Source organism: Hakea prostrata, chromosome 4 (genome assembly GCF_041222555.1).
Source record: "Hakea prostrata isolate BN-2017 chromosome 4, UWA_Hpros_2, whole genome shotgun sequence".
Lineage (NCBI taxonomy): Eukaryota > Viridiplantae > Streptophyta > Magnoliopsida > Proteales > Proteaceae > Hakea > Hakea prostrata.
Window position 1 is genome coordinate 48,652,646 of NC_142603.1, and position 72,089 is coordinate 48,724,734.

At 36.6% G+C, this 72,089-nt stretch overlaps 5 pseudogenes; all 5 read right to left on the minus strand.

Annotated features, from left to right (window-relative positions):
* Window positions 1–21,486: 21,486 nt before the first annotated feature.
* On the minus strand, window positions 21,487–21,792 carry LOC149019283 (monothiol glutaredoxin-S9 pseudogene; annotated as a pseudogene).
* Window positions 21,793–33,596: 11,804 nt separating this feature from the next.
* Window positions 33,597–34,093, minus strand: LOC149019284 (glutaredoxin-C13 pseudogene; annotated as a pseudogene).
* A 4,717-nt stretch (window positions 34,094–38,810) lies between these two features.
* LOC149019285 (glutaredoxin-C13 pseudogene) lies at window positions 38,811–39,284 on the minus strand (annotated as a pseudogene).
* Window positions 39,285–48,170: 8,886 nt separating this feature from the next.
* LOC149019286 (glutaredoxin-C13 pseudogene) lies at window positions 48,171–48,670 on the minus strand (annotated as a pseudogene).
* Window positions 48,671–61,940: 13,270 nt separating this feature from the next.
* LOC149019287 (glutaredoxin-C13 pseudogene) lies at window positions 61,941–62,410 on the minus strand (annotated as a pseudogene).
* Between the last annotated feature and the right edge of the window lie 9,679 nt (window positions 62,411–72,089).

Sequence of the window (72,089 nt, forward strand, 5' to 3'; positions counted from 1 at the left end):
CAAGTGGTCCAACATAAAACTGGAAATTTTATAATCAATCATAATTCAAAATATCAGTAGGAGATTTGTGGAAGAGCACATTTTCCCCCTGTTTTCCTTTTTTATGGGAACCAGCAAGATCATCTTTAAAATTTGCAAGAATTGTTTGCCCTAGAAGTCGAGTTCTAACCTAAAAGTTAGGAATTCAGTTTTTGTTTCTGAGTTACCTTGTTATAATCGCGGTACATTGTGTAGCCAAAATATCGCGACATTTCGGCGATAAGTCAGCATGTCGCTGAAGGGCGACACGAAACCGAGCTTTGATACGACATTGACCAAAAGTCACCGAAAAGTCGCTGAACCGGCGAAATATCGGCCAAAATCTAACCGTCACTGCCGGATCTTCACCTTCTCCGACTCTTGACAACGGAAAAACTTCACCACTGCTGTTCTTCTTCTTCTTCTTCCTCATCACCAGCTTTGTCAGAATGAAGATCAGCAAGAGCAACTTACTATGCAGCTCTAGATCCTCGAGACATGGTTGGAGGTGCTTGCGGCTATGGAGATCTGGTAAAAAGAGGGTATGGCCAAGCAACGGTAGGTTTAAGCAGCGTTTTATACGAAAAAGGTCAGATCTGTGGTGCTTGTTTTGAACTCAGATGTGTTGATGATCTCAAGTATTGTATACCTGGAACCTCCATCATCGTCACTGCAACACCGGCGATATCTGTCTGAGTATTTTGATTTTCAGGTCTCTCTCTTTAGTTTCAGGCGAAGCAGAGCTGCAGAGGGCTAGCAGCAACTTTCTGGCGAAGGCGTGAAGCAGTGGCAGACTTGGTGGAGGTGCAGGCGGGGACTGGGAGGAGGAGCTGGTGGTGGATGAGCTGCTGGTGGTGCTGGTGGAGGTGCAGCTGTGCTGGAGGAGGTCTGGGCGACAGTGACGGTGCTGGTGGAGGACAGGAGGAGCAGGAGCTAGAGGAGGTGGAGGGTTTGGTGGTGCCGTGGTGGTGGGGGAGGTGGATTGGGTGGTGGAGTTGGTGCAGGAGGTGTTGTTGGTGGTCGCAGGTGGTAGTGGTGGCTTCGGTGCTGCCGTGCTGGTGCTGGATTTGCTTGCTGACGGAGCTGAAATTTGGCGTCAGTGCTGGTGGCAATGGTCGCCCGACATTAATTCAAAAAATCGCCCGACATTTCGGCAATTGTCGCCAGCCACCGACACGGCGACTTCAGTTGACGTATCGGACCATGGTTATAATGAGCTACTGTGGTCAACTTCTAAAACTTTGGTAATGTAAGGCACATACATGCAGCAAGTAGGGCGCATGGTTGCTGCAATTTGTATTCTTCTAAATTGAGAAGACTCTTGATGGTTCAAGTTGTAACACTCAAGTCTGCCATCACTAAACAACATGGATTTGACGTAGGATCACTATTAAATTCAAATATGAAACATGGAAGAATAATAGCTTTTGGTAAATGAGTAGCAGTCATGGAACAAAATTCAACCGAAATTAACTAAATTTCGGTCGAAATGTCTGCACTTTTCCAAATCAAAACGAAATACAAGGATAGATACGCAAAGTGTCCCATATAATTTCGTATCGATCGAAATTTTGGTTGATACGATACGAAATAACGACCGATATGGTATCGAGCTGAAAAGATACAATCCTATGTTATAAAGTGTCCATTTTCGACCCTTTTTTGGCCTATCGCTGTTTCGACTGGTTTTGAGCCATATCGCCTCAGACATTTCGACCCTCTTTTCAACTTTTTATTTATTTATTTCTCTTGATTTCATCCCTCTTTTCACCTAATTTCTACAACTCCATTTCATTAAACACTAGATTTGCTCCTCCATTTGTGCATTTTCTCAAATCTTGCAAGGTGAGTAACCAACTTCCTCATTTTTTTAATTTTGTTTTGTTTGTGCCTTAAATCTTCTTGGATTGCTTCCAAATTTAAGTATGTTTACTTTAGAGTGTTGATCTATGAATTTGTAGTGTCAAAATCAATTTTTGATTCTTTCTACTATTTTTTTAATTTTCTGTTATTAAAAATTTTATTTAGTAAATTATGTATATTGCTAAAAATGTATATGTATTGTAGGTATACGAGCTTCAAATTAATGTATGTAAGAGTTGAGACACCATATTGCTGTGATGGTGTTGAATCAATTTTTTTCTTTTAATTATGTAATTTTACTGTATTTAATATATATTTAAGTAGTTAAAAAATATTTAAATATTAAAAAAACTAATTATTTTCTGTTTTAAATTTAAAAAGGAGAGTATAGTGGAAGCATGTATGCAATTTTTGGAGCATATGTGGAGCTTTTTAAGATGGTGTGTATTTTTTATGTTTTAAAATTATTTATATATTTTAAAATCAATAGAAACATTCTGGACTCTTTGGTCGTCAACCTCCAAACCAGTGGTTATGACATGAAGCCCGGATCCATACCAATTTCCTTAGTTTATAGAATTCAATACAAGGTTATGAAATCTATAGCCCCTAAGGCCCTTAAAAAAATCCACCAGAGGATGCACAAAGTTCTTTGAAGGTTTTGATTGCCAATCAAGAACAATTCAACCCAAGTACGTTCGTTGGGAAGATGTCAGTTTTCCGGCACAATGGACCTTTCAGGCTGTGCAGCCTCAGGTCAGACCTGCCTCTACTATTGCATCAATAACCCAGGACCAATCTGGATTGGTAACAATGTCTTTTGACCGGATGAACTTCTTCGGCAGACTACGATGTGAATCCTCACAGTCAATCAAATACCACCAACCATTAAGAGCTTTTTGCTTAAGTATTCCCTCTGACTCTAGTCGTCTAATGTCAGAACCTACTATCAGGCTTAGTAAGTTTTTTGTTTTTTGTTTTTAATTTTGTTTATTTATTATTATTATTTTTTTATCGAAGAAAAAGAAACTATATTAAAATTAAGTTTGGAAACACTTACAAGGACTACATATATTGTTATTACAGTAATCCTCTTGATTAAACGCTAGGTTAGCATAATATTCAAAATGCATCCGGAGCGAACTGTTTTGGAAAATATCAAATTTAACCATTTTTGTGGTTTTAGCTAAATCCAAAAGACTTGTTAATTCTGCCAGAGGCCACTTTAGTTTTGTAGGCTTAGGTAATATATGAGCAATTTTTGGATTATTTGTCCATATCTCATCTATACTTAACCCACATTGTGAAGCTGTTGACATTCCAATCTGAAGTCCATCAAGCATAGCCTTCACCACACCTTCCGTCTTTTGCTTTCCAAAATTGACATATTGTATATGTCTGTCTTTGTATATTCCCACGCTCCATCCTACGATCCCTAGTTGTTGATTAGGAACCCCTGCACACATCAAAATACATTTGTTAGTTATTAGTATATTATTGTATAGATCTTCTTCCAAATTATAACTATTCCCAAAGTTGTTGTGACTGTAAATATTAGTATTATCTTCCTCCCTTTGTAGATTTAAAGCTCCTATCCAAGAACTTAGTTTCCCGAGCACTTGGTTGGGGTTAGGTACTTTTTGATTGAACACCGTTTCATTCCTTTCCTGCCATATGAAATAGCAAGTTATAATGAAGATGGACATAAACCCCTGAAAGTTGTTGTGGTTGTTTATTTGGCTTCCCATGTTTTGGCACCAATTAATTAGGGAGTGATCCGTCCAATTTTCAGTTCGCAGTCCCAATGGTCCCGCCACATGTATGCGCTTTGCCCAATCACATGAAATAAAGATGTGCCATGTGGTTTCTGCTTCTTTCCCACACATTGCACACTCATCTTGAGTGTCCATCCATTGTGCGAGATTTGCACGTACTGGTATTCTTGCATTTAAGACACGCCAGAAAAAAAAACTTTAAATTTGGGGTGTATAGGTAGTTTCCACAATTGTTTCCACCAACTAGCATATTGAGTATCATTGTTCATGAAGCGTTGTTTCATGATCTGTTGATAAGCTAGTTTAACTGAGAAATCTCCATTTGAAGATATAGTGGAGGACCTCGATCCAGATAAAATTAAAGGAAGAGATATCACCGCATTTGTATTTGTATTTGTATCTGTGCCAGATACTGATCCACGTTGTGCATGACCTTGCTGGTTATTCATCACCTCCGCCAGTGTCGCATTTTGTGGCCATGTTGTGGTATCCTGATCTGCTGTGATGTCTGGGCCTGATTCCCATGGATCGAACCAATACGAAGTTTCCCGTCCATTTCCGACTAGTCTTCTCACCATGGTCTTTAGTTGTGGGATAATACTTGTAATGCTGTTCCAGATCCATGAGCCCTTCTTTTGTTTTACCTTTGGATCAAATATACTTCGTTTATTAAAGTATTTCGCATGAAGAACCTGTACCCACACTGCCTTTGGGTTTGTAATAATCCTCCATCCGAGCTTTAGTAACAGAGAGTCATTGTAGTCTTCCATTTTTTTGAAACCAAATCCTCCCAGGATTTTCGGTTGGCAGAACTTTTCCCATGCAATTAAGCTCAATTGTTTGTTTTTGTGCGGCTGACCATTCCAGAATCTTTTGCATATACTGTCAATTTTTTTGCACGTTGTCTTTGGGAATTTCAGAAATTGCATCTGATAGAGTGCCATAGATTGTATTGATGCTTGCATTATCACTCCCCTCCCTGCGTAGGACAGATTCTTTGTTTTCCACAACGTCATTTTTTTCATCATCCGGTCCACCACAATTTGTAAAGTTCTTGTTTTTGCCTTTCCCTGCATCAAGTTTGACCCCAGGTACGTTGTTCCGCCCTTGATTTCGGGAACCCTCAGTACTGAAAGGATCGGGGTCCTTTCTTCCTTTGGTACATTCCTACTAAAAAAGAGTCCGCTTTTTTCAAAGTTTGTCTCCTGCCCTGTTAGGTCTGAGAACAACTCTAGTACAGCTTTAAGGGCCAAGACCTCTTCAATCTCTGCTTTGCAGAATAAGAAAGTGTCATTGGCAAAAAACAAATGTGTTATTTCCGGTGCTCCCCTTCCTACCTTAATGCCATTCAGGAGTTTAAGTGATTTATATTCATCCAGGAGTCGGGCTAGTACTTCCATGATGAAGAGAAAGAGATATGGGCTAAGTGGATAGCCTTGTCTCAAACCCCTTTCTCCTTTGAACCATGAATAAGGAGAACCTTTGATCTTGACAGAAAATGTAGTCGAGGAAATTAGTTCATTGATAATTCTGCACCATTTCCCGTCAAAGCCCAAGAATTGGAAAATTCTAATTAAAACCCCTCTGTCAACTCTGTCATAGGCTTTAGACATGTCCAGTTTCAAGGCAATGAAACCTTTCTTACTGCGAGTGTTTCGCATGTAGTGAAAAATTTCATGAGCCACTATTATATTGCCCGTGATCTGTCTTTGGGCCACAAAGGCCACTTGACAAGGAGAAATGAGGCCAGGTAAAAGTGTCTTTAATCTTCTAGCTAGAATTTTAGCTATGATCTTGTAGGACACATTGCAGAGGCTGATAGGTCTAAAATCTGATAGGCCATGTAGGCTTAGTAAGCTTATTACCAATAACCAAATTATCCCGAGTCACTGACTCCTTCACAGAATGGAAGTTCCCCCAGGAATTCATCATTAATGATGATTATGTCTGATTGACCTTTCTCGATCGATAAAGAGTTGCTCCGGCAAGACTTTAGCAGCCCTGACAATGCCCTTAGGAAAGATCGGTTTAACGAAAAATTTAATCTTCCTGAAAAAAATTCAAATTCGTGATGCTTGGTATCATGATATGGAACAATACAAAATTAACATGAGATTCTTTGTCTGGTTCGCCTCTTATAATGAGGAACATCAGATAGATTATTCGTGGAACAATGGAACAATAAATTAAACAATTAACCCATTTAAAAAATGGCTCGTTCAACGAACCAAAGAAACAATAACCTCTGTCCATCCTCCAATGGACCAAATCAAATTAAACATTGAAGGTGAAGATGTTTTAGCTGCCCCTTTTAAAAACAAAGAAGGTCTTAAAGGTGGAAGTCCTAAAACTGTTGAACAATTAAGCAAATCTGAAATGCTTAACAAGATTGAATCCCGTTTAAGCAACCTAATCATTCCTGATACTCCTGCAAAATCTATAGAAGCATCTGCCTCCAATACCACTCACCGAATCAAAACGATCCAAGATGACTTTGATTCTGGATCTGATTTAAGTGAGCCCATCATTGAGTCAGTCCGTGAAATCAATATCAATAGCACCAATACCCATTGTTAGAAAACAAGCTTTAAACAATCAAAATAGCAGTTGAACTTGAACAGAGAAAAGAGAGAAGAAGAAGAAGAGAAGAGAGATGAAGAACCAGTAGAAAAGACATGTGATTCTTAGCTAAAGAGTCTAGAATCAAAGAACACTTTTATTTATAGCTTCTAATGAATCTAATACAACTTGAGAGACAAGTAATTGTCCTCTAGAAGAAGGAAATAAAATATTACAGCTTTAGTAACTTCCTGACTCCTAAAATAGAAAGTTCTGAAAATAGAAACTACCACCAAAATAGAAACTATGCTTTCTAAAAACTCCCAAAACTTATGTAGCAAGATTCCCACATTAAAAATATAAAATGTAATCAAAACAATAGCATAATACTGTTCACGTGAACAGTAACGTGAACAGTAAAATCACTGTTCATGTGAACAGTAACGTGAACAGTAAAACTCCCAAATTTACGTATACTTCAACACTCCACCTCAAGCTGGAGCATACAAATCTCCCATGCCTAGCTTGCAACAGATAGACTGAAAACTTGGTTTGAACAGAGCTTTGGTGAACAAATCAGCTAGTTGGTCAGTAGAGCTCACAAAAGGACTTGCTATAAGCTTCTTCTTCACTGCATCACACACAAAGTGACAATCTACCTCTATATGCTTCGTTCTCTCATGGAACACTGGATTACTAGCAATGTAAGTGGCTGCCTGATTATCACAAAACATTTTCATAGGGGCAGAAACTGGAAATCCTATTTCCTCTAACAATGAACGAAGCCACATCAATTCAGCAACGGTGTGGGCCATAGCCCTATACTCAGCTTCAGCACTAGATCAAGCAATGGTGGACTATTTCTTACTCTTCCAAGTCACAAGATTTCCACCAAGAAAAGTACAATAACCTGTGGTTGACCGGCGATTAATGACGGATCCAGCCCAATCTGCATCAGAAAAGGCAACCAAGTCCATACTCTGATTTGGTCGATAGATGAGCCCTTTTCCGGGAGCACTCTTGAGGTACCGAAGCACTCTCATCGTTACATCCCAATAAGCCTTCGTAGGAGACTGCATAAATTGACTCAACACACCAACAGAATAAGAAATATCAGGATGAGTAACAATAAGATAAATAAGTTTCCCAATAAGACTCCTGTAACGATGGACATCATCTAACAAGTCACCATCATCACGTCCTAACTTCAACTGAGGATCCATGGGAATGTCGCTAGGTTTAGAACCAAGCATGCCAGTCTCAGTCAAAAGATCTAACACATACTTTCTTTGTGACAAACTTACTCCTTTTTTACTGCGGATCACTTCAATCCCCAAGAAATATTGTAGATCACCTAAATCTTTGGTTTGAAAAGATTTTTGTAAGTGTGCCTTAACTGTATGGATTGCATCAACATCATTGCCTGAAAGGACAATACGATCAACATAAACTGCCATAATGACAACACAATCACCTGCCGTCTAACAAACATAGAGTGATCAGAATAACACTGTACAAAACCAAAAGACTCCACAGTCTTGCTAAATTTCTCAAACCAAGCCCGTGGAGACTGTTTGAGTCCATAAATCGCTTTATGGAGCTTGCAAACATGAACACTGTCCTCCCCCTGAGCAACATACCCTGGAGGTTGCTCCATGTAAACTTCTTCATGAAGATCACCATATAAGAATGCATTTTTTATGTCAAGCTGAAAAAGAGTCCAATCATAATTCACAGCCAAAGATATCAAGACACGAACAGAATTAAGTCTTGCCACAGGAGAAAAAGTCTCAAAATATTCTACACCATATGTTTGTGTATAGCCCTTAGCCACCAAGCGGGCCTTAAGCCTTTCAACCGTACCATCAGAATGGTACTTAATAGTATACACCCACCGACAGCGGACCACATCTTTCCTAGGAGGTAAGTTGACTAAAGACCATGTATGACGAGAATGTAAAGCATCCATTTCCACATCCATAGCGGCTTTCCAGCTAGGAATTTTAAGAGCTTTGGTATGATGGGTTGGAATATGAACAGCAGACATAGACAAAGCAAGGCAACGAAAGCTAGGAGGGAGATGAGAGGTAGAAACAAAATTGGAAACAGGATAAACAATGTTAGAGTGTAAAGTGCAAGTACGAGTACCTTTCCTTAAAGCAATTGGTAAGTCATTTGAAGGCAGAGTGGGATCTCCACTAGAAGAATCCGCCGGTGGAGAGGATGAAGAAGGAACATCCATAGGGCCAGCTTCAGGCTCCACTAAAGGAGAGCCGCTAATATTTGTAGGAGGAACTCTACTATCCACAATATGTTCTGGCAACTTATGTCTTCGCTGATAAACCTGTAGAGGAACATCGCTAATGGAAGGAACTAAAGAGGGAATAGGAGGAGTATCATCCAAAACACTGTTTTCAACAGACACAGATTGACATAGATAATAAGGAGTGTCTTCAAAAAAGGTCACATCCGCACTTGTAAATTGTTTGCGAAGAACCGGATCATAACAGCGAAAACCTTTTTGAGTGCGTGAGTACCCAAGAAAAATACACTTAATAGAATGGGGGGAAAGTTTATCCAAAGGATGTGGTAAGTGAACAAAACACACACAATAAAAAATTTTGGGTGGAACTGAAAACGGTTCTCTATTGGGAAGAACAATTGAAAAAGGAGATTTTTCAGAAAGCAAAGGCATAGGCATGCGGTTAATTAAATGACCAGCAGTCAAAATTGCATCACACCAGTAACTCTTTGGAACATTCATCTGAATCAAAATAGCGCGTGCAACCTCCAAGAGGTGACGATTTTTGCTTTCAGCAACTCCATTTTGTTGGGGAGTGAATGAACAACTGGTTTGATGAATCATTCCAAGAGAATCACACAAGTTAGATATATCATGTTGCACATATTCTAAAGCATTATCATACCGAAAAATTTTAATAGGAAGAGAAAATTGAGTCCGAATTTCATGAATAAAACTTTTAAATGTAGTTAAGAACTTTGTCCGATCCTTTAAAAGATACAACCATGTAAGACGGGAGATATTGTCCACAAAAGTAACAAAATATCGAAAACCATGCCTATTACTAATTCTACAAGGGCCCCAAATATCGAAATGAACAAGAGAAAATAAGGACTCATTACGAGAGATAGAGCATGGAGGATAGGTGGCACGATGATGCTTCCACTAATTCACAGCTTCACAATTTAATCTAGACACTGATTTAAAAGAAGGAAATAAAATTTTTAATCTAGGTAAAGACGGATGGCCTAAACGCGGTGCCAGCGGAGAGCATCTACACAATCATCGAAAAGAGCATGATAGGGGTAGCGTAGTCCAGATAGTAGAGTCCGTTCCTTTCACACCCTCTACCAATCGTCTTCCTCGTGTGAAGGTCTGGAAAACACAATAAGTGGGAGTAAAAGTCACGAGCGGTTTAGTGCTTTAGTTAATTGACTAACGATAATAAGTTAAAAGGAAAGTTTGCAACATGAAGTACGGATGATGAAGTAAGAGAAGGTGTAGGAGAAACACTTCCAGAGCCTAAAATAGGTGTGGAAGTCCCATTAGCTATAACAACAGAATTTTTAGTTGTAGATTTAGAAAAAGAGCTAAAAAGTGATGACTTACCAGTCATATGGGAAGAGGCCCCTGAATCGATGATCTAAGGGGTGGGAGTAGAAGTGAGAAGTGCTGTGTTACCTGCATGAGAAAGTGTGGCAACAGAAGTACTAGTGGATGTGGAAGCGCCAATTTCAATATTTTGCAATCGGCGAAGGATTTGGCTTACATCATCTCTTAGAGTCTTAGACAAGTCCCTTGAAGAAGATCCAGAACCACTATCGTTGTTTGCTACAGTATCAGTACCACCATTAGAAACGGCATGATTGGCAAGGTGCTTGGCCCACTCTGGTTTTCCATGTTTGGCCCAACAAGCTTCCACTAAGTGCCCTGTTTTACCGCAATGAGTACAAAGTCGAGATGTCTTATCAGACAGTTGAACACCACGACCTCCAGAAGACCTTCTAACTCCCCCTGAACCACGACCACGCCCCCTTCCATAAGAGGTTGTTGAAAGAAACGATTGTAGTAGAATGGCTTATTGATCCATGATCTCAAGCCCTTTATTTATAATAAAGTGGAAAGTAGACTATTACAAGGAATAGAAGTTTACATGAATGCAAACTCTAATTTAACTCCTATACAAACTCTTATTAGACTCCTAATAGAAACCAACACTCCCCCTCGAGTGAGGCTGGATATCACACTGTCCAACTTGACCAAAAATATAAAACATCTGTCCGGGTAAACATCGCAATTTGATCTTCAAACTTATAGATTACGTCGCCTATAGACTTCCATTTGATTTGTCCTCATCTTTCTGCAACTTTATGTCTCCAGGAAGAACGCCCGGTAAAGTAGAATCTTCAAATGTTGAAGACTAAATTTCGCACAAATCGAGGGAAATATATTTTTGGGGTAACAATAGCTGGGTAAAACAGCCAAAGTGAAAGTTTTGAGTTGTAGCATGTTAGATCTTTAAAGGAAGTTTGCCGGGACAATCTCCGGGTGGGAAATTTGTCAAGATAGTGACAATCTCCAAGGTAATAGAGATCGAGTTCCAAAGGTCAAGCGACAAGTCTTTTGCGGTTAGATCTCCGAAGGGAAGATGTCAGTTAAGGGGCAAATCTCCGGGGTTAACGAGAGTCAGTTCGGCACGGTCAAAAGATGCTCATGCAATGTTAGATCTCCAAAGTGGAAGATTGCGAAGGTAAGGGACAAACTTTCAAAGGTAACAAAGATCAAATTCTACATAAGGAAGTCTCATGAAAGGCTTTGAATTGTAGACATCTTCAATCTCCCCTCACGTGTGCGTTACCGGGGAAGATAATAACAAAGGAAATTCCAATGGGGAAACTTGGAAAGGAAGAAATTGTAATGGTAAGATAAAAGTATCAGGAAAACAAAAGTAGAAAAAAAGAGGAATTTGAATGTCGCGATAGTTGCGAAAAATCCTGCGATGGTTGTAGAAAAGTTCTGCAATTGTTGCGGAAGAAAGAGCTCTCCGATGGTATTACGGTTGTGAAAATTCCTGAGAAAATCTGCAAAAAATCTGCGATGGGTTTTGCGGAGGGAAAAATTCTTCAATCGAACTTAGGCTCGTGCCATGTTGAAAGAAACGATTGTAGTAGAATGGCTTATTGATCCATGATCTCAAGCCCTTTATTTATAATAAAGTGGAAAGTAGACTATTACAAGGAATAGAAGTTTACATGAATGCAAACTCAAATTTAACTCTTATACAAACTCTTATTAGACTCCTAATAGAATCCAACAGAGGTAGTGAAGGCTGAATTTTCTCCTTTAGAACTTTTTTTGGAGAACTCCCTTCAGGCAAGGCAATATGTTGAAGTCTAGAATATGCTTCACTAAGATTAGGGACATGCTCACCAGCAAGAAGATATCCTTTGACAGATTTCAGTTCAGGGTTCAATCCTGCAAGAAACTTAGAAACAAAAAATTCATTCCATTGGGCCTTAAGCTTCTCTATATCAGTGGTGAGAGGTTGAAAGACATTCAACTCCTCCATCATGCCTTTAAAGGAGTTGTAATAATCCTGCAGAGACTTGTCAGCTTGCTGAAATTGAAATAGCTTTTCATAAATACTAAAAATCCGAGTCATATTTTTAGCTTGGGAATAAGTCTCTTGCAAATCATCCCATATTCCCTTTGCAGTCTTATGTAACATAACATTCGTTGCAATATCAGGTTCCATACTATTCCACATCCAAATTTTGATGATTGCATCATCTTGGATCCAACTAAAATAAGATTTTTCAGTCTTAGCAGGAGGTTCATCCTCAATGAACTTAAGCTTACCTTTTGCAAGTATGTACACCCGAACCTCTCGTGACCACAACAAGTAATTAGAACTCCTTTGAGCTTGATAGATGTAATTTGAACGTTTACATGATCTCCTTTAGATCCTTTTGATTCAGCCGTACTCATGATTGAGTCACGTGTAAGTGAAGACATTAAACTGAGGTAAATATCACTCAAATCAGTTTTCCAAAACTTGAAGTAGAAAGAACACAAAAAAAATTCTGCAACCTTAGGACAAAATAGGAGAAAAAAAAGAGGTAACAAAGGTATTCAAGTTCTAGAACGTGTAAGAGTAAGGTAATAGATAGAGAAGATCAATTCACATGAATATCTGATCTAATCGTCCATAATATACATCATTAGGTGGCTGCACACCAAGGAAACAGAAGGAAAAAAAAAGAATTTCAGAAGAGAATATTGAGAACAACACTATTTTGATTCAAAAAAGCTCTGATGCCATGTTAGAAAACAAGCTTTAAACAATCAAAATAGCAGTTGAACTTGAACAGAGAAAAGAGAGAAGAAGAAGAGAAGAGAGATGAAGAACTAGTAGAAAAGACCTGTGATTCTTAGCTAAAGAGTCTAGAATCACAGAGCACTTTTATTTATAGTTGCTAATGAATCTAATACAACTTGAGAGACAAGTAACTGTCCTCTAGAAGAAGGAAATAAAATATTACAGCTTTAGTAACTTCCTGACTCCTAAAATAGAAAGTTTTGAAAATAGAAACTACCACCAAAATAGAAACTATGCTTTCTAAAAACTCCCAAAACTTATGTAGCAAGATTCCTACATTAGAAATATAAAATATAATCAAAACAATAGCATAATACTGTTCACGTGAACAGTAAAACTCCCAAATTTACGTATACTTCAACACCCATCATTACCGTCAAATAACAAATAAATTTATTAGGTATAAAGATAAGTATCGGAAACGACACAAACCTTTTACACCTTACCATAGATACAACAATACCAAGGCTTTAAACAATAAGCATACCAAGCCATTAAACAATACCATGAAGGCGTCAACATTGCATCATCATTGCATTCCTGACCTATTTATACCTCCATTTTCCAGGAATTTGCATACTCCCAACATGGCTACCCCTCAAACCACCTCTTCCAATACTGCCATCAAACAAAAGACCTCTTATGGCAACAAGTTTGCTCAAGCCTCCTCTTCTGCAGCCAAGAACAACACCCAGGCCATCGTTGCCTCAAACAAACCCTACTCACACATTGTTGCTGGTGCCAGCTCCAAACCCACATGTATGTTACTCGACCTTTCATCTCTCTTCTCTTGTCCCTGAAACAACTCAAACAAAGATGACTACCCGGTCTTGAACCAACACCACAACCACCGATGGGAAAAGTCAGCATGTTACTCGACCTTTCATACCAACGCTCTTCACCATTGAACCCTCTTGGGCCCGGAACAATGATCCCTTAACCATTGCCCGAAGGCTCTTTTGGCAAGGCTGGGACTTTTATTCCACCAACCCAGGGAAATCCCAAGAATATTATGAATACATCCTAGTTGACACTAGGTCTGTCATCTGGAAGCAAACAATGGACATAAATGACCCTACTCTGGTGACTCAAACCATTGTTATCATTCTAAAGGTTATCACACCTGAAGAATGGGGTACTGCACCACTTCGGTGTCGGACTTTCTCCAACTCCGAATACTAACCCAACCAATATCATTATTTTGATTATATTAATGCATGGAACCATGCCTTCTTCTTTCAAAATAAAGCAAATCGCCATTCTTGGTTCCTTTGCTTTGCACACAAATTCCTAGTCAACACAAGATTTTCATACTGGTTCAACCAATAGTGGGCAACTATGGGACCCCTTGAAGCAATTCTGCCAAGTTTTGTGGTAGAAGCCTTCACTATCTTTTGCCATCATACAACGTCTTGCCCAACAACACCGGACCTGCTCAGGTTCTTTGTCCATTGCAAACTTGCTTGGATAATGTATTGGGACTATTTGAAAAAAGATGATATATATATATATATATATATATATATATATATATATATATATATATATATATATATATATATATATATATATATATATATATATATATATATAGGCTCCCGCTTAGATAGACGAGCCCTCCGCTACAGTCAGGCGCCCATTTTATCGCTTATCTGAGACCTTGATCCATATCCGTCTTTATACTCCTATCGAGAATCTTTTGGTTGTCCCTTCACAAGAATAATCCTCTATTTTGGGTATCCTACCCCACCTCACACCTTCTTTTCTCTCAATCCATTCAAATGAATCCCGTTGGCTTTTCGTTCTTTCGTGTTTTTCCTTTTCTTAAACCACTGCTCCACCCTTTCCCCCTCAATTCCTTTGAGTTTCGGTCTTCCTCCCCGTGCGAGTGTTTCACACTTTTGCTATATATATATATATATTAGGAGCATGTATGTAACTTCCCTCCGTCAGAAAATCTTAGGCATGTGGATGAGGCCATGTACAGAGCTACAGTTGTTGACTACGTCAACAATTATATGGGGCAAACATCATGGGACTTGTATTGTCATTTGTATGGGGTGCAGACGGAAGAGGTAGACATGGAATAGAGTAGGCTTGTAATTGGTAAAATTCTCGCTTCTTCTCATATGTGGTATATACTTGGAAAGTTGGATGTTACATTTTCAATGGTTTATTTGGTAAACTAGTAGTTCTATAGTGTTTATTATGTTTAAAATATGTAGTATGCAAGAATCAAAATCATTTTGAGTCCATATGAGGCCCGAAATTGAAGTTCCAAAATCCTCAAAAAAGTGTCCAGTCTTAGTTGAAATTTCGACCAAAACATAGGAATTTCGGCCTTTTGCAAGGTCGAAATTTCAGTTTTGACCGAAATTTGTTCCTTGGTAGTAGTCTAGGTTACAGATGCTAAATGTGTTGTTCACACGGTGCAAATGGTACTGCTTGTGTATTGGTTGTCAACACAGTGCATGTGCATTGTTAGTGTTAACCATAGAAAAAAATTCAAGGGAAACTCAAGTTTTGATCGGTGAAAATGGGAAACCTAGGTGGGAAACTGAGAAATTTCGAGGAAACTTGGGACTTTTTTGTACAAGTTTCGACTGGTTTTAGAGAGTATTTTAGGGTGGGACTCTGCATTTAAGCTAATTAGAGTATAAAGAACATATTAGCACATGCATTTTGCTAAAAAAATCAATGTAGATATGTCATTCAATGTACATAACATCAATGTAGAGTTGTCCAAGAGGTACACTATAAACCTAACTACTTAAGTACATAACATTCAATATATAATTTCTAACTTCAAAACATCAAATACAAAGTAACTAACAATAAAAGGAAAGTAAAACTCAATGGCAAGAGGAGTGCCTCGGTGGATCCATCCTGTGAGTTGAGTAGTACTATACTTGTAACATCCTTTCCTCCAACCAACGAACATAGACATCCCATGATATTTTATGCATAGGGTTGTCAAGGTAATCGACACTTGCAACTTTATAAGTTTGGTCATCAACATGCCTAAGATAACCAGTTTGAGGGAATACGCAATTTGGATTGGGAAGTCCTGATGGAGGGGGTATTTGTCATGGTATTTGGGGAAACATGAAAGAAATACAAAAATTGAAAATTTGTGAAAGTTATGAAATTTGCAAGAAAAAGTCTCAGGTTTCCACGAAATTTGGGATTTTTTTTCTCATGAACCAACTAGTCTAGCTAGGTTGAACTAGGTTTTGACAAGTTTGGATAGGTTTTGACAGGCTTTGACGAGATTTCGATGGTTTTGATCGAAACTTGGATTTTTTTCGATCCCCTAGTTTTTCGTTTTGAGGTTCCTAAAATGGGAAATTTCGGTGGAAATTTTGCAAGTTTCGGCAGAATTTTGTTCTATGGTGTTAACACAATGCATCTTGGTAAATACAGACAATGAAATGGAGTATGGTGGCATTCCTACGCAGTTTTAGAGGTTACTAGTATAGGCAAGAGTCTGGATGAGTTGGGTCAATCATGGAGGTCTGTGTGAGATTTTATATGATGTTGATATACCCACATGGTATTTTGGTCATTTAATAGTGATGTGGCATGTTGGCCATAATGTTGGAGTGTGAGATACTTATACTGTACATTGGGTTTTCCCTATTTGCTCTTTGACTATGTGCTTAGCTAGTCTTGACTTTGGTCTCACGGCTTCTAACGGGGACATCACTTTTTTCACATGTAACAACATTGATTAGTGTGAATATCTTACACCCTATAGTTCCATGCAGACTTGCACATTGATGCACCATCGTCATAGATTTCATTTGGAGTCCTGTGAATGGCATAATTCAAAATGGACGTATCTACCTTATCCGAACTTGGGTTTTAGTGATTCAAGTTGTAGATTTTTGAGCAAGGAGAGCTCTATCCTCTAAGAGACCGTTTGTTTGTAGGAGAAAAAGGGGTAGGGTAATTAAGAGTGTGGGACCCATATGAAGTCAGTGAAGAGATAGAAAAGTAAAGGAAGGAAAAGTAAGCGAGGAGTACGATGTGTGGGTTCTGTTAGCTTATTTTATGTTTTCCATAGAATCCCACAAAAAAGGATGGGAATTTTTAAGCATGGGGTGGGAAAAAGGGGGTACCACGTCAGCAAACAAGCTCCTTAATTTAAGGAAGCTAGTTTGCTCATTCTCCCACCCTAGTGAACCAAATAAACTCAGCTTTTGGGTTTTCATTGGAAGTAGGCCACTTCTCCCGCCCGCTTTGCCCTCCCCATTTTGTTCCACTAAAGAAATGGTTTCTAAAGGAGAAAAAATAAAGGGGCTATTCATTGAAAATGATGGATTTCTTGAGTTGAAGCTTCCAACCCTTTGTGAAATGTATTGAAGACGTTACCAGCAATCTTCTTGAATGTTTGAACACATTTTGAAGTGCCCCGATGATGGCTGTGCTCATTGAATGTTTGGATGATACATTTTGAGTGAGTTTGGTGAAGAAAATAAGAAATAGAGGAAACCTTTTCCCCCTTTTGTGTATGCACTTGATCCCATTTTTGTACTTATAATCCTCAATTGAAGCTGCCAAAATGGAAGGGAAGAGTTGTACCTGAATCTGAGAAGGTTATTGTACAAAATGGAGTGAAAGAGAAGGGAAGGAAGAAAAAAAGGAAAGTATAGAAGAAGGAAGCAAGAAGGAAAGAGAAAGCAAATCTACCAAGAAAGAAAATGCTGTGTTTCATGTGCAAACAAGTTGTTTGTTCAACATTTGAGAAGAAGGAGATGGAGAATAGAAAGGGAAGAAAGATGGAGACACTGATGAACTAAATTGTGTGCTTCCTATGCTGCCAAGGAATACATAGACTTGGAAGATCCATGTGAGCTACTAATCATCTCATCTCATCTCTGGAATACCAGCATCAGAGACAATGTGTGTTCTGACTTCTGAGCTTTACTTCATCTCTTGGCTTATCATTTTGATCACGTGCATTCACTTTGTATGCTAGATAGGTTGCATAACTGCCTTAAACTATGCTAGACATTCTTTGATTGTTGGACAGTGTTATAAGCCCAAGTTTGTATATCTAGTTACTGGTGGGTGCTAGGAAGCCATTAGGGATAATATCCTTGCCTCTATTTTTAGGGGTGGAAGTATGTTGGATGTCCTGAGTCATGCGTGTGCCTAAAACATTTTGTGCCATTGGTCGACCTCCTAGATTCATTCTAAGTAAATGGGTGAAAGCCTAGCCTTTGTATTTGCAAGGGTAGAAACTAGTAATTTGTCGGGGCTGAGGTCTGAGTGACCATTACTCCGTGTACATTGACAAACTGCCAAAGCACGTATACTTGTGTGTTGTGGGTGCTTTCTCTTTTGTATTTGAAGTGTGTGGTTTGCAGGATAAGTGTACACACTTGGTAGAGCCTTTGAGTCTAGCTGTGATGTGTGCATGCACAACTGTGTATGTATATGCCATATGTGATACGATTAGACAGCATGGTATATTGAAAAGCAGCTCATAGCCTTATACTGATTCAGGTAAATAATACTGTGCGAAGGTATAGAAGTACTAAGAGACAGCATAGCATACTGAAAGGCAGCTTATATGGATTTAATCAAGGGAATACTGTGCTTTGTGCTTAAATGAAAATTTTACAGCAGTGTGTGAGATTGCTCTGAGCAGTAGAGTGCCAACCTGGGAACAATGAGTTCTCAGTTGCAGAGTGTGGCCCCTTTGTGAGCGTGGTGGTATCCACAGGGTGGTCTTTTCTATCTTTCATGGAAAATGGAGCTGTTATTTAGGTTCTCCCAATGTCTGGGCACAAGGCTCAAGGTCGCACACTCCCCCATCATAAAACTTTCTTTATTTGAATGGAGTTCCTTTTAGAGGCTCTGCGGTTCTGCTTTTGGAATGTTTAACGGACAAGATAAATGGTAGGGTTTGTACTTAGGAATGCACACTCTGTTTTTAGCATTTTCACCCTCCACTCTTATCATTGTATCAGCTGTTTTAGAACTGATTCATCAGCTTTTCTTCTACTGATGTTTGAATCTTTGCAAGTAGACTCATTTATTGATTCACCACTTTGGTTTTCTGGACAGTCATTACTCCTCTCATTCCGTTGGGTTGAATTCACTCTATTGAGAATTCTCAAGCTTGCCTCCATTTGAATTCTATTAATATTTTGACAAAATGGACAAGACTTATTATCTTATGTTGGTGTATACTTATTATTTTTACTTTTGCATTTGGAAACTTATTTTTAGCAAGTTAAAATTTATGCTAACCCCCCCCCCCCCCCCCCCCAAAAAAAAAAAAAAAAAAAAAAAAAAAAGAAGAAGGGGACCGATACTAACCCATGTTTCATCTTAGTTAGTATCAGAACTTGGTTTTGCAGAGTTACTGACTCCTTGTAGTTTTGAATGCACTGTTGGTTAATTGAACAGGTGTGTGAATCCCTTCTTTCTATTTTGGTAGTGCATTATGTCAATGCTACAAACAGAATCTGAATTCTGTTGCAAATAAAATAAAGAGTTTTTCATGTTGATGATCACTTGGCATTTTGCTGAAAAATATACATCATCTGAAGTTAAGTTACAGAAACAGATGTTACTTAATGCTCGTCGAACATGCACTTGTTGCCCAGCTTCTAAGCAGTCTGGACAAGCCAGTTTCATACCTGAATTTCCTCTACCCCTCTCAATGATGTTGCAGAATTTCAAGGAAAGGAGCAACCCATGTATGTTAAGAAGCATCCCATCCCCGTGGCCTGCTAATAATCATATTGGCTATAGAATTCGAGAGAATGAGACTAAAATTAGTTCTTGACAGCTACCAAGATTTCTTTATGGTTGAGAGACCTCAGCCATTCAGTGGGCCGAAGTCTCTAATTCAGTTTTTATTTTTTTATCCAACGGTTTGCTGCCATGGTTTGTGAGACAGAAGCAGTCCTTACAAGTCCAGCTGACAAATTTGACATTTCTGAAACATTGAGTCTCCGAAGTCAATTCTCCATGATCTTTAGATTGATGCTCAACGAAGATCTTGTTATCAGCACTGTTAACTTTTACTTATGGGTTTGGTCCTCTTGTTGATGGCATTGTTGAAGGTGGGAGGTGTTGATTTTTCTCCTTTTTCTTTTTCTTTTTTTTTGCCAATATAGATGTTTGCGCAGTCTGCGATCCAGATCCCATGCTTATGCCACACTCCAGTTGGAAATTACAATCTCACCAATGTGTTCTCTAACATCTGGATTGCAGCCTGTGCAGGCGATATTCGTAGGTGATATTTGTGCAAACAATGATTTGAGTTTTAGGTATCTGACTTGGTTTTCTTTGTGAATTTTTTCAGGTTCTTTTTAATTCAAATGTTCCTTTAGCCCCACCACACCCTATCTCCAAACCATTCTTTAGATATCTAATTGTTGGAATTACTACTTGAGGCTATACATGTATGATTTTTGGGTTGAGAAGCATCCAATAGTATATCACTTGACACCCAATTTCGAATAGATTCTAGGTTTGCACCCTCCAAAAAAATATCCTGGGTTTGAAAATTATATTGAAACCCAATTCTTTAACATTCTTAGAGTATACATGCCTAAAACCTAGTGTTCTGGAAAAAGGGAGACAGAAATAATGAATCTCGTTAAATGGAATCCACCTAACAATAAGTTTTGATAATTAGTGTCACAATAACAGTTGACCAAGTGTTGCAGCCCTTTTGGCCTGGAAAGCTCACAGGTTGGAACAGAGCGTTCACAGCAGAAACAAAGATACTGTAAAGTTGCAAGAGAATCGTAACCAGCCAGTACCTTTAAGTTGCTTCTTGTGCTCGGCAACGCTTGACAGGTAGAAGAGCTACAACTGCAGTCTCAAGTTCCTAATCCATCTTTGAGTGGAGCTTATTGTGGATTCTTGATGGGTAGAAAGAATTGTTCCATGCATGCATGTCTCAATATACAACACAAGGTTATCTCACTTTTCAGAACCCATTCCTTTCCTTTCCATTATATGGTGGATTTTTTTATTCTTCTCTTTTCTTCATGACAGAAAAGAAGATAGCAACTTAAGAAAAAAAACCTTTTAGGGATAATTTTAGATCTTCAAGTAGGTTTGACTTTGTTTTATAATATTCTGTCTCGTAATTAACTTTACTCATGTCAATTTTTACTTTTTATCCCTATCAGTCATCACAGATGGAAATCTTTAAACCAATTTATGTGATTTTTATACAGAACTCTGCATATTTTGTGAACACCAGAGTTTTTCCTTCTCCTTTTGGGATGTGAATGCGTATTTGAGAATCCAAATTTGATTATGATTTGTATTCGTATTAGGATATTTAGATTTTTATTCAAAAACTTGAAAAAAAAAAAATCCAAATAGAAATCCAAGTAATGATATATATTCAATAGGTGCTGAGATGTCTCACTAATCATTATTCGACTTTTTTGGTTGAGTCAGGTTGAATGGCCATGATCCTCTCGTCATGGAACAGACTCCTCTCCGACGATTGCTTGATGTTGCTTTTAAATTATTCTGTAAGTGAAAAAACTTTTTGTATGTTTACTGTCCCCCCTTGCACTCTGTTTGTGGGGAAGCCTTTGGCACCAGGTTTGTTATTTTGATTGATATGATCCATTATTTGATTGACTGCTTGTATAATGAAATTTGGGCATTCATGTTCTTTCTCATGTCAGTAAACATGCATGGGAAGACCCAATAGTTATTTAGATTCTATGAAACTCAAGAAGAAACATAATAATCCATTTCATAAACTAGCAGATAGGTGAGAACAATACTTGATACAATACTGTAGTTTCAAGGGCAACTAGAGCCTATGGAGAAAATATATTCCCTTAACATCATGGTGTTAAAACAGCAGCAGCAACCATTTAGGACATAACTTGATATGGCCTGATCAATGAAGCAAGATTGCCACTTAGGTGTAGGGACATAACTTCATTAGTTGATCCCACAAGCTTGCCATTGATGAAGACTGCAGGCACTGGGGTACTGCAACCCATTCTCATGAGTGCCCTCTCCATATCCCTTCCTTCAGGGTCCTGGTCGAGCTCATGAACCATGGGGTTCACACAAAGTTCATGGAAAAGAATTTTGACTGAGTAAGACATGCAACATGAGCTCTTACTGAATATCACCACTCCCCCCTCGGAAGCCAACCTCTTCACCTTGTCCATCTTCTGTTTTGAACTTCTGGAGCAAACTTAAGCTTGGATTGTAAGTAAGCTTTGAAAACCTTGGAAGCTAGAGAGCTTGAGAGTAGGGAAATTATGTTTAAGCTTGGGTTTTAGAGGAGGCTGGAGAGCTCTATTTATAGATGCATGGAAGGGGTGGACTGCTACATCACCATTAATTTCATCCAGATATCTATTAGAGAATAAGAATGTTCTTGCAAGGATGCCTCCAAGACAGAATTTTCTCAGTTCTCCCTGAGACTTGGGACTCCAAAAAGTCCAAGTTGCAAAATATACCTTTTCTTAAGATTGGCACTCTTACAGTCTTCCACAGGGAAGCCTGACTGGAATCTGTTTTGTTCAAATAAAATGTTAGCAGAGAGGAAAGATTCTCACCCTATGCATCATCAAGGATGTAAGAAGTCTTAGATCTTATGAATATGCTTTGTCATGAACCTCAGTCACTCCAGTTTTGGTATGCTCTGTCACAAAAGGAATTTAGCAACAGTTTTGGGACGGAAAATTCCATTACAAGGAGGTCCTACTCTGTTTTGGCATCTAGGAATTGAACTTATATTTTGATTAAATTGAGAGTTTGATGGAGGCTTTCCTCAACAAAACTAAAAGTGTTGAGGATTTCATTCTTATATTTTCAGTGATGCAACCAAAATTATTAGACAATTCACATTTATACCCCCTGATCATTATTACGTTTATACCCCCCTTAAAATTGTTCTATTACTTTTACACCCTTTATGTTTCTAATTAAAATTGTTCTATTACTTTTACACACTAATACTTCATTGAAGTAAAATGGTTCTTCCAATTTGAATTAACTTTTGTTAGTTAAAACTTAAACACACTATGTTTGAAGTATATTTTTAAATAAATTCTTTGATTAGAATATGAACTGAAAATTTTCTTTTTGACAAAAAAATTGTTTTCTTAATTAAAATATGTTCTAGATTCAGAATCTATCTTCAGAATACAGGATACTAGAAAAAGAATCTAACATAGGATCCATGCACCTATGGCCTAACATTCTTTGAAATAGATCATGTGTCTAGAATACACTCCAAAACGTGATCTTTCTAGTTTTATTTTTTTCAAAATATATTCTAGATCTAGAATCTATTTTGAGAATACAAGATTAAAGAAAGAAAAAGAAAGAAAAAACAATAGATAGATATAGGATCCATGACCTATGACCTAACATTCTTCGAAACACTTTTAAGTTGCTTGTGCATCTACCATAATCAAATAAAGGATACATGCAAATCCAGCAGTTTGATTTGGTAGATGGTTCCAATCATTTCATGCATAATCTAATTAATTAATCAACATAAAAATATTATGTTAAAGAGTTTCAAAAGTTACATTCTTATTTATTTAATTTTTTTTTTCAAAAGCTACATTCTTATCACTCCATTTTACACGTTCTTTTTTCGCTAAAAGGGTCATTTGTATTAAAAAGCGAAAAGAAAAATAACAAACGTACTATCAAAATGCCATCCCTCAAACTCGCAACATCAGTTGCCCTCAAATACACCCAAACTCATCCAACCTCACTGCATCCATTTTACACGTTCTTGATTCTCTATCTTATGACGAAAGGAAATTAAATAAAAAATAAAAAAGGGAAGAAAGATTAGGGCAAAAGATGCAATGATACCACCCAAGAAATTGCACGCCAAGACATTATTCTTGTTCTCAATAGAAAGCTTTTGGTTAAAATATTATAAAAGTCTCAAATGTCAAGGAGGCGAGGTATCAAATACTGGGGATCTCTTACAAAACTTTGCATGTTAGGTAATCAGCTAGTTTTCTTCTTTCCCCCACCCCACCCAATCACTCAAGAATTAAGATGAGCTGTTATCCTAAGAAAAAAAAAACAAAAAAAAAAAAAAAAGAGCTGTTACTCTACAGGTTTGATCTCAAGGAGATTTCAAGTTTTAATTTCATACTGTGAGACATTAGTTTTTATCATGATCTGAAGGCTTATTTGGTATATCTAATCTAGGGACTTCAAATCCCTAGATTCATGAATTGGAGATTTATATCAGTTTGGTTGTAAAACATCCATGAATTTTATGAAATCAAAGGATTTCACTTTTTTGCCTAAAAGTCTGAATAAACCATTCTTGGGTATTGGGCAAAATGTATGGATTTCAGCCAAGTATAAAATGGATGAAACTTGCAGATTCATGTGGAGTAACCTTGATGGAACTTGACGATATTGGGCAAAATCTATGGATTTCAGCTAAGTATAAAATGGATGAAACTTCCAGATTCACGTGGAGTAACCTGATGGAACTTGACGAACTTTGATAGATTGAGGTTAACCAAACAGATAATTTTTTGAACATGAATCCATTGATTTGAAATCCCATTTCATTTCAAATCCTTGGATTCTTGTAACCAAACATGCCTTGAATCGATCCCTTGGGGTTTTATAAAGTATGATTTTTTCGATTTATATATCATAGTTAGGTTGGAAGTTTGGTTAGACAATCTATAAAGGATAAATCTTTGAATTCAAATTCAAATCCACCGTAACTAAATCTATCCTCAATTGATCTTATCTCCAATTGATCAAGAAGAGTTTTGAGTTATGGTTAAAGTATCAACAAGTTACAGAGTTTGATAGCCTTTGACCACCATCCACACGATCATCATGATCAGCTCCACCACTGTCATGGCTTCTCCTTTGATTTCACCTACCAACATTGTTTTTTTCCTACTTGTAAAGTTTGATTGAAGCAACTATCTCCACTAGAAATCGCAATTTCTCCCTTTATTTCATGTACATGACCTTTTATGGCTATGTCGATGGAACCAATGTAGCTCCTCCTCAAACCATACCCACTCCCTCAACCACATCGCCACACAAGACCAGATGATCTTATCTTGGATCATCTTATCCCTTTTTGAAAGTGTTATTTCTCAAATCGTTGGTCTCACCACTTCCAAGTTCCCTTGAAAGGATTTATGCCTCATAATCTCAAGCCCGCATAATGCAACTGAAATACCAACTCTTGCAAATTCGCAAAGGCCACCACCCTTCTATGGCCAAGTATGTTTAGAAGATTAAATCTATTGTTGACCATTTCACTGCCGTTGCTCACTCTGTTTCTTATGCTAATATTATCATCACAATGCTTTGTGGCCTAGGCTATGAATATGAATCCTTTTCCACCTCTATTACCTCCCGTCTTGACCCTCTTGCCTTTGATGATTTCATAGGCCTTTTTACTGAATCAAGAAATATTCAAAGATCAAACACGACAACAACTTGAATTGCCTTCCGATCTTTTGCTTATGACCAATATGCATGATGCAAAATCAGTAGCAACCCCGACCTCCATCACCAAAGAAACCTCTGAGGAAGCTTCCCTCTATGATGATCTAACCCAATATAGAAGTATAGTGGGTGCCCTTCAGTATTTGACTCTCGGATGCCTTGATATATCATTTTTTGTCAATAGGGTTTTTCAATATATTCATTGCCCTACAATTGATGATTGGGATGTGGTTAAACGAATTCTTCGTTATCTAAAAGAGACCGCATCCCATGGGATTCTATTTCGGCCCACAACTAATCTTTCTCTCACTGCCTTTAGTGACGCGGACTGGGCCAATTCAACTACTAATCGACGATCTACAAGTGGCAACTGTGTTTACTTGGGCCCTAACTTGATATCTTGGAGTTCCAAGAAACAACCCACTATGGCCCGCTCCTCTATAGAATCTGAGTACAAAGGGGTTGCTAATGCTACCGCTGAGTTGATATGGTTACGTCAGCTATTGTGTGAACTTGGGGTTGTCACTTCTGCACCAATTCTACACTGTGATAATATTTGAGCTACTTACCTTGTTGCTAATCCGGTCTTCCATGCATGAACCAAATACATCGAGATTGACTATTATTTTGTTCGTGAACAAGTTGCCACAAAAAATCTTTCAATCCGATTCTTTTTCACAGGAGGCCAAATCACAGACATTCTCACCAAACGCTTATCTGATCCGAGATTCAAAATTTTAAAATCCAAGCTTGTCTATTCCCAACTAATGACCTTGTGGGGGAGTGTAAATGATACAATTTTGAATTCGAATTCAAATTCAAATTCAAATCCACCGTAACTAACTCTATCCTCGATTGATCTTATCTCCAAGCGATCTAGAAGAGTTTTGAGTTATGGTTAAAGTATCAATAAGTTATAGAGTTTGATTGTAAACTAGTCGTAATTCAAATATTGGAATTTTAATTCAAATAATATTAATATACATCTCCTACTCACGAACTAGAGTGTGGAAGAATTCTCTCTAAAACGAAATTCTAACTCAATCCAAATCCATCTTGGCTAGTTTGAGTTCAAAACTTTGACCCTTAATTAAGGGTTAAGGTTGACTTGGGATTGAGTATTTATATCGTTTTTTACCATTAAAGAATATCTTTTTTATTATTTATTTATTTATTTATTTTTACCGTTTAGATTGTTTTTGAATCGTTTTACATCGTTTATGTACCGTTTATATAGTCTTCTTACATTGCAATTGTACTTTGCAATTTATAAATATTGTTTTTGTATCACAACTGTATTGTCATGATATGGTAACCATTTTGTAAATGTAGATAAAAAACGGTGCAATACGATTTGGTTTTTGGATATTCATTTTCTATATCGTACCAAATCTTACCGGTTAATTGACATCCGTTGTTAATGATGATGTATGCTGCTGGGTGAATAGAACTCTTTTTTTTTTTTTTTTTTGCCAACCCCGGTTTATAAACTGTTGTTCAACCCGCATCGCACACCTAGCTGTGGTGGGTGAGTCTCCCAGCGAGGATTTTTTGTATCCACAAGGATTTGGGGCAAATTATTATTATTATTATTATTATTAATATTATTATTATTATTATTATTATTATTATTATTATTATTATTATTATTATTATTATTATTATTTTATTTTATTTTATTTTATTTTCCTAGAAGATCAATTATTTAGTTATAGTGAAGGCTTTTTAAAGGTAAAATAGTGCCTAAGAAGATATGGTATTGGAGACAAGCAACCATTTACTACATGGCTTGAAATGGTCTTATCAATGGGACAAGCATGCCACTTTGGTGGAGGGACATAACTTTACTAGTCAATCCCACCAATTTATTTGGAGTGCTTTGATTTGGTGTATTTGGAATACTAGGAATGCAATTATTTTTCATGGTACGATGCTTCCATCTATTATACTTATAAATCACTTCTCTTTCTGATATCCAAAATTTCTTGAATACTCCTCAGGTTCCCGATCATCAACAACAACTTCTTGTTGCAAATCACTTAGGGCATGTTGTTTGTTTTCATGTTTTTGTAGATGGTTCTTGGGAGAGCAACACAAAAAAGGGAGGGAGGAGCTGCATTCTATTGGATGCCAATGGATCTTTTGTCACCGCACACTACAACAATGGGTTTGGACCCTCAGCTTCATTGATGGAACTTCTAACTGTGACAGATGATTTACTTCTCGTACTTTCCCTTGGGATATCTCACATCCAAGTGAACTCCAATGGATCTTTTGTCACCGCACACTGCAACAATGGGTTTGGACCCTCAGCTTCATTGATGGAACTTCTAACTGTGATAGATGATTTACTTCTCGTACTTCAAGGATTTAGCTCTTCCTTAGATTGGTCTAGTATTAGTCTAATTTCTGAAATTCTATCGGATTGTTATGGGTTTTAATGTGGTTCTTTTTAATTTTGTTCCTAGGACTGGTATATATTTTCTTGCTAAGGGAACAAGTTGTCTTTCCCTTTCTAGTTCATGGTGGAATGTCCACCTTTATTTATGGTTGATGTCACCTTATTGTCGTCCAGGTTTTCTGGCTTACACTCTTTTACTTAATGATATTGCTTTTTAGTGCTTGACAAAAAAAAAAAAAAAAAAAAATCCCACCATCTTATCACCAATAAAGACAGTTGACACGGCCATACTGCTTCCCATCCTCACGAGTGCCCTCTTGATATCCCTTTCTTCAGAGTCATGGTCGAGTTCTTGTACTATAGGGTTCACACAAATTTCATGGAAAAGAATCTTGGTCGAGTAACAGATGCAACATGAGCTCTTACTAACCATCACCTCTCCCCCTCTCTGAGGCCAATCTAACCACCTTCTCTATCTTTTTCTGAACTGTGAGTTTAGCTATTTCAATTTCTCAAACTCAAGCTTGCAATGTGACTAAACTTTGAAATGTTGGAAGCTACAAAGATCTTAAGAGTAGAGAAATTGTTAAGATTTTTATGTGAGCCATATTTGGAGGAGGTTGAGTTGGGAAGACATACTCAAGAGCTTCATTATTAGTAATGGGTGTGGACTACTCTACTTTTAAGACATTTTTCTGAGCAGAATGAGAATGTACTTTAAAAAGATAGATGCCCAGAAGAATTCTAAAGAAAAAGGTTTTCTCGGTTTTCCCAGAGGAGTGGAGCACCAACATCCCAAGTTGCAAAATATACTTTTTGGTTCTTGCAAGAAGACACATGCAGGGCTATAAGTCCTCCACGGGAACTACTGAAGTGGAATATCTGTCTTTGTATTAGTAGCTAAAATGATGATAGGGAGATCATCAGGGATGAGAGAATCTTATCCTGTGCATCATGGGTTCCACTTGAACATCTGATAAGCAATCCATCATCTTCTTTGAGTTGAAAGGGAACTAGGGAAGGTAGGTGGGTATCAATTGTCTAAAAACAATGAGATTGATTGGCCTGAAGAAGGATTGGTCAAAGAATATTAGGGGAAAGGCAAATGGTAATATGCATTACTGAAGTGTTGACGCTTTGGCTACCAAAAAAGGTGAAAAAGGAAAGGTGGTTGTCAATAAAATCTGTGTGTTGTTTCTATCAGTGGAAAAATTCACATACACGAAAAAGAGAAGAACATTTCTACTGCACTTATTAAGTATTCTTTTTTAATTATGGGGTTGTATACATACTATCAAGGTAAGAATGAACACTTCGCAAATCAAGAACAAAAATAGGGAATAAAAAAATAAATAAAAAAAATAAAAGAATACAAAGATTTAATGTGATTCACACACCAATGTAATGTGCTGCGTTTATATCCGAAGAAGAATTTCACCATGTAGGAAGAAGATTATAATAGAGATCATTAACCCAATTGCTAAAACTCTCGTTACAAAAAATCATCAAAAATAAAATTGCAAATCTCATAATGACTCCATAAGAGAACATAGGGTATATTTTTTTAGACGTTAGTCGGACAATGGGTTGTACCATACCACTGGTGCTAAGCCCTTGCACCCCCCACCAAAGAACAAGATCAGCTATGGCTCTAACAGTTTTCATCATAAATCTCATGAATTAGGTCATTTGGGTTATTCATTAAAATATGTCGATTGATGCCTGTTCATTTTCAAATTTGGGTCACTCATGACACAAGCAAATCATTTGACGTCTGCTAAACTAAAGAATATCCATAACTCACATCAATACCCATATGATTGATTCTTTGATCTATGATGCATTTTCATGTATCTTCTTCTCTTTCTGATTCTCTCTTCCTTCTCTCTCAAACGAACTCCCTTCTTATTTCTTTAATTCTCTTTCTTTCTCAAATTTCTCTTCACGCAAAATCCCAATCTCTGACCCATATAAGAAACTACATCTTAAAAATGGGGAGATTCATTATTATTTAGAATGATTGTAAACTGATTAATACAAATAAAATAACAATGTTTTTTTTTTTTCTATTTTCTTCAAATTTCTACTTTCTTCTTCAAAATTCTAGTTTTTCTTCAAATTTCTACTTTCTTCTTCCAACTTCTTTAAGTTATTATTATATCTATACTTTTCTAATAATTATTCCTTTCTTAGCTTTGGCACTTCATTCTATACTTGTCTTTTTTTTTTCTCTTTCCTTCTTCTTCTTCATTTTTTCTCTCTTTTGTTGACACCTAAATTGACTGTTGACACCATCCTTGCTAGGTATCAACACACTACACCTCTTATTCTATATTTTTTTACTTTATCATTTTACTAATGATGATTGGGTGACACTTATACACTTGTTTCTCGCCAACTTCACTCCAACACAATGGAGATCTACATTTCCCCCCATATAATGCTTCATTGGGTGCCATTCCGATAATAGAATGATAGCTGTTGTGATGTGCAAACTCTATTAGATATAAGTGGTCACTCCAACTTCCCTTAAAGTCAATCACACAAGCTCTAAGTATGTCCTCCGAAATCTAAATTGTCCTTTCAGATTGTCTATCAGGATAGAATATTGCAGTGCTGAAGTTTAGTTGACCCAATGCCTTCTGCAAACTCTTCTAGAACTTGGATATAAATCTAGGATCTCGATCAGGTACAATATAAATAGGAACTCCATGCAATCTCACAATCTCCTTTACATATAGTTTGGCCAACTTATTTAGGGAGTAATCAATCTAAATAGGAAGAAAATGGGACGACTTAGTTAGTCTATCAACAATTACCCAATGGCATCAAAGCCTTGCAGAGTTGTTGGTAAAGAGGTAACAAAACCCATAGTAATGTGCTCCCATTTCCACTTAGGTACATCTAGAGGTCGCAACAAACTTGAGGGTCGCTGGTGTTCTACCTTTACCAGCTGTCAAGTCACACACTAGTACTTCTGTACATGCTCCACTATCTCCCTCTTCGTATTCCACTAGAAGTACTCCTTCAGGTCTTGATATATCTTTGTATTGCTAGAATACATTGTATAAAGGCTATTGTAAGCTTCCGTCATCAATACTTGCTTTATTTGTTCATTATTTGGTACACAGAGTCTATTCTTGTACCTCACAATTTCTTCGGCATCAAGGTTAAAACCGGCTCACTTACCATCCTACATTCTCTCTTGACTTTATTAAGGAGCTCATCATTCTCTTGTTCCTCTTTTATCCTCTCAAGGATGGAGGGTTGCACAATTAAGCTTGCCATATAGGCTATAGCACCAATATCAACAATTTTGTAGCATCTTCAATGATGCGAGGCTGATTAGTTATCAATGTTGCAGAAAATCCTTGGACTTCCTATTCAATGCATCAGCCACAACATTTACTTTTTCGAGGTGATAGTTAATGCTACAGTCATAATTTTTCAATAATTCCAATCATATCCTTTGCCTCAAATTTAATTCCTTCTAAGTGAAAAGGTATTTGAGACTTTGATTATCAATATAAATCTCACATTTTTCTCCATAAAAATAATGCCTCCATATCTTTGAAGCGAAAATAAATATTGCAAACTCCAAATCATGAGTTGGTTAATTCTGCTCATACGGTTTCAATTGCCTTGAAGTATAAGCTATCACTCTTCCATGTTGCATCAAAACACACCCTACACCATTTCTGGGTGCATCACTATAAATAACAAATTCTCCAGTGCCAAATGACAAGACTCAAGATAGGCGCCTTTACCAATCTTTGCTTCAATTCCTGAAAACTCCTTGCACATTCATTAGTCCACATAAATCTTACTCTCTTCCTAGTGAGTCAGGTTGATGGAATAACAATTTTGGAGAATTCTTCAATAAATCGCCTGTAATAGCCAACAATCCAAGGAAACTTCTTATCTCTGTTACATTGGTTGGTCGAGACTAGTCCATCATTGCTTCAACCTTACTAGGGTCCACCATTATATCCTATGCAGAAATCACATGACCCAAGAATACCACTCTATCAAGACAAAATTCACATTTCTTGAATTTGATAATCAATTTTCCCCCAGCAAGATTTGTAATACTACCCTTAGGTGCTTTTCATTCTCCTCTTCATTCTTGGAGTACACCAGTATATCATCAATAAAGACAATCACATACTGGTCAAGGACATCATGAAACACCCTATTCATTATTCCATAAATGTTGCAGGCGCATTAGTCAATCCAAATGGTATGACCAAGAATTCATAGTGTCCATATTTTGTCCTAAAAGGTGTCTTTGGTAATATTCTCTTCTTTCAATCTTAATTGTGATATCCAGACTTCCAGATCAATCTTTGAGAAAACTTTTGCCCCTTGCAATTGATCTAACAAGTCACGATCCTGGGCAATGAATACTTATTCTTGATAGTTACCCGATTTAGCTCTCGATAGTCTATGTACATCCTCATAGACTCATCTTTCTTCTTTACGAATAAGATAGAAGCTCCCCATAGTCAAACACTAGGCCAAATAGAACCTTTAGATAACAAGTCTTGCAAATGCTCTTTCAATTCCCACTTGAACATCTGATGAACCATCCATCATCTTCTTTGAGTTGAAAGGGAAGGTAGGTGGGGTATCAATTTTCCAAAACAATGAGATTGATCGGCCTAAAGAAGGATTGGTCAAAGAATATAGGAAAGACAAATGGTAATATTCATTACTGAAGTGATGACAGCTTTTGCTACCAAAAAAAGGAAAGGTGATTTGTCAATAAATTCTTGACCATGTCCTCTGTGTGTGTGTTGTTTCTTTGAGTAAAATGATTCACATAGACGCAAAAGAGAAGAACATTTCTACTACAGTTCTTCAGTATTCCTTTTTTAGTTATTGGGTTGTATACGTACTATTAACGGTAAGAATGAACACTAAGAAATCAAGAACAGAAATAGAAAAAAATAAAATAAAAATGGAAGGAATACAAAGGCTTAATGTAGTTCACACATCAACGTGTTGTGCTATGTCTATATGTGAAGAAGAACTTCACCATATAGGAAGAAGATTATAATAGGAATCACTAATCTAATCCCTAAAAACTGTGTTACAAAAACTCTCCCAAACGAAAATCGCAAATCTCATAATGACTCATAAGAGAGCATAGGGTACATATTTTTAGATGTTAATCGGATAATTGATTATACCATACCACAGGTGCTATGCCCTTGCACCCCCACCAAAAAAAGAAGATCAGTTATGGGCTCTGACAGTTTTCATCACAAATCTCATGAATTAGGTCATTTGCATTATCTATTAAAATATGTCGATAGATGCCTGTTCATCTCCAAATTTAGGTCATTCATAACACAAACAAATCGTTTGATGACCACTAAACACCTTGCTAAACTAGAGAGCATCCACAACCCACATCAATACCCATATGATTGATTCTCTGCTCTATAGAGCTCTATTAGGGTTTTCATGTAGAATCCTCTCCTTGGAGCATGCATGTCTGTCTAGTGAGACATATGGTCCTTGGACTGCCAGAGTTGAAATGATGGTGATGAACCTTCAGTACTCACTTTAGGTATGGATGTATTTTGATGTATATGTGTAATTATGTATGTAAATATTTTTAATATATCTTTTGATGGTTGAGAATGTCAAACTTCTAGTGCTAAAAGTGCCCTATTATTTGGTGATAACAGCTAAAAGTGGTTCATTAACTTTTGACTTTGCTATGAACCATCATATATGGGTGGGTCAAGACCTCCAACTCCCAACAAAAAGGGGATGATTTTCAAATCTGTTCGGTTACTGTTGGCTTTTTTTTTCTTCGGTGAAAGTGACTGTTGACTTAATGGTGAGAAAAATATTTCAAACCTTTGTAAATGTTGAGATCAATTGGTGGGCGACAAACTTTTCTCCATGTCAAAGAGCCATTATTACCAAATATGGGTATGTGTTTGAACTGATTGATATAATGCTTGCTTAAATAATGGAATTTGAATGTCCGTATCCCTCTTCATATGGGTAAACATCTATTGGAAATTTTTTTTCTTCTATCAGAACCACAAACATAAGATCCATTACACAAGGAGAAAAAAGAAGGATACATTGACATGGCGAGCTAATAAACAGGCGAAAAGAGTAACTATATATTTGGTATCATAAAGGAGTTTTTTGAAAAAAGAAAAAGGAAAAGTTTACAAAGGAGAGAATATGTGTTTTTGATATGGTACCATAGCGATAAACCATTTATGGCATGACTCGAAATGGCCTGATCAATTGAATAAGTGTGCCACTAAGGTGGAGGGACATGACTTCATTGGTGGATCCTATCAACTTACCACCTATGAAAACTGCCGGCACACCTGTGCTGCAACCCATCCTCATGAGTGCACTCTCCATTTCCCTACCTTCAGGGTCATGGTCGAGCTCGTGAACCATGGGATTCACACAAAGCTCATTGAAAAGAATCTTGACTGAGTAACACATGCAACAAGAACTCTTACTAAATATCACTACACCTTTCTCCGATGCCATCCTCAACACCTTCTCCATCTTCTTAGTTTCAAACTCAAGCTTGAAATGTGACTGAGCTTCTAAATATGTTGAAAGAGTAGAGAAATTCTTATGGGTTTCTATTTGAGCTTGAGTTGAGAAGAACTGAAGCTGAGGAGATCTATTTATAGGGATAGGGAAGGTGCATAGACTACTCATTTCATTGGAAGACAGACCTCCATAGGAACCACTGATCTAGCTGGAAACTGTGTTTTCTTAGTTAAACAATAACAAAGTGGGATGGGAAGATTCCTGGTTACCACATGATCTTGAGGGTACCTCTGGACCATCTGAGGAACAAACAATATCATTTCTTTTGACAGAAAGTGAGATTCGTCTGAGAATAATACCAGAAAGGCTAAAGCTAATACGTGTTTAGTAAGTATCATAACCATTTGTTAATAACTTTCAAAGATAGATATACATAGATAAATGGACACCTGAGAAGAAGAAGAAGGCCAAGACCGAATATGGTATCTTTCTCTCTCTCTCTTTCTCTGGAGTTTCCAACTCCCCCAGAAGAAGAAGAATATAAGAAGGAAGCAAAGCTACAAGATTCTCCACCAGCGGTTAGTTGGGGTTGCGTTCAACCTCTCACCATTTTCAACTCTTCTCTGTTCTACGATAGCAAAAAGCTTTGAGAAGTCTCTGATTCTCTATTTCGTCCCCACCAATGGGCGGCGCCGCTCCATTTCTTCCATTGCTGACAAACATGTGAGGGTTTAAGAATTTGTTTATGATAAACAACATGAGCATAAGAATTTTCTTCTGGTAAACCACGTGAATTAAAGAATAAAATCAGCATATAATAATGTGAGTCATCGTTAATATGTTATAGGTTGGTGGGTTGGTATCATCACATTAGTTTCATTTTTATAAGTAAAATTTCAACCAAATTCTTTTATTTAATTATATTTATATAATGAATGCAACACTTGTCAAATTGAATCTGAGTTGGGCCTAAAAAAATTTGAATCATAAAATTTCTAGTGGATTTTTCTTTTAAGTTTTAATTGATCAAATTTAATTCGATATTCTACTAAATACTAAAGAAAATCAAATAACCAATTAATGATGGTTTGTCTAATTTTTTCTGACCGGTCTACTCCATTTAACATGTAAACAAAGAACGGAATACATACACATATAATGTAAAAGATAGTATTTCTTTTCATAAGATAATAGAGTAGTTAAGGTAGGTGGAAATGCATTAATGTGTGATTGAACCTGAGGTGTGTTGTATATATTGCTTATCTATCCCTTCTATTCTTTGTAAAGTTTCAACCAGGAGGAATTTCACATTTTGCATGGTTAGAATGTGATGAATAGATAAAGTTATAATATTGTAACTAGCGTTGCAATGAGGCTCTATTTGGCTAAGTTTTTTAAATATGAATCTTGATCATGATTCATGAATACTTAGTCTAATCTTGACCGTGTTCTAACCTTATAGGGCTAGGGCTAGGGTTAGGTTGAATAGGCCAGATTAAACTCTCCATCCACTTTGACCTTACTTCAATCACAAAACTATGATTACCCCTAAAAAAGAAAAAAAGAAAAGAAAAATCACAAATAATAATCTAAGTGATGTGTCAAAAATTATTTAGCCCTCGGATTAAAAAATGTTAGACGTGGGCCGGACTCAGCTGTCGGAAAGCCACCTTCGAAGGTTAAGTCAATAGTTGGAACACCACAGAGCTATGGCTAGTTGCAGAGCTTAATTGAGTAATGTTAATGGAAGGAAAGATTCAGACACCTTTGCTTTGTGTAATCCTTTAGTTTATATAGGGTTTACCTATCATTGTCGATCACTGGATTCATTCATAACTCTTCTTGGTGGCTGTCCGATTGTAAGGTTTTCCCCCCTCTTTCAAAGTTAGTGGTAGTTTCCTTGTATGGCATGATCATGTATCCCCAATTTCATGAAGAGGCAATCCAATAGCACCAAGACTGATGAAAATAGTAACACTTTCTGATTTCAAGATGCCAACTTTCTCTTTATATGATGAAAAAAGAATCCCGTAGAACATGTAACACATTACCGAGCATTGATGTCCTCTGCGGGCGATTGTGATGCAACTCTATGTTGAACCTTCCTAGTGTCTTTACAAGTTGCCACACTAAAGTGGTATATTGGACTAAAGTCAAGATCAATCTAGAGCTTTGATCAATTGGCAAAGATGTTCCCAGAAGATTCCAGAGCGATATAAAAGCTAGGAAGACAGAGGATAATCTCTTTGTAGTGAAGCAAGGAAGAACCAAATCCATCATGGATTATCTCAATAGATTCAACGAGGTATCCTTGGAAATACAAGACCAAGACGTTGCTCACTAGGATAACTTGTCCTCAAATATTGGAATCTCTCCTCCAAAATAGATTGGACACATATGTGGAACTCTTGGATTGATGCCGAAAATGTTGGGTTATGAAAAACCCACCGAATAGAACAATCAGCAAATAAGAGAAAAGAAGAACATAAGAATTTATGTGGAAAACCCTTAAAGGGAAAAAAAACGGGCAAGAGAGAAAACTCCACTATAGATAAATAAATATACAAAAGGAAAGATTTTGGGATGAATTAAATGTGGAGGGGGAGGCATCCTTTTATAGCCTCTCTCCATCCTACTTTCTCCCATATCTACTCGAACTGGGATTAAAACTCTCAACAAACTCCCACTTCTTTTCGATGTGGGATAACAACTCACACTTCTACTAGATGTGGGACTAAGACTATACAACAGAAAACATGCAACAATCTCTGGAAAATATAGAAGCCGAAGAGAAGAAGCAATGACATCCTGGAAGGAAACCTAACATTTTGGGATCAAAGCACCAACAATAGAGGACACTATAGAGGCCGGAATAATAAGCCTGCTTGGAGGAACATGTCCCGGACTATGCACCACTCAATACCAAAAGGTCTGAGATATTAATGCAAAATTTGAGACAAAGGATTGTTAAGATGGCCCGGAAAGATGTATATAAGATTGGAAGAGAGTAACACAAACAAATGCTGCCGATTTCACAAGGACCATGGGCTTAGTACCGACGATTGTAGAAATCTGAAGGCGGAAATAAAAAAAAAGATCAATCAGGGACACTTGGAAAAGTATGTGAAAAAAACCAATTGACCATGGGAAAATTCTCCTTTCTTCAAGGAAAAAGGAAGGAAACACTTAGATGGAAAACTAGGATTGGGAGGATAGATCGGAGACAAAAAGGCCACGGGTGACAGAAAAATCCCAATCCCCTATGTACACCGTACTTGGAGGTCCCAATCAAGAATCCATCCAGAAGTTGAAGCAGAAAGCTAGGTATGTTGGTTCGACAAAACATCAAGGAAAGGAAGGCATCGGACTACATCGAACCAATCACTTTCTTAGATATAGACATATAGGGAGTCCAAACACCTCATTTTCTTGAACTTTATAGTTGTGGAAGCCTCATGCAATGTACTTGATCTACAAAGCCATGTCGACCTCAATGTTTATAACAAAGCTGTAATAGTTGGGGATAGATGTAGAGCGGACTTCCATTGGGACTAGAGAGGGCCATGCTCCTTCCCCCAAATTCTGAAAATTTTGATTTTGATTATTATTACGACAATGTGAAATATCACTATTTGCCCCTCTTAATATTGAGAATAGTTTTTTAAAGGTAAAATAATGGGTATAAATGTCATTCCTAATTTTAAACTAACTCCTCTATTCCTATTAATTCTCTCCTTTCTCTTCTTTCCTCTTTTCTTCTTATTTATTCTCTTCTCTTTCTACAAAACAAACGTTTGGTTAATGAAACATTTGAAAAAAATCCTTCTCCACAATTAGGTACTCTCTCTCTTTCTCAATTTATTTATTTTTCTTTTTCTCATTTTTTGTTGTTATTCTTTTTATTTGATTTTATAGTCTTCCTTTCTTTATTTTTTCTGCTATTTTTGTTATTTGATTTTATATTATGAATGAAATATCTATAGTTAATAAGGTAACTAACTATCATTGGTTTGCATCTCCTACCCAAAAAAAATATGGCCCACATTTGCATCTCTTTTTTTTAATGTTTGGGCCCCACAGAATATATGTGGACTTATGTCTTAATATGATAAAATAATTCAGAGTTGTGACCTTCAGTGAGTCCTACATAGGTCCACACAATATGTGTGGTAAAAAAACATTAGTGTTCCTCCCGTAGCCCCCCAACGTTGAATCCTAGTTCCACCCCTAAATAGATGTACAACCATGAAAAAGAATTTAAGTAAAACAAACTCACACTAGCAAAGAATTTACTGTGATTTGATATAATTGTGTATGTCCATAAAAAATGGAAACAAGAGATTCCACATATCTTGAAAAACCTTCTACATCACTCTCCACTTTACAAAGGTATTATCCGTTTTTTTTTTTTTTTCTGGATTTCTCACAAAAAATTAAATTTTTTATAAACTCAATACCTTAATCCCTATATAATTAGAACTCTGCCCTAATACATGTCCCAATTCTTTTTTCAATTATAATTATAGTCAATTCTATTACATGGACAAGAAGTCCAGGCTGGGGACCAAGCAATGAATATATACTTCCTTGTGAGGTTGTGAGGTTTTATTAAAGAGTGACTATGAAAGTTTTGGATGTTGTTTGGTTGGTGTTTAAGAATATAATTTATATACTAATCCAAAAATGTCAAAGAAGCAAATTAAAGTTATCCAATGACATAAATTGGATTATAATGAGTATTAATACAATACTTTAACAAAATACATCACTGTTCAATTGGGTCCCAATTTACAATCTTCTTTAATATTCTGAAAATTAATACTCATACAGAAAGAGAGAGAGAAAAAAAAAAATCCAACATTTTTCTAGGTTGAATACTTGTACATTATGCCATGATTTGATATGGGCTGATCAATGGAACAAGCCTACCACTAAGGTGAAGAGACATAACTTCATTCGTGGATCCCATCAACCTACCACCGATGAAGATCGCCGGCACACCCGTATTGCAACCCATTCTCTTGAGCGCCCTCTCCATATCGCTTCCTTCAGGGTCATGGTCGAGCTCGTGAACCATGGGATTCACACAAAGTTCATTGAAAAGAATCTTGACCGAGTAACACATGCAACATGAGCTCTTACTAAACATCACCACTCCCTTCTCTGATGCCAATCTCATCACCTTCTCCATGTATGCTTGCAAAAGCTTGATTCTCAAACTCAAGTTTGGAATGAAAACCTTGGAAGGTAGAGAACTCTTAGGGAAGTTAAGAGCTTGAGTTTGAAGCAGAGCGGAGAGCTGTATTTATAGTGATCGAGGGGGAAGGAGTGAATTACTACTTGACCGTTCAAGGAAGAATAAGAATGTACTCCGAAAGACACATATATGCCTTGAAGATTACATACAAAAAGTTATTCTTTGGTTTTAGCTCCCAGGAAAATGGAAAGTGGAAATCCCAACGGCCCAATTTGCAAGAAGACAGTCCAGTGCACTAAGTCTCCACGTATGGCAACCATTGAACTGGAATATTTGTTTTTCCAAGTTCTACGATAATAGCGACAGATAACAAGATTCCTGGTTCTATGGTCTCAGTAGAGCTTGGGTTCCACTATTGACCGTCTAATGCATAATAATCTATGATCTTCTATGAAGGGAAATGTACGATTCTTCAAACAATGTTAATGGAAAGGCTAAAAGATAGGACCAAGATCAAATATCAGACAAAGATGATGACCATGAAGAAGACCGGATATGGTATCTCTCTCCCCAGTCCTTCCTCCATGTGTGGTGAGAAGAAGAGTATAAGAGCATTTAAAGATCTGCGGTTCTTTATTTCATGGATTTGGTTCTTCTCTTTGGAGAAATCTCTCAAGGAGTGATAAGTTTAATCATGTTGAATTTTTTAATTTAGTCGGGTAAATTCAATAAGTTAATTCCCTTACATTAGAATATCTATATGTGACTGAATCCTATCACTCATTGGACTTTTATTGAAAAATTACTCTAAAAAAATATCCAAACCCCTATTTCATTACTTGGCCTCTGAGTGAAATGTTGGTGGCATTGCTAGACGACTGTAGCATAGGGCCCTGAATTCCGATTAGCTCAATTTTGACCAAATCGCTCTGAAATGAGTTGGAGAACAGGACTCACTATGTTGCAATAATCCACATTATCTTTTTTTATTTCGAGATCGTTTTGATTAGTTTGGGCATTTTTCTGTGGTAAGTTTTTACTTTTTGTATTTCCGTTCTGTTTAATTTTAGGGTTAATTAGAACCCTAGAATACTTTGTTTTGTGCTTCTTTTCACGGCAGTTGAGTAATCATATTCTTCTTTAACACTTTTGGGAGAAAGCTTATCTTTGTCAATTCAATTTCTGCAAAACCTCAATTCTTTATTATTTGTAAAATTCTAGAAAAAAAAAACCTAAAAAACTATCTTGCATTTTAGAAAATGAAAAAATCTTACATTTTCCTGTTTTAATTAAGTAATTTATTTTTCAAACATAGAGAAGACTGATCTATTCCTTCACTATTGAGATAAAAAAAAAACTATTCATTTTCATTTTACTTCCTCCAAGTGACAATTTGAAAATCTTTTCAAGACTATCATACTTTCTTAAGAATCCTTGTTATTATCAAGAGTTTTTTACATAAACTTCTTCCATTTTTATGGAAAACAAACTGCACTCCCTCTAAAATTAAAACCATGCAAATACACCCTCCGCACTTAACCACGTTACTTATAACTGTTAAATAATTTTAATATGACCATATTATCTTTTGTGCGGTCCTCACCAAAATTTCACCAATAAAAAAAAGTCATTTGATCCCAAATTGGACGTGCCTTGATTCTAGCAGCATTACTCATTTTCAAGAGTTACACTTCTCAAAAAGGAAAAAATTATCACTTTTAACGGATTTGTCTGAAATCTCATTCACATGCATCATTGAAAGTGGAATCAAAATCCGATAAACCAATAGAAGAAATCTTCACTACTGCTTCACCAGCAGCAATCTACAGAAGCAGCTGGCCGGCCGGAAAAGGGAAAAGTGGGGTGGTCCGGTGGATCGGATTCTGAAAGGCCATTGCAGAATTCCCAAGCTTCTCTTTTCTGATCAAAAGATAAACTCAACACCAACTTTCCACCACACTACCTCTACCCATTTGAGGAAAAAGTTACAGGATCGAGCCAGGAAAAAAAAAAAAAAAGAGAAAGGGGACAAAGTCAACCATTTCTACTGTCTTCCACAAATCAACATTTAACGAACTAAAAGAGTGAGAGATTTCTTGGATAATTTCCATATTTTCGCAAGAAGAATTGTTAATTTAACTAATTTCTAATCACATTAATGGACAAAAAAAAGAAAATAAAAACAATAATTTTACCAGGAAATTACAGATCATTCTACAGCGCTAAAATGAGAGCAGAATAGTGTTCCAGAGAATGATAGCAGAGTACAGGAGTTCAGTGGGATACAGAGTTGCAGGCCCTTCATTCCAGAAACCCTTCTTGTCATCTTCTTTCTTGTTGTCCTTGAATCACCATTGGGTGGAGAAAAGCATTTTAAACTCTCTCTTTCTCTCTTCTAATTGACTGATTTGCATATCAGCAACATCTATGAGTAATTATTTGTATTGGGTACTTCTAAAAGGAAAAACAGAGAAGGGAAAGAATGAGAGTCGTCGACAACACAAATGGAGCTTTCAATTGGGTGACATGAGACCAGGTGGAGTAATATGATGGTAGAAGGGGAAGTAAGGTACGATTGGGTTTTGGTGGTGGTGGCCTCGGATAATTACTCGTCGGAGGAGGGTAAACACCCTATGACTCCACTTAGTGGCCGCTGTGGATGGTAGTAACAGGAGGGTAAACACCCTATGACTCCACTTAGTGGCCGCTGTTGATGGTAGTAACAGGAGTTTGGCTGTGAAGGAGGTGGCGGTGATTTGTAGTAATTACAGCCGTTGCTCCTCTCTCGAAAGTTGTAGAACAAAAAAAAAAGTTTTAACAGTTCTGGATAATGTGGTCATATTAAAATTATATAATAGTTATAAGTAACGGGGTTAAGGGTGGAGGGGGTATTTGCAAGGTTTTGATTTTGGAGGAGGTGTGGTTTGTTTCCCATGAAAATGGAGGGGGCTCATATAAAAAACCCTATTATCAATTATAGACTTGAAAATTCCGTCATTTGTTGAAGATTATCCACTCCAAATTGTTTCAGAAAGACTATCATACCTATGTGAAAAAAGAAAACATACAAAAAATGTTAGATTTAAAAAATGAACAAGTAAGGTAAAAATTGATGATTGATGACGAAAATCATAATTCATCCGTCTCACTAGAAACATTAGCGAAAAAAAAAAAAAAAAAAAAAAAAAAAATCCAACATGGGAACTTTGATAAAAGATAATCGTTTGTTGTTCACTTTTGCTTTATGGTTTATTTCTGTTGCTTAACAAATATAGAATGTTTTGTTTATCTTATGAAGTATTTATCGTTTGTAGAAAATTGTAATTCCTTTTAATTTGTTTTTCAACACACTCTTTAAATGGATGAAAATCACAAACTAGAAGCATTACTATAGCCTAACTTAATTGGTTAAACTATGATACAAAATTAACAACATATCAACATAAATTCATCAATATTATTACATCTTTTACCTTTTTTACTGATTTGCTCCCATGTCTCAAGGTGCTATTAGGTAGCTTTGCAGTCATTTACTCAAATGATTGATAAATGAAAATATTGCAGGTACTTATAAGCAACATTACTATGAATGAAGTGAACACAAACATTTAATTGGTGTTGAAAATAAATCATCTTAACATTGTGCACAATAAATAATAGTTTCATAAGGAGAAGATTAGTATAACTCTTTTAAGTTAAAATGCCTATATTTTTCTTTATGAGAAGAACAACATGATAAGGTTAAACAAAAAATACATGCATCATGCATGAATAGGAAAAGTATTCCTAGAGATTATACATGAGCTAAATTTCTATTTTCTCTCTCTAATTGAACATGTTCACTGACAATTATTTAAATGTTCATAAACCAACCCCCTCCACCGGTCATGCACAAAGGATATTAGAGGCACCGTGACCTGAGCCCATATAACTTGGCCAGTGAGAACTCCAGGTACCCGTGAAGGCAATGGTGGGGCGACATTATCTAACCCTAATGACAAATTTATTTGATGATTCTGAAGAGTGATGTAGTATTATCTCAACCTGCTTTGGTGCTGCATGTGTTGTGCTCTTGTATCTCCACCAACGCGGCTTGCATGTCCCAAATTGTACAAGTGAACATTGGTGTTTCTCTCCTGGAACCTCTGCATCTACGCTGACCTTACCTCCACAAAAACTCCTAATTCACTACAGAGCATTGTTTCAATCACTTGCTTTGGCTCCGAACTTAGAAGCAAAGCTCTAGTGGCCATTGGTAATGGCTAGGGCAGCGTAAACAGTGGTGAAGCTGGCAACCACATGTTTCCATTGTGGTAAGACATCATTCGAATCCCAGCAATAGTTCTGGTACAAGTGCTAGCTAGCTATAGTCGTTGGGTAGAAATTAAAAGAAGGATAACCATTGTAAATCTATGGTGGTTTTGTAGTGGAAGTTGGGACAACAGACGACGATTTTTATGCTTCAATTCCGCTGCCAACACTAACAATTCGGGTTTTTTCCTTGGAGATGGGCACCTAGAATTTCACTTTGATGGTGAAGTAGATGTTGTGAATTAAAAGTAATATCTTAATGTTAATGCAAGAGTGCAATGATTAAAAATTTTCAATTAATTAACTAAACTAAATTAACAAATCTAAATGAACGGTCCTAACATATACATCTAATGTAATCGAATGGAGAATAAAAATAAAATAAACATGACCTAACCATTCATCATCTAATAAATAAATAAAAAATACATAAATAAAAAAATATGAATAAAATATACAAAGAATAAATAAATAATCAAATAAAAGGGAAGTGATCTATGAGCTTTGGATGGAGGGAAGGGAGTATAATTAAGATGACTTTGACCATAGACCATTTGCCGTAATTTACAATCCACCGATTGGGGGACGGACATTAAAAAAAATAAATAACCAAACAAATAACAAAACAATAAATGAAAAAAAGGAAACCTAAACCAAAGAGAGGTACGACGGTAGATATTTTTGATCAAATACCCAAGGGATAGGAAAACAATAAATAAATACTGAAAAGTAAATAATAAGTTAAGAATATGGAGTGAGTAGATAGAAATGAGAATGTGGAGGTGGGAGAAAAGATTACTGATGAATGTTACTTACTTGCATTATTGAATCTTGAATAACCACAAAAAAAAAGGGAAAAAGAAAAGAACCTTGAATGTTTGATTCGAATCTCAATCAAGATCTAGAATGATCCAAATCTGCAATTGCTAGACCCAGAAAAAAACGAATCATCTTCAAAATTGAAACTTGAAACTTGAACTCGAAATTGAAATTGAAATTGAAATTTTATTGATCAAAGGAATGAAAATACACTTGTATAAAATAAACTAAATAACTTGAATATTCATTGCATTACATAGAAAAATTGGACCTAATCATTCAATCTAAAAACTAGAACCCTACAAATCAAAGAATTAGAGACAACCTAAACAAGCTAAAGAGATTAGAAGGTGTAAACCTAGGTCTAAGAGGGGAGGGTATATTCATAGAAGATGGTGACGGATTTATAAATAATGAAAGAAATAATAATAATAAGAACTTCTTCCGCCTAGGTTGGCTGAGCTTGTTTATAGTGAGCCTCTGACAGAACTTATTACCATTTGTAATCTCATGTATAGTCTATTCTTTTATTAATATTATTAGCTACTTCTTAAAAAAATAAAAATAAATAAGAATAATAATTATGAAAAATTGAATCAAAGAATAAAAAAGTAGAAAACTTGGAGATAGAAATAATAGAGAAAAAATAATAATAAAAAGAAAATCGTTTGGAATGGAGAGGGAATAAGTGGAGAAAAAGAAGGAAAAAAATATTTTGAGTTTAAATGTGGAAAAAAAAAGGAGAGAAGAAAGAGAAAAAGAATATACATATATTTTATTAAGAAAATAATAAAGTAAAAGAAATAGATAGTGGGAAGACAGAGAAAATTAATTAGGAAAATAAATAAAATATAATAAAAAATAAAATATTCTACAAAATATATAGAAAATAAAGAAGGAAAATCCTAATCTTTGAGTACTTCTGAATTGGCCATGATATTCTACCTCAGTAATTATGATAGGTAAAAATAATTATCTCTCATGATTTTCTCAGATTTTTATCGGCTCTATTACTAGCATCTTCCTATTAGCTCTAGTTGGACGTTGGATTCTTGACAACCTGGATAATTCTAACCAACGGTCAAAATCAATTTGTTTGAGAGAAAAAAACTTTTATGTAAAGAGGAGACTTTGTCTTCCTAACAGTTCCATTTCCTAACCACTTCGATCTGGAGTGCTTCGAGATCCCAATATATATGCTTTTCATTGCAAGAGTGCAATTCACCGGCGAAACTATAAAGTGCAATTCACTGGCTAAACCTAAAGCGTAAAGTAAAATCTAGGGCATCAATGCATCGCAGTTTTCTTTAGAAACGCTTCTTACCTCGGCCGCCTCTCTTTGCTTTGGAATTATGGGATGATCGTGTTAAAAACAATTTGTTGTAGGGGTGGTTTCCGGGCCAGTGGTGGGTGATTTACTCCCATGTCTTAGTGCTTCTACATAACTTTACATCCAATCTTACCAAAAAATGTAAAAACTTTACGTCCATTTAGTTTAATGACAAGTAAATTAAAACATTAAGGGTCTTTATAGGCAATAGCATGACGAATTAAATTAAACATAGACACTTAATTTGTGTTGAAATTAAATCATCTTAACATTGTGCACAATAGTTAGTTGTTTACATCAAGAAGATTAATAGACGCCTCAAACTGATCATGCTTAAAAGTGCTACGACTACCCCCGTTTTATTTTACATCCATTATTATCTACTAATGATGCTTTTTGTTAGAAATTTAATTAGAAGAGATTGTTATAGGCTATATGGTGTGTCAAACGATCGTTGAAATGTGAAGATAAAAGGAGAATAGTATAACTTTCAAAATACATGAAAATAGAGGTCCGCACAAGGTGTTATAAAAGATGAAATTCGATCAATTGAAAAGATCGATCTAGCTTAACCAAAATTGATTAATGAAACTTTTTATTGGTTTAATACTGATTTTACTATTTAGAAATTCCTACGAATTTGAAACTCAAAATAGGAAAACGAAACAATGAAATTCATCAATAACTTTTCTTTTACCCTTTTCAATATAGAGGCTCTATATATGTCAAATGAGGGATACTTGGATGAAGTTGGATAGAGTATTATATTACTAGTGTGAATGGTATTTCTCAGAAAACAATTAAGATCTGTTGCGTATAGAACTTCTTCGAGAGCCGGATATTGAGATGACCACCTTAAGAGCTCTCCAACCAAGTTGGAATAACTGTGATGCCTGCACACACAAAGAAAGCAAGAACGGTCGGGCCTAGTTTTGGCCGGGGAACCGCCTCCGACGCTCAAATCAGCTTAGGTAATAATAATGGTTCTTGAGAGAGTTCTCAAGAACGTAATGAGTAAGTACTCAGATGAAAGTTATCGTTTTTTTTTCTCCATGTTGGAGGTAGGTTTATATAGAAGTTACCTGGAGGCGGCGATTCCTTAGATTCCGGATCGATAGTTGAGGAGTGAGTGGAGGTGGAATAACGGCTCCTTCTTTGTCGCACCCGTAACGGCCGGTTATGCCGTCACCTCCCAATTCTCGGAATAGATATGGCCTGAGTGTTTATGCGTAACTAACTCTTCTTGACTTAGTCAAGAGAGTCTTCTGAGAAATGCTAGAGTTGGATATTTTTCTAGAGTGTGGTACTTCTCCGACGAATAAATGAACCTGCCCAAGAGGGAGGTGTCTCTCTCGAATGAGGCCCTCGGGACCTTCTTCAGGGATGAGGTGAGCCATCCCACATGGGAGGTGTCTCTCCCGAATGAGGCCCTCGGAACCTTCTTCAAGGAAGAAATCAGATAACCAAGAGAGGTGTATTTGTCCCGAGTGAGGCACTCGGGACCCTTTATGAGGGAAGAGATGCATCAACCCGAGGGAGGTGCATCTCTCCCGAGGGGGGGGTGCATCTCTCCCAAGGGGGGGGAATCGGGACCTTATTTCCCACAACAGGATCAAAGTTCCTAGAGGCATATTTAGCTAAAAACTGCATTTGAGTAGATGATGGATGAGTGACGGATGAGTCACATAAATTGGTATAGAAAAGGTGGCTAATTGCCTAATTCTGATTTAGAGTGATACATGTTTTAAAAAACTTAAAAAATGACTTAAAATTCAAATTGAAATAAAACTAAGGAAAAAAAAAAAAATCAAAGCATGGAACTCAAGGGATTTACATAAAGTTCATGAAAGATAATCTTGACTGAGCAAGACATGCATCATGACCTCTAACTATACATCGATGCTCCTTTCTCCAAGGCCAATGGCATCACCTTCTCCATCATCGTAATTTCAAAGGAATGTGATTGAGCTTCAGAAGATGTTGAAATAATAGAGAAATGTTTACATTATGGATTTTTGATAGAAGGTGAGAGATTCAGAGAATAATACCAGAAAGGCCAAAGCTAATACGTATTTAGTATTTTAGTTCTTTAGTTGTATTAACATTGTCTGAATACTAAATCCAAATATGTCAAAGAAGCAAATTAAAGACATCCAATCTATAAAATTACCCGTTCCTCCTAGTGGATAAAAGCCAGCTGCTATATTTCAAATTTTTTGTGCAACATAAAAGTTCTGAAACAAATGGTTCAGATTCTAGGCGCGGTAATAAAAATATTTGCAGTGACTTTGAATGTCGAATTCCCGAGTACTTAGTAGAATTCTCTTAATTACAAGGTTTTGCAGTTGGGGGACTCTCCTACTAGGCCTACTACGCTATTAATCTTAGGCAGCTGCATTGATCTACTGACTCATTGAATTTGCCAAATTTTTTCATTTTTATTTTTTTATATAATAATAATTAATGCAACACCGTTCAATTGGGTCAGAATTTACAATCTTCTTTAATATTCTCAAAGTATACGAACATGGAAGAAAAAAAATGATTCAACAATTCTTTTTAGGTTGAATCCTTCAATGTTATGCCATGATTTGATATGGGCTGATCAATGGAACAAGCCTACCACTAAGGTGAAGAGACATAACTTCATTCGTGGAACCCATCAACCTACCATTGATGAAGATCGCCGGAACACCCGTATTGCAACCCATTCTCTTGAGCGCCCTCTCCATGTCGCTTCCTTCAGGGTCATGAGTCGAGCTCATGAACCATGGGATTCACACAAAGTTCATTGAAAAGAATCTTGACTGAGTAACACATGCAACATGAGCTCTTACTAAACATCACCACTCCCTTCTCTGATGCCAATCTCATCACCTTCTCCATCTCTGTTTGAAGTACTCTAGCAGAAATTTGATTTCTCAAACTTAAAGCTTGGAATGAAAACCTGGGAAGCTAGAGAACTCTATGGGAAGTTTCGAGCTTGAGTTGGAAGAGAATGAAGAACTATATTTATAGCGATGGAGAGGAAAGGAGTGAGACTACTACTTGAGCGTTCAAGGGAGAATAAGAATGTGCTTTAAGGGACATATATATGCCTTGAAGATTACATAGAAAAAGTTCTTTTTAAGTTTTAGCTCCCAGAGAAATAATGTAAGGTGGAAACCCCCAACAGCCCAACTTGCATTAGAGTCCAGTCATAAGAAGGACACTAAATTAGTCTACACTTCTAGAAACCACTGAAATGAAATGGAATATTTTGTTGTTCCAAGTCCAACGATAATGGAGAGGGATGACAAGATTCCAGGTTCTATGGTCTCACAGCGTGGGGTTCCTCACTTGACCATCTAATGCACAATATATTCTATCATCTTCTATCAGGGAAATGTGCGATTCTTCAAAGATTAAAACTGGAAATGGGAAATGTAGAATCAGGATCAATTATGAGACCAAGACGAAGACAAGGAAGAAGACCGAATATGGTATCTCTCGCCCATTTTTAAATCCTCCATATGTGTTGCAAGAGGAAGAAAATTAGAGCACTTAGAGGTCTGTGATTCTCTATTTCATCCATTTCGTAGAATTGTTGGTGGCACTCCAGACGATTCCCCTTGACCATTGCTTTTTTTGTCATTAAGCATGTATTGTTGGGAAAAACTAAGTAGTGTAACCAACACAATAATAAAAAAATTATAAAAGAAAAAAAAAAAAAAAACAAAAGCAACCTTACTTTTCCCAGCTTCTTTTTTTTTTTCAAAACTTTTGGAACCTTTTGTCAGGTAGTTTCTTCTCGAACCATAGAGATGATATGATCTATTCATTCCCTTGAGAGATTAGAAAAATTATCTTAGGTTTTACCTCCTGGGAATGGTAATTTGAAGACCTTAGGTTGTTTGTTCTCAAAGCATAGAGATGATATGATCTACTTGTTCCCTTCAGAGATTAGAAATAGACATGATGCATGATCTCATTTTTATTTAATAAAATTCCTTTACTAAGTGGAAAGGGTAAGATGCTAACTTTCTTACTTTGTTTTCGATCTACATGCATATTAAGGGTTAGGAGATACATAGATTAGACTACTCCTCAGGAGGGCAACTGTTACATATAATTTAAATATATGGTAGGGCTTCACCTTTAACCCTCGAAGATTTGAATTCTAATCTCCTAAATGGAAGCATTTTGTTTTTTACCAAATGAACCCCTCAAATATAAAATTTAAATTTCTTCTTATTAGGGATATGGATGCACAATCACAAATGAAAAATAACACAAACAAAATACATAAGAGGAATTTAACGTGGTTCAAAAAACCCTATCTACATCCACTAGAGAGGAAAAAAAGTTCCACTATTTCTAGGAAACTTCACACCACTCTCACATCTCACAAAGGGCTACCATTTACTTGCCATTTTTTTTACCTTGGTTATTTCGCAGAGATTATTTATAGGAAAATCTAAAAACCAAACCCTAATATAATTACAATTTTAATATAGTATTAATAATTGACCCAAATCTTATTTTAATTACAAATACAACTAAAACTATATTACATGGACCCACATAATACTAGACACCCAAACCCAACAATCTCTACCTTGGCTTGAATTCTGCAAACCATTTTGAAGAAAATCGTTGATGATGTCTCTTTGCAATCACTCATCTCTGTGTATCCGCCACACATTACCAGCATGGCCCACATCCCCTTCAGGGATGCAATTCTGACTGCCATCACTAAACCATCATGGCCCATTACCCCCCCCCAACCTAGAGTGTCTCGTACAGATTATCGCTATTGTATGACGTGACATGGCTCAACCTCTCATCACTGCCGTCTTCGAGAGATCATCACCACTCACCAAATCTAAAGCGAAAGTCATCCGCTTCTTTCCAGATTTGCCTTTGTTCGGTGCCTGAACAACCAGCAAATTATGCCTACCTTAACCCTTTGTCTGAGTGTCAACTAGTGCTCTACCTATTTCAACACTCACTGCAAGTCTGTACAACTAACTAACCATCTTTCCCACATCACAATCTTGGATCCTCTTAAAATCTTGAGAACTCCACATTCAGATGACCATCTAAAACTTTTAGAATCCAAAGTACTCAATGAAATCATATTCTTCCTTAGATCTGACACATGTTTAACCCCTGTTAAAGTTCGCACAATCCCATCGCATTATTTGTCATCTTGACAGTACCACCCTCACACGCATGATATGTAGCAAATTGATCCCTGATTGAACACATGTGAAACGAACACCAAAAGTCTAAAATCCAATCTGAAGTATCCAAACCTGATGATGAAGTCAGAAGGACATCATCTCCTCTAGCTTTAGCCTTTCTGGTATTATTCTCTGAATCTCTCACCTTCTATCAAAAATCCATAATGTAAACATTTCTCTATTCTTTCAACATCTTCTGAAGCTCAATTACATTCCAAGCTTAAGTTTGAAATTAAGATGATGGAGAAGGTGATGTCAATGGCCTCGGAGAAATGAGGAGCAGCGATGTCTAGTAAGAGTTCATGATGCATGTCTTACTCAGTCAAAGATTATCTTTCATGAACTTTGTGTAAATCCCTTGGGTTCCTTGCTTTGATTTTTTTTTTTTTTCTTTATTTTATTCCAATTTGAATTCTAGTCCCTTTTTTTAAGTTTTTTAAAACATGTATCACTCTAAATCAGAATTAGCCACCTTTTCTATAGCCAATTTTGTAACTCATCTGTCATCTACTCAAATGCAGTTTTTAGCTAACTATGCTCTAGGGGCTTTGATCTTAATTGTTTTCTGAGAAATGCCCTTCGTACTAGTAACATAATACTATATGCAACTTCACCAAGTATCCTCATTTGACATAGAGCCTCTATATTGAGAAGGGTAAAAGAAAAGTTATTAATGAATTTCATTGTTTCTTTTTCCTATTTTGAGTTTCAAATTCTTAGGAATTCCTAAATAGTAAAATCAGTATTAAACCAATAAAAAGTTTAATTAATCAATTTTAGTTAAGCTAGATCCGTTCAATTGATCGAATTTCATCTTTTATAACACCTTGTGGGGACCTCTATTTTCATGTATCTTGAAAGTTATACTATTCTCCTTTTATCTTGACATTTCAACCATTGTTTGACCCAACATTTTTTCTCTCTCTTTCTTTTAACATAAAAACTAAAATTCATTAAACAGAAGCAAACAGAAGTTACAGTTGAAGCCCCATTAAGGGGGATTACAATGACATGGAGGTTGACACACCATATAGCCTACAACAATCTCTTCCAATTAAATTTCTAACAAAAAACATCATTAGTAGATAATAATGGATGTCCAAAAAAAAAAAGGAGTAGTTGTAGCACTTTAAGCATGATCAGGTTGAGGCCTCTATTAACAACTAACTATTGTGCACAATATTGAGATGATTTAATTTCAACACAAATTCAGTGTTTATGTTTAATTTCATTCATCATGATATTGCCTATAAACACCCTTAATGTTTTAATTTACTTGTAATTAAACTAAATGGATGTAAAGTTATGTAGAAGCACTGAGACATGGGAGGAAATCACCCGGCCTCCTTGTCGGAAACCACCCCTAAAACAAATTGTTTTCAACACGATCATCCCATAGTTCCAAAGCAAGAGAGGCAGCCGAGGTAAGAAGCGTTTCTAAGGAAAATTGTGATGCCTTAATGCCCTAGATTTGACTTAACGCTTTAGGTTTAGCAGTGAATTGCACTTTATAGCTCGCCGGGAAGCACTAGGCGCAATGAAAAGTACTAGAGTGGGATAAAGAATCGCGAGTTTGAAAGTCATGAGGGGTAACCCCTCTAATTTTTTTTTTTCTTTCTCAACAATGTGACCGGTGGTTAGAATCATGGCAGAATTCAACTCCAAGAGTAAGAGGAAGTAGTAATTCGGATAAACATGTTACCTAAAAAAAGTAATTTAACTAAAGGTTAAAGTCAATACTAATCACCACTTAGGGTTATTTTGGTTTCTTAAAAATGGAAAACTGCCACATCATTAGTTAACAAAAAGGCTCTTAATGTCAAGATGGCAAAAGCAAATAGAGTACAAGGTTCATTAGCAACATCAAATAATAGGGAATATTATTGTAATTTAACTACAATACAGGGGACGACAATTATTATCCTTAAATTAAATATAACATAAATATGATAAGCAATGAACTTTTGGTTACTGTTAGGCATAATAGAATTTTTTTCATTCAAATGTCATTTTTGTAAAGAAAAACATGCATAATCTGCGCACCATGAGAAAAATTTCCTCAACTTCAAGTATAAAAATATAAAGGAACACTCGAATATTCACAATCATATATTAGAATTTCAACTTAGGAAGAACTAGTATATCCCTGTTTAATACCATTTGGATTGAACTAGGCCATGTTGTCTTGCACTGAATACTCATAAGTCCCTGCATAAGCCTCCAAGGCTCCAACCCAAAAAAGCATGACGTGATGACAATATATAAGATGCCCAAACCAAAAGGTAGCAACCCACCTTTTGGACTTTTTCCTAATTTCATTCCATTCAGTCTTCATAGAGAAGTCTCCACTTGGCATTAGGCGCCAATTACACATATCCTGCATATCACATAAAGGTAATGGAAGCAAATGAATCTAATCAAACACTAATTCTAAACACAAGGAGTGCATCTCTGTTGAATATGATTCATGTTTTACATTCTGTAAGTATGACTCTTTCTCATATAACATAACATCTGTAATAAGTTGTTTGAAAAGAATGTAATGAAAAATTTAATGCTGAACGTAGTTTTACGTTGAGGTAAAGGGTCTAATAATTCAATGATCATTCCAAAAGTTAATACTATGCCCACCCACCCACCACCATCCACTGCTAGCTCTTGTTAGGTTTTTTATTAAAAATCTATATTAAGTTTCAAAATTAGTTTTTTGCATTTCTTTTATTTAATTATTTTGTTAGTGTGTGGGACCCATGAGATAAGGGGGTAATGAGTAAGGGAGGCCCTTCATGACCTTGGTTATAAGGCTCTTCATGACATTGGTCATGGGTCTTAAAGGTCTTGATCATTATGATGAGGTGGGCTTATTTGAATGATGGAATTTACTCAAATTCTAACTCTTGACCTTCATTTCTCATTTCAACTTCATGACCATTCATGGCCATTACCATGAGTGGGGGTTAAGGTCTTTGAATGGATTAAATCCAATTTATTCCAAAGAAGTGAATATGAGAGTTACTTCTCCAAGTAATGGGCATGTTAGGTCAAGGTGGTTTATTCTCATTAGTGGAGGAGGGACAAGCCATTGATTCTTCATTAGTGGAGAATTGATTTCCAATTCATTGCCTTAAGAATCCTAAGGGGTGTAAGGTGAGGTTTGGGCCTATATAAACCCAACATTTCCTTGCATGTGGTGTGTAGTTGAGACACTCCTCACACTTGCATAATTTGTATTACAAAGTTAATTTCTTTCTTCGGGCCGCGGCCGAGGGCGGACCCTACCAGTTGGGCGGGGGGCGACCCGGGCCCCACCCCGGCCCCCTTGGGGCGGCCCGCCCCGGGCCCCCGGCCTGGGGGCCCCCCGGCTCCCCCCTCCCCCCCGCTTTTTCCGCTGGCCGCCTTTGTTCTCCGGCTTCCCCTTGCTTCGCCCCTCTTGCCCCCTTGGCGCGTCTTCCGTTTCTCTTCTCCGGGGGTTTCCTCCCCTTCTTCGCCTTTCTCGTTCCCCCGCTTTGGTTCTTCGTGTTCCCTTTCTTTGCCTCTTCTCTTTTCCGCTCTCTCTCTTTCTGCTTCTTGGTTGTCTTTCTTTTCTTGTTTTGTTTGTCCTCTGTCCCCCCTTGCCCTCCTTGTTTTCCGGCTGGCCGCTCCCCCTTTGGCTGCCCTTTCCTCCCCGGGTTGCCCCCTTCTTTGTCCTTGCCTCTCTTTCCTTTGTGCCTTCTTGTTTTCTGGTGCGTGTTTTCTCCTTGCCCGGGTTGCCTTTGTTTGTTGCGGCTCCGTTGTTTGTCTCCTCCGGTCTCCTCCCCTCGGTGTTGTTCCGCTTGTTGCCCCCTCCGCTGCCTTGGTCTTCCTCTTCCTCTTGGGGGTTGTCCCCCCCCTGGCCTTGGGTTCTTGCCCCGGGGCTGGTGCCCCCCCCGTCTGGGTTGGTCCCTGGTCGCTTGGTTTGTGCCCCTCTCCGGGTTCTTCCCCCCCCTCCTGCCCTCCCTGGGGTGTTCTTCGCCCTTCGGCCGCTGGCCCCTGCTTCGGTTCTTGTCCTTTGCGTGTGGGGTGTCTCTCCCCCGCGGTGTGGGTTTGGCCCAAACCTCACCTTACACCCCTTAGGATTCTTAAGGCAATGAATTGGATAATCAATTCTTCACTAATGAAGAATCAATGGCTTGTCCCTCCTCCACTAATGAGAATAAACCACCTTGACCTAACCTCCCCATTACTTGGAGAAGTAACTCTCATATTCATTTCTTTGGAATAAATTGGATTTAATCCATTCAAAGACCTTAACCCCCACTCATGGTAATGGCCATGAATGGTCATGAAGTTAAAATGAGAAATGAAGGTCAAGAGTTAGAATTTGAGTAAATTCCATCATTCAAATAAGCCCACCTCATTACCATAATCAAGACCTTTAAGACCCATGACCAATGTCATGAAGAGCCTTATAACCAAGGTCATGAAGGGCCCTTACTCATGATGCCTCATTACCCCCTTACCTCATGGGTCCCACACATTAACAAAATAATTAAATAAAATAAATACAAAAAATTAATTTTGAAACTTAATATAGATATTTAATAAAAAAACCTAATAGCTCTTCATAACCTCCTCAACCGAGATAGAATTGAGAACCCACCAGCCGCACTTCTTAGTCTACCAAACTCATTGTCCAAATTTTTTCTATCAAAGGAACTCATGGGAGACTTAACCATGTTTTATTTACCAGGCCAGCTTACAACTACATGCCCAATCCACGTCACGCAATCAACGAATACCCAGCCCCCTTCCTTCATTGATTTGTATATTTTCTCCCTCCCTGTCGTAATACCTCTCACAAATTGCCTATTTTCTGTCCAAAAAAAATTGCACATCCAAGCTTCGACTTATTTTAATTTATAGTGACCTTTAATACACTGAAAAGTAGTGGATAAAAATATAGAGGAGTAAAAAGTATTACCATTAATCAACGAGGGTTGGTCCAAGTGGTAAGAGCCTTGGTTCACTTAAGTAAGGTTTCGGTATCGAATCCTTGTGGATGCAAAAAAAATCCCCACTCGGAGACTCGCCCACACCACCACAGCCAGGTGTGTGACGTGGGTCAAACCACCGGTTTATAAACCGGGGTTGGCAAAAAAAAAAAAAGAAAAGAAAAAAGTACTACCATCCAAGAGTTCAAGTTTTAATTATGTAGCATAGTTAACCCAATTCAAGTTTAGCTTAAATAATGTTAGTAGTTTGTTATTTCGATTCATTTAAGAAGTGTCTTGGAAAAGGGATTAAAAACCAGTAAAAACTTTGTACCAACAAATAATAACTTTGCAAGATGAGCAAACCATTATAAATCTTTTTTTTTTTTCTTCAAAAGGAATAAATTAAAATCAGCCAAAAGATAAAAATAATCCATCATAGTCAAGAGTTTTAAAGTGAATGAAAAATAACACTGGAAAAATGTTGAAAATAATCTGACATCTTAACTCTAAAATTTTGATAGTGCGACCACAAGGTCTATATAATTTACATCCTCAACTATTTAATTAGAATTTTAAAGTAAAGAGAAAACACAAGCTCTGCAAATAAAGTGATTTCCACAAGTTCTAGTAAGTGAAATCAATACAGGATATAACGCCAACATGGCAAGAGCCACAGGAGAGAGTTCACAGTAGAGGAAAAGAATGTATTGAGAAGAAGTGAATGGACTGTGTATATGGTTTGTTTATCTTGTAGAGTTATTCTTTGTCAGTAGAAAAAAATGCAGATCAACTGTGAACTTTTTATTACATAAAGTAGAGTAAGTGATTGATTCTTTCTGAGAATTTAGTTTGAATTTATGTTTACGAGTAGCATCGAACTCCAAAAAATGTAAACCTTGTAGAGATGTATGATAAGGCAAGGCATGGAAGGGATAAGATTGGAAACTCATGCTGAAATATAGAGAATGCATACACAAATTCAAGGTGTGAAGTAACAGTTTTCAAAACGTTGAACAAAATTTCAGTGTTGAGATTTATACCTAATATGCAGCGGAATAAATAGAATAAAGAAAATAAAGAAAATAAAGAACAAGACACACTGGGTTTTACTTGGTTCAGTCACGAAGACCTACATCCAAGCAAGGAACTATATATCGCCGAATTTCTCCCGATATATCGCGATATATCGAAAAATCAATATGATTTTATTATTATTGTTGCAATTTTTATGTTATTTCTTGCATTTTTTAGACGATTTCTCTTGCGATTCTATCCCAATCTTACCAATTCTATCCCGATGATTCAAGACTCAAAAGTTAATGTAATAAATATAATTAAGAAGAGAATCTATATAGAATAATTTATAGATAGGAAGACATTTTATAGCAAAATCTTCAAGATTAATGAGCAATCTTACCAACTATATTCTAGCAATTTAGTCCTCAAAAGTCAACATGCCAAATGTGGTTAGGGAAGAGTATATACATGAAATAATTTTTGGAAACAATTTAAATTGTGAAGGAATTTTGAAATAGAATCATCCGTTAATCATTCCAATTATGTATGAATGATTTAGGTCTTAGAAGGTAACATGTTAAATGTGGCTACGCAAGAGATTTAAATGGAAATATTTATAGGAAATAATTTAAATTTACCACATATTTGCATCAAATTAGGATGTAGCATCAAATTTACCAAAGTTATTGAGCAAAATAGCCCCGAAATAGGGGGCGAAATTTTTTGAATTGAGGGGGAAATTTGGCGATATTTCGCCAGTTCACCGGGTAGCGAACCCGGCGAACCGAGCAAACTTTCATTCCTTGCATCCAAGGATGAGTTAAGCAACTCATCAAGCTTTGTACTATCAAATATCAGAGAATGTTACAGCCCTATTGCTACCCACAACACATGCTCATCAAACATGGACCAAGAGAGAAACAACAGTATAAGAACAACTACACCTGTAACCGAGTGTAACAAATTCTCTTTCATGCACAGACCAAGAACACCAACAGCAGTAACAATGTCTTCAATGCATTAGAAGCCAAAGAACCTCTAAATTTCCATGCTAGGACATACCAAGAAGAAGCAACATAGGGCACCACTTCACCAGAGCAGCAGAGCTCAAACCCACACTCAAACAGAGAACACGATGGAATGGGAAGAATGAATCGTATGACCAAACACTAAGCCCTAATGAGATGATTATATAATAACCACCTAAAATACCTAAATAGCTTCACATACAAATCAATAAGACAACCATATCCCAAACATAAGAGAAAAGACTATAAACCCCCTAATGAATATATAGCACACAAGTTTACCACAAATCCAATTGAGCTCCCTAATACATAACTAAGTTTAGGAAATGTTCTATCAAAATGTAAGTCATGAATCTGAAAGTGCTCTTCCAAGTTGATTAATCACTAACATGTTCGAAGACAACAAAAGAAATGACCAATTTTGATTTCACTTTTAATTATTTTACCTCTATTTTGATGTTCTCTGTAATGTACATTTTGTCTGCAATTTTATCTTGTCACTAACTTATATTTTTGCAATAAAGAGGAAAAGAACAAGAAATTTACTAAGGATGTGTTTGGCAGCAATCTTAAATAACAGTTTTGGCATTATTTTGTTATCAGAGAATAGAAGAACAAGAGTCAGGTGTTATTCTTTTGTTCTCTGAAAAAACAAAAAATCTCTTAAGACCACCCTGACCCCTATCTCTGCTCGTAAACCCCTTCCACCTTGTTCTTTTGTCCTGCATGGCTGCATCATTGTTGAAAAACAAGATTGTTCATACTGCAAGTCTAAGTGTTAAATATTTTCATAACAAATTTGTCAAATGTTTATTCAAAAATAAAGAACATCTCTTAGCATAAAGACCCGTAAAAACGGTTTTGCACAAGAATTGATATTTCAAAATAAAAAAAATTACCAAGCACATTTAAAACTATTAATTTTGCTTGACAACCGATGGACTAATGACAACGAGATAGAGGTAATTTTCTACTTGTATGTATACACATAATTTGCCAAAAAAACACACATTATACTTCATTTTCAACTAAAAGGATTTGAATAAATCAATTTATTGCATTTACATTTGGAGATCTTCGAGCTCCATCTTGATTTTCAGACTTACAATCAAATAAACTAATTAATAATTTATTAATTTTGCATTAGAAAATGTCTGAAATAGATCATTTTGATTTCATACCATCCAGGTATATAATTCCTTATTTTCTTGATTGCTTATTTTAGTTTGCATCAATTTCTGGTTAGAGCGTAAGGTTACAAAAAGAATCACAATGTGGCTCACTTGCAAGTTGGATACCAAGGAAAAACTGTTGTGTTTGGGCATCTTGTATTTTGTGGGATCCACGAAATTATAGTTTTAGTTGTATTTAATTGAAACAGGGTTTGAGTCAATTACTAGTACTAAGTTAAAATTTTAATTATATTGGGATTAAGTTTTAAGTTTTCCTATAAATAATTTTTGTAGGATAACCTAAGTAAAAAAAAAGGGAAAGTAAATGGTAATACTTTGTGAGCTATGAGAGTGGTGTGAAGTTTTTTGAATATAGTGCAACTTATTTTTTCTCTGGTGGATATAGGCAGAGTTTTGTTGAAACACGTTAAATTCTTATTGTGTGTTTTGCTTGTATTATTCTTCCATTATAATTGTGCATTCCTACCCTTTACAGGTAGTATCAGAATAAGGTTTGGTGGATCATCGTCAAAATTGTACGAAGATCTAGGGAGGAGAGGATAGACGCCAGGAGAACGAGAACAAAGAAGACTTCGATAGATTGATTATGATTCTAGAGCTAGAATCAATAAGTTTTTTAATCGACCAACAAAAAATAAAAAAAGAACATTGTCGGCATCTTTTTGAGGCAATGTACTATTTTGTTTAAAGTTTTTTATTTTTCCCCCTTAAATATAATAGTAGTGGAAGTAACTATTGATTGAAAAAAAAAAAATTTGTAAATCTTGGTGGAACGTGGACTAAAACAAGGAGAACGAAAAAACTAAAGGTATGGTTAGAAGAAAAGATAAAAAGAAATACTTTTGTTTTTTTGTTGGTTATCGGATTGGTTTCGTACAAGTTATTTCTATTGGATTTTGTATGAAGGTGTTCTGTACGGGGTTAGGTGTTCTTAAAGTTTTTAGGCATTCCGGACTCCGTGGAAGGGATGGATCGAATAGATTCTCTCCCTTGGTATTGATTTTGTACGTTTATATGAAGATTAACGGACATGTCTTTTAGGTTGATGACGGGTATGAAGGGCCAAATCAGATGGCGATGAAAAGTTCTAATTTCTCCATAAAAATTTTCAATGGTCATAACAATTTTACCTTATGGAAACAACAGGTGAAGAACATCCTTACACGAGAAGGGACTATTAAGGCTCTTAGGAAAAAATCAGAAAGGCCAAAGGTGATGAAAGAAAACGAGTGGTAAGAGTTGAGGGATCTAACAAATAGTATGATCCTTTCAGTTGGATCAAGCGGATAATGTTCTTCGTGAAGTCATCGGGTTGGTGGATCCAGAGGAAGTTTAGGCAAAGCTGAAGAGCAGATACAAGTCCAAATCATTGACAAATCGATTGTTTTTAAAGAAACAATTATATGGTCTTTGGTTGTCAGAGGGAGCAAATTTCGAAAAGCACCTGGATGAGTTCAACAAGATTTTGACGGAGTTGTTGGTTATTGATGAAGAGATCAAGGAGGATGACAAGGTGTTACTCTTGTTGGCATCATTGTCTCAGTCATTTAATCATATTGTGACCACATTACTTTTTGGTAAGGATATTTTGAAACTTGACGATGTTATTACTGCATTGTTGATGAATAAAATACGACAAAAAAATAGCGATGATAAGGAGTCAGATGAAAGTAGTGCTTTAGTTGTAAGGGATGGTCATAGTAGAGGAAGATCAAGTGGGAGAACGGAGGGGTCTAGCAAGTCAAGGGGTCACTCAAAGTCTACTGGTCGCAAAATAGCTTGTTACTATTGCAAAGAGGAAGGTCATATGAAGAAGGATTGTCTAAGGCGTAAAGAGTACAGGAAAAGGAAAGACAAGGAGAGTGATGAATCATCTATTGCATGTTGTCTTAGGGAGCCTTAGTACTATAGTTCTTTGGTTGTATTAATATTGTTTGAATACTAAATCCAAATATGTCAAAGAAGCAAATTAAAGACATCCAATCTATAAAATTACTTGTTCCTCCTAGTGGATAAAAGCCAGCTGCTATATTTCAAATTTTTTGTGCAACATAAAAGTTCTGAAACAAATGGTTCAGATTTTATGTGGGGTAATAAAAATATTTGCAGTGACTTTGAATGTCAAATTCCCGAATACTTAGCAGAATTCTCTTAATTATCAAGGTTTTACAGTTGAGGTACTCTCCTACTAGGCCTACTACGCTATTATATGAAAATACAAAACACTCTGTATTTCATTAACTTACAATACAAGATATACAAGCGTATTTATAGGAATACATAAAGGACATATCATGGTCATAATTCCCTAATACCCTCCCGCAAACTTGGCCGAGGGACAATACCAAGTTTGGTACATAAAAAACGAAACTCACGCCTTGGGAGAGGCTTGGTAAACAAGTAAGCAAGCTGATGACAAGAAGGGACAAACCAAGTAACAAGATGACCCAACGCGACCTTCTCTTGTACAAAGTGGTTATCTAACTCAATGTGCTTGGTTCAAACCTATTCAAGCCTGTAAAACAGGATTCACAGTTATATGGAGAGCACTCAAATTGTCCAAAAAAAGGTCAATAGGATGAGCTTGTGAAATACCAATATAACGTAAGAGAAAACTCAACCAAGTAAGCTCAGTTGTACTTGAGGCCATAGCCCTGTATTTGGCCTCAATGCTAGATCGAGAGACGGTAGGTTGCTTTTTGGCACTCCATGAAATACAGTTGGCACCAAGAAAAGTATAGAACCTTGTAGTAGAGCGACTGCATTGATCTACCGAATCATTGAATTCACCAAAAATTTTCATTTTTATTTATATAATAATTAATGCAACACCGTTCAATTGGGTCTGAATTTAGAATCGTCTTTAGTATTCTCAAAATATAGGCACATGGAAGAAAAAAAAATGATTCAACAATTTTTTTAGGTTGAATCTTTTATGTTATGCCATGATTTGATATGGGCTGATCAATGGAACAAGCCTACCACTAAGGTGAAGAGACATAACTTCATTCGTGGATCCCATCAACCTACCACCGATGAAGATTGCTGGCACACCAGTATTGCAACCCATTCTCTTGAGCGCCTCTCTCCATATCGCTTCCTTCAGGGTCATGATCGAGCTCGTGAACCATGGGATTCACACAAAGTTCATTGAATAGAATCTTGACTGAGTAACACATGCAACATGAGCTCTTACTAAACATCACCACTCCCTTCTCTGATGCCAATCTCATCACCTTCTCCATCACTCTTGGAGAAACTTGATTTCTCAAACTTAGGCTTGGAATGAAAATCTCTGAAGCTAGACAACTCTTTGAAAAGTTTTGAGCTTGAGTTGAAAGAGGATGGAGAGCTATATTTATAGCGATGGAGAGGAAAGGAGTGGGACTACTACTTGAGCGTTCAAGGGAGAATAAGAATGTGCTTTAAGGGACATATATATATGCCTTGAAGATTACACACAAAAAGTTATTTTCAAGTGTTTGTTCCCAGCTTGCATTAGAGTCCAGTCATAAGTAGGACACTAAGTCTCCACGTATAGAAACCACTGAAATGAAATGGAATATTTTGTTGTTCCAAGTCCAACGATAATGGAGAGAGATGACAAGATTCCAGGTTCTATGGTCTCATAGCTTGGGGTTCCACACTTGACCATCTAATGCACAATATATTCTATCATCTTCTATCAGGGAAATGTGCGATTCTTCAAAGATTAAAAATGGAAATGTGAAAGGTAGAATCAAGACCAAAAATGAGACCAAGACGAAGACAATGAAGAAGACCGAATATGGTATCTCTCGCCAATTTTTAAATCCTCCATATGTGTTGTAAGAGGAAGAAAATAAGAGCACTCAGAGGTCTGTGATTCTCTATTTCATCCATTTCGTAGAAGTGTTGGTGGCACTCCAGACGATTCTCCTTGACCATTGCTTCTTTTGTCATTAAGCATGTACTGTTTTAGGAAAAAATAGTAGTATAAACAACACAATAACAAAAATTGGCACTTCTTCCTTAAGGCGTAATGCTCCCATTATTAGTATCATTTGGGTTCTAGTGACCCCTCTTCTAAGATACAAAGAAGCCTAACTAGGTCAATTCATAGCTTCCGCAAAACAAAGATATATACATGATCTCCAGATGACCTCTGATTGTTTTACCTTGTATCATATGAAATGTTTTCTCTTGAGTTTGCTATGATCTCCTTTCCATACATGAATGATGTTTTTATAATTGATTACTTCATCATAATTTTTTTTCGGTTAAACATCATAAGATTCATATAAAAACAAAGGGAGAGGTGAGGTGATAGTTGAACACTTGAACGTCCGTGCTAATATAGTAGCAAGAAGTTTGGAATATCAATCATTGATTTTTTTTTTTTTTTTAAATTCAGTTATCACCATTGAATTTTTTTTTCTCACTTAGTAATTTATAGAAGTTTACTATATTTTCATTTTTTGTTCAAAACTATTTTTTCTCCTTTAATTTTTCCCATAATTTCTCCCTTAATTGTCTCTTTTTTCTTCTTGCTAGAGTATTTTCTCTTGCTTTAATCTTTCTTCTTCTTCTTTCACATTTTTTTCCCCGCTTAACTCTCAAACTGAGATTTTTCTATCTTTATTATGTCATTCTTTGTTTAAGATTTTATTTCTTTGTCATTCTTTGTTTTTACTTGTTTTGAATCACTTTAAAATAAAAAATAGAGAATATGATCTTCAATGACTTCCTCAGACAGTTCATGATTAGATAAAGTTTAAACTTATTTTAGTAAAAAGAAATTACAGATAGTTTAAGAAAATGGAAAAGAATTGGAGAATTTTATGGAAGTATCTAATAGAACGTTTGATCAGGTAGTTTCTCCTTGAAGCATAGAGATGATATGATCTATTCATTCCCTTTGAGAGATTAGAAAAATTATCTTAGGTTTTACCTCCCCGGAATGGTAATTTGAAGACCTTTATCGGGTAGGGGTAGTTCGTTCTCAAAGCATAGAGATGATATGATCTACTTGTTTCTCCTTTTGCTCAGAAAATTGGGTTTGATGAGGAGAATTACATGGTTGATCTCAAGAAAGGAGAGGTCATATATCCAAAACATCGCCGTGTCACGACATGAAGAGATATATCAAACCTTGATTATGGTGGGGTCGGAGAAAATATACAAACCAATGAACCAAGGGGGGCTGGGTATTTGTTGATTGCGTGATGTGAATTGGGCATGTTTTTGTAAGCTGGCCTGGTAAATAAAACATGGTAAGAAGTGTGGCTGGTGGGTCCTCAATTCATAACATTAGATGTAAATTTCTGTTAAAACCAGAAGACCAGAGGCACAGTATAGACGGACCAATAACAGAATCAAGAAGAAACGAAATATAAAGTATACCTTATGTCAAAATCACTTACCTAAATGTAGTAGAACAGGCGAAAAGAAAACCAGCACGAACTCGAACAGGGATGAGTTGAGGTGTATGAACAGTACTTTTCCTTAAGGTATTTGAACGCCCCCTTTTATGCTGCTAGGTTTGACCTTGACGTTCTCACCTCCAAGATACAACAACTCTTAGATTTGAATGCAGCACTCCAACAGAATCTACTTGCAAAGGAGATCCGAAGGTAATACACAGCACATAGGAATGAAGAAAACAAAAAATGGAAATTTTTCTAACACTAGATTTTCGAATTTCTGTTTTTCACCAAAAACCGAGTGATCCTTTGTTCAGAGCTTAACCTTTATTTATAGGCTCGTATGGACACATTCAAAGAGCTACATATGTACGTAAGGTCACCTGCAGAGAGTTGTGACTGTATGATCAATCACTTCCCTACTGCAAAACCCAAAACCGGGTTTTCTAGATCCACGACCCACGTCCCCAAGTCCAAGTCCCATCATAGACACTTAATATTATTTATATAATATTATAATGCCCCATGGCTGGGTTAGACTAGGGTCTATGGACCACTACCGCAACCACGCCCGACTTAATCCAGGCAGTTGCATGTGCGTGATCCACACGTAACTTTCTACCAACATACACCCCACTTAGGAGCTATATATGTATATATAATCATATAATCATTAGCTCCATCTAATGTGGGACTAAACACATATGGTAATCTAAATCCCCTAATATACATCCAGAAGAGTCCTATAGAGTAAAAATAAACAAGAGTCCTAAAACAAAACTAGGAAGATAGAGTTTTAATGATTTTGAAACTTATCTAAATAGTACTATTATATTATATTATTATTATTTTTCTTTTAAAACAAAATCCAACAATTTCTTGAGAAATAAAAATTAAACGTGGTGAACTTTATCAATGGGGGAGATAGATGCGGTCAGAGATCAGTAGCATTAAGTGATCAATTACACACATTCGAATAAAAACAAAAAGATAAGAGACACGGGCTTTATCCTTATTTACTTTAATGTGAAACTACGTACTGCATTAGGTTTTCCACTATAGTCTTCTCAAACAACTTATTACAAATGTTATGTTTGAAAATTTTATTATATATTAAAAATTTTCACCTGAACGCACTCCATGTGTTTAGAACTGGTGTTTGATCAGATTTGTAGGCTTCCAATACCTTCATGTGATATGCAGGATATGTGTAATTGGCGCCTAATGCCAAGTGGAGACTTCTCTTTGAAGACTGCATGGAATGAAATTAGGAAGAAGTCCGAAAGGTTGGTTCATGGTTTTTTGGGTTGGAGCCTTGGAGGCCTATGCAGGACCTTAAGGGTATTCAGCTCAAGACAACATACTGTTATAGGAAAATGACTACCGTGGCAGACTATCTTGCAATTTCTGCCGCATGAGAACAGGTATCATTATCAAGCTGCAATATATGATGGACTAGTTCAATCCAAATGGTATTAAATAGGGATATGCTAGTTCTTCCTAAATCGAAATTCATTGTGAATATTCGAGTATTCTTTTATATTTGTATTCTTGAAGTTGAGGAAATTTTACTCATGGTGAGCAGATTATGCATTTTTTTTTAATAAAATGACCTTTCAAGGAAGAAAAAAAAAATATTATGCCTAATAGTTACCAAAAGTTCATTGATTGCTTATGATATTTATGCTTTATTTAATTTAAGGATAATAATTATGGTACCTTTAGAGTAGTTACATTACAATAATACATCCTGTATTTTTTACATGTGAATGAACCTTGTACTCTGCCTGCTTTTGTTGTTGCCATCGAGAGCAGATTTGTTAGCTAATGACGTGGCAACTTTCCATTTTTAGGAAGCAAAAATAACTCTAAGCGGTGGTTAAATTACTTTCTACCCTTGGTAATTATGATAGGTAAAAAAAAGAGAACCTTAAGTCTGTGGTCTTCTGGTTCTAACAAAATCCATTGCCGATCAAAATTCTAGAATAGAACGACCAAGGGAGTTGCGATGGAGGAACAGCAAGAAAACCAAGAAAAGAAAGAACCTCTAACTCCACTAGCTCCACCGATGACTTCCTGGTAGAAATAGAAGGCACCAAAAGAAATTTTGCCAGCAAGTTCTTGCGATTCGCCAATATGTAACAATATGTCTTACTATCCTACCACCCTGCTACTTGATCAATTACCTTTCTATTGATTCCTTCCCATGTCTCAATATCCTAGTACTTGGTCTTACATTCATAGAGTTTAGCGATTTATTAGTGTTAAATAAAGCGATTGGGGTGTTTACCACACAATCTCATAATCTATGAAATGAAGACAACTACTTATTTTGTGCTGAAAATAATTCATAAAAATATGCCTCTTTCATGCATATCAAATATTAATTTATGAAGAGAAGATTTCGTTTGTCATTCAATGGACATGTTGGTGTAGTTTTCATTCATTTGTTGTGTTGGTATGGTTTCTGAGGGATTTTCCCCCTTTTCTTGTCCATTATTCTTTTTTCTAATACGCATCACCTTGTGGTTGTGACTATGCTTAAAAAAAAAAGTGAAAAACAAACACAAAAAAGATAAATATTATTTACCTTTCCTTTTAATTGACCACATGACACTTAGATACTCTCTTAGTTGGATAATATCACTTACCTCCCTTCTTTACCTAGCAAAGTTATCAAATGCATGGAACGTAAGCTCAGCGAATTGATATCGCCGAAATATCGGCGAAATTCGCCAATGGCAAAATAAAAAACCCATCTAAACCGAAATGTTCAACATTTCGCCGGAAAATCGAAACGATTTTCCGGCGAAACTGATTTCCGGCGAAACTGTCAATTTTCCGGGGAAATTTCTAAACCCCTTTTCCTTTTTTTTTTTCTTCTCTGTTGACGATCTTCTTAGCTTTTTGCTTTGTGCTCTGAGAGTCTGAGGTGGGTAGGACCGTATGAGTTCTATTTATCTTATTCAAAACCCATTTATCTTCATCATTGTCGGTTCGTTGAAGGAGCCGCTGCTATTTTCGCCAGAATGGAGAAGGAGAAGAAGAAAGAAAGAGAAAGAAAAAAAACAAAAGACGAGCAGTACCGGCCACTCCTATTTTCGGCGGAAAGGAAAAGAAGAAGAAAGAAAGAGAAAGAAAAAGAAAAGAGAATACGACCGCTGCAAATTTCGCCGGAAAGTGAAAGAAGAAGAAGATAGAAAGAGAAAGAATAAAATGCACACAACCCCAAAGAGAAGATAGGGTTGCGTGAATGGCTGGATGAAGACTAACTATGGCATTAATTGTTCGTTTTGGGCTGCGTGAAAGCTGGTATAAATCATAAATGGGATTTGTATTAACGTGTATAGAAAGTCGAAAGAGTTTTACCTTTTTAATATTTTTAATTTGATTTTTGAATTTTGAAATTTGAACGAAAACTTAGCGAAATCTCGCGAGATTTTGCCATTTTGCCATTTCGCCCGGTTCGCTGAGATGAACGAATTATCGTTCCATGATCAAATGCCTCCTTTCTGTCAAATTTGTCCGTTAAATATTTTTCTCAAATCCCAAATTATCCTAAATTAAAAAGATATTTTAGTTTAAATTTTATATTACTCTCAAGTAATATTATTATTAAAATTCCTAAATATCCTAATTACCTTAGTAGTTAAAACATTAAATTACCGTTAACTAGATTTTTTTCCAAGACCCACAAATACCCCTATGTTTTTTAATTTATATGCATTTCTATCATTAGGAGACAAAAAGAGAAGGAAAGGAGACGAAAGAAAGACGGTTAAATTCTTTTGATTGATTTTCTTTTTTTTTCTTCTTTCTGAGTTCTAATGAAAAAGAAACATATAGATAAAGAACATAGGAGCATTTTGAAATTTTAATAATAAAACTAATTGAGGATAATTTAGGATTTTAACTACTAAAATAATTGAGGGTATTTTAAGTTTTAACTATAATATTAATTGAAAGTAATTTAAGATTTTAATTACTATAATAATTGAAGGTCATAAGAATTGAAATTAAAACATATTTTCAATTGAAAGTAATTTAGGATTTTAAAAAAAAAGTATTTGACCATAAAATAGAATTTAATAAAAGAAATTCAACAGAAGGGAAGTGTTTGATTACTTTGCCAGTTAAGAAAGAAGGTAAGTGATATTACTCAATTAAAAGGAAGTCCAAGTGTCATTTGATCAACTAAGAGGAAAATGATATTTACCCACCACAAAATTTTTCCCAACTAAATTATCCAATTAAAAGGAGGTCTAAAAGTGATATTTACCCAACTAAGAGGTCCAAGGGGAAAGAAAGTGATATTTACCCAACACAAAATTTTCTTATTTAACCTACACTACATGCATGACTAGAAAAATTACTTCTAAGCAGAAGATGCATGATCCGATTTTCTGTATACTTCCTTCTTGATTGCATATGTTAAACCAACATTAATTTATCATTTTATAACTCATTAAGGGTGACAAACTTTTGAGTTGGGGTGAGGAGGATGGATAGCTTTATTTAGAGCTCTTTTAAACGGTCACACAAATTAACAACTATTGGTGCTAATTTTGCCAATAGCTTTGAATCGCAATCTTCGCACTAAGCTTTTCAGATCTAAATCAATCTGAGTTGTTTTATTCCTCTGTTAGTCTCTCGTTCACTAGAAAATGAAACACACCAGTTAAAAACAGAGCCGATACTCTTTATCGGTATCGTGTCTCCGACGGTCTAGTTAGGTATGTGAAGACAATTCTTCAGAGCTCGAAGGAGCTTCTGAGATGCTCTAATGGAGTAAAATCAAGCATGAATCCAATGTATGAATTGTTCTGAGAGACTTACCCTAGACGAGTCATTTGCTCCCTTTTTATATAGATTTTCCCGCCTATAGTGTTTTTAACCATGACCGCTGGATCGTAGCTTCTGATTAGATGGCGATGATCAACCTTCCTCTATAATTTTGGGTGGACCCATAGATTACTTTGTTCAAACAAATGACTGTTGAGTGCTCTGAACCAACTCCATATGATCAATTTTTCTCACTTGGGTCAATTGGGTATCCTCAATACTTCCAAAAATCAGACAACCCCATGGTTACCAACTATCTCATCTTCAAACCCAGCTTTCTCAGCGCTCAGAACTAGTCTCCAGACTCTCGACTGTTCTGCAGCTGCTTCCACGTACAACTGTCCGCCATCACCGTCATCCCATCACTAGCTGCACCCTTTCCAATCTCCCAGTAATGTTAATGCAATCCCTACTTCTTCTGATCCCACTCCGCTCCTCGTGGCTCCTAGCATGGCCGACAACCAGCGTAAACCATGGAAGACTCTTTCCTAGCTCCCGTAATTAAACAACCCAGTACAAAGAAAGGCAGAGACATGGCGTCAACTTCAAATGTCTCTACAGTTTCTTCAGCAGCTCAAGATCTTATCAGTCTTTTTTTAATGGAGGGCCCTGTGGATTCCGAGGGCGATAGGATCCATGGGCGGCTTTGAAGATTGTTTCTTGAAATGTGCGTGGTTTGGGCAGGCCTTTAACGTCCAGAGCTCTGATTAAGCTGGTTAAAATTGAGAAGCCTGATATTCTTTTTCTCATGAAAACCCGGTCTGCAATGAAAACAGTTGAAAAGTGGAAGAAGAAATTGTCTATGCATGCAGTGTTTTCGGTTGAGATAATGTCAACTTGAATATGCATGCAGTGTTTAAATGGAATGGGTTCGGGTTAATTATGGTACAGCAGGATCTCTTTTACTTCATGAGGTAACTGCATGTCAATTTAAATTTAAAAGTCGATCGAAATATAGAGCATTTTGGACATATCCAAACAACAATTAAAAAAAAATTGTATTTGGAGTTGGAGATTTTACAAGCTATTGGGGATGAATACTCTTCAAGACAAGGTGAATATTACTACTGATCTTCTAAATGAACAGTTGGCAAGAGCAGAGGAGTTGTGGAGACAGAAAAGCAGGGTGGAGTGGTTGAAAGGTGGGCGACATGAACACTGCTACTTTCCATGCTTCTATAGTACAAAGGAGACATCTTAGTTGGATCCTTTGTTACAAGATGAGAACAGAACTTGGACATCAGACCCGGATGGCATTTCACAAATCCTGAAGGCGGATTATTTCATGGAGGCTTTCACATCTCAAGGTGTTGACCCTGAAGCCCTTAATCATTTACTAGCTACTGTCCAACCTATGGTTTCGACAGAAATGAACGATGAGTTGATGGCCATACCTTCACTTGATGAGATTAATCAGGTATTGTTTTCTACGGGCCCCTTAAACCTCCTAGTCCTAACGGCTTGTCCCTCTATTTTTTTCAGTCACCATGGGATACTATTCATGAAAATTTGGTTCCTTTTGCGGTTGAGTTCTTTATGACTGGCATCATGCTACCAGAGTTGAATTCCTCATACATCTCCTAAGACTAAAGAATAGTATAGGCCTATCGCTCTTGGTGTTGTTGTAGCGAAGTTGATCACCGAGATAATGGTAATGCGGCTATCGAAATTTTTAGATAGCATTGTAGCTCCATTTCAATCAGCCTTTATCCCTTTCCATTTGATTTCAGATAACATTTACGGATTTTGCTGGCGCGGCCTCGGGCATGCGCGGCGCGTGGGGGTTAAATCTGAGTTTTTCATTAATCCTCCCATGTTACTCCCCTTGGCCAAAAAATTTTTTTTAGTGTTTTTTTCTCGGTTCTGCTTTTCACCGGGGTTCAGCCAACCAAACCATCATCTTCTTCCCTGGTATTGCTCTCAACCAATCCGTTGGTGAGCGCCACCCTCGTTCTCCAAGTCCATGGATTGACTTTTCTTGTTTTCTCTCTCTTTTTTTTTTTTTTTGTTCTCCGTTTGTAGATAGCATTGTAACTCCATTTCAATCAGCCTTTAACCCTTTCCATTTGATTTCAGATAACATTTACATAGCACAAGAGTTATTTCATTACATTTGGAAGAAAAAGAAATTGAAAATGATAAGAGGAAGCAAAAATGGACAACTCTTGATTTTAAAGTTGGACATGAGGAAGACAATTTAGGGTGCAAAAGTGAGTGCAAGTTTGGCCCTGGAGGAAGAGCCTTGACCAAAACCGCCACATCATCTAGTTTAGCCCACCTTTGACGCCCGCTTGGCATGGAAGATCAAATTTGGGCTCATAACTCCGATGATTCCTTGGCGCTTATAGAGAAATAGGATCTTAAAGGAAGATCGGCGAATAGGGCCACGGATATGGCATCGAGATTCTTTCTGTTCCTTCGAAGCCTTTAAGGTCCGGCCAAATTACCCGAATGTCGATAACCCCATAGAAGGCCAAGTTGGAGAGTTGATCTTGGGCATGGGATTTCTGATCTCTTCAACTTCGCCTGCAATTACACCGGAAGAAGATGATGGTTGGTTGGTTGACCTTCCGATCCGGGTTAAAGCAAGTAAACCGGTGAACATCACTTAAAAGCATTTTTGTTGCACTGTCTATCTTGGTGATGATTTAATGAAAAAACCCCGATTTTGGCCTTCATCCCCCCCCCCCCCCCCCCCAATCCAACATTTACATAGCACAAGAGTTATTCATTACTTTT